Below are 72,089 nucleotides of genomic sequence, written 5' to 3' on the forward strand. Positions count from 1 at the left end.
TTCGGGAACCGAAGGCAACGCTGTTCATGACCCACTGAGGAAGCAGCTGTGGGAAGGAGGAGGAGTACGATTTTGGGGCAGAGCTTGGTGCAAACTGTACGGAGAGTGTACAGTGGTCATGTCTCTCCTCAGATTCTGAGTCCAAATTTACTTCTGTCTCTGTTTGATTCTTTGCCTTTTGTCTTGTTTAATAGATGTCATCAGTGTTTGAACCAGACAATATCAATCAATCAATCAATGTGTATTTATATAGCCCTAAATCACAAATGTCTCAAATCGGTACAGAGCTCACATAAAGGCAAGGAAAAACTCACCCCAGTGGGACGCCGGTGACAGTGGCTACGATGACTATGAGAAACCTTGGAGAGGACCGCATATGTGGGCAACCCCCTCCCTCACATGGTCTACTTAAAACAATTTATATCATTAATAATGAAATCCAGAGGCAAAATCCTACATTATTCACTGTTAGAAGTGACCCTAGTGCTTCAATCCTTCAGCAGTGACCCCTTTCCAAAAATGCCGTGCTATGATGGTGTGCGCCGGGGCCCTCTTCACCGATCTAAATCACAGGCTTCCATTAAAAGTGTGTTGAGAATGAATTGGGTCTGGAGGTGCGGAGGCTCACTCCACATGTCATTTCTCCCGGGTTGAAATGTCCTCTCTCTCCTGGCTGAGGAAATTGCTACCCCCCGTTCAATGGTATAAAATTGAACAAATTAGATGGTGACAGCTCCATTCAAATTGCCGGAGACAGTTTTCTTTTGTCAATAATTTATTTCATTGCCGCGCTTGACGTCTGTCCAGACACGAGGCCTTAATTAGTGTCACTTTTTTAAGGCTGCTGAGAACTAAAATGCTGTTTTCTTTTCTTCGAATTAAATCAAACCTTAAAGCAAAGAGAAACGACTCATTCCCCCCCCCCCTGTCATCCGCATGCTTATTCTGATATTTCCTGCCAAATGGCTTTTTAATCCATGTTAAACATACTTTCAAACTTTGTAGAACTTTGAACGCCAATAGTAACAGGAGCCAAGTTTTTTTTTTATTTTGTTTAAACTGCTGATTAACCGGACCGAAGTACCCATATATTCCTCTCAAGTGCCGCACAAACGGCCAAATTCCCCCCAAGAGAGGTCAGTGCTGTCCAGAAGCTTTCTGCGAGGTGGCTTGTGAGGTCACTCTTATCACTGACTGAGGCTGCCAAAACGTCAAAACATACCCCCAAATCCGCTTAGGAAGGGGGAGGATGATGAACACTAACAAAATTCCCTTTGGAAGGTTTTCCAACACTCAGCAGCTTTGAGAAGAGCAAATAATGTTCACAGGTGTAAGGATTTCTCATCGTCATTTGGCAATTTTTTACCAAAGTTATATGCCACCCTAGTGGGGCGGCATAGCTCGGTTGGTAGAGCGGCCGTGCCAGCAACTTGAGGGTTGCAGGTTCGATTCCCGCTTCCGCCACCCTAGTCACTGCCGTTGTGTCCTTGGGCAAGACACTTTACCCATCTGCTCCCAGTGCCACCCACACTGTTTTAAATGTAACTTATATATTGAGTTTCACTACGTAAAGCGCTTTGAGTCACTAGAGAAAAGCGCTATATAAATATAATTCACTTCACTGCAGCATTTTCAAAAGCGGATTGAAAATGGAAAAAGATGTGGTAAAAATATTTTGTTTTTGTTTTAGTATGTTTTTTGTTTGAGGACAACCATGACACAAACCTTCCCGATTGTTACAAACCCCGTTTTCATATGAGTTGGGAAATTGTGTTAAATGTAAATATAAACAAAATACAATGATTTGCAAATCATTTTCAACTCATATTCAGTAGAATATGCTAGAAAAACAACATATTTGATGTTCAAACTGATAAAAAAATGTTTGTTGTTGCAAATAATCATTAACTTTAGAATTTGATGCCAGCAACATGTGACAAAGAAGTTGGGAAAGGTGGCAATAAAAACTGATACATTTGAGAAATACTCATCAAACAATTATTTGGAAAATCCCACGTGTGCAGGCTCATTAGGAACAGGTGGGTGCCATGATTGGGTATAAAAACAGCTTCACAAAAAATGCTCAGTCTTTCACAAGAAAGGATGGGGCGAGGTACACCCCTTTGTCCACAACTGCGTGAGCAAATAGTCAAACAGATTAAGAACAACGTTTCTCAAAGTGCAATTGCAAGAAATTTCAACATCTACGGTCCATACGGTCAAAATGTTCAGAGAATCTGGAGAAATCACTCCACGTAAGCGGCATGGCTGGAAACCAACATTGAATGACCGTGACTTTCGATCCCTCAGACGGCACTGTATAAAAATCTGATACCAATCTCTAAAGGATATCACCACATGGGCTCAGGAACACTTAAAAAAACCACTGCCAGTAAATACAGTTCATCGCTACATCTGCAAGTGCAAGTTAAAGCTCTACTATGCAAAGCGAAAGCCATTTATCAACAACATCCAGAAACGCCGCCGGCTTCTCTGGGCCCGGGATAATCTAAGATGGACTGATGCAAAGTGGAAACGTGTTCTGTGGTCTGACGAGTTCTAATTTCAAATTGTTTTTGGAAATATTCGACATTGTGTCATCCGGACCAAAGGGGAAGCGAACCATCCAGACTGTTATCGACGCAAAGTTCAAAAGCCAGCATTTGTGAAGGTATGGGGGTGCATTAGTGCCCAAGGCATGGGTAACTTACACATCTGTGAAGGCACCATTAATGCTGAAAGGTACATACAGGTTTTGGAACAACATATACTGCCATCTAAGCGCCGTCTTTTTCATGGACGCCCCTGTTTATTTCTGCAAGACATTGCCAAGCCACATTCAGCATGTGTTACAACAGCGTGGCTTCGTAAAAAAAAGAGTGCGGGTACTTTCCTGGCCCTCCTGCGGTCCAGACCTGTCTTCCATTGAAAATGTGTGGCGCATTATGAAGCTTAAAATACGACAGCGGAGACCTCGGACTGTTGAACGACTGAAGCTCTACATAAAACAAGAATGGGAAATAATTCCTCTTTCAAAGCTTCAACAATTAGTTTCCTCAGTTCCCAAACGTTTATTGAGTGTTGTTAAAAGAAAAGGTGATGCAACACAGTGGTGAACATGCCCTTTCCCAACTACTTTGACACGTGTTAAAGCCATGAAATTGTAAGTTAATTATTATGTGCGAAAAAATAATGAAGTTTATGAGTTTGCACATCAAATATCTTGTCTTTGTAGTGCATTCAACTGAATATCGGTTGAAAATGATTTGCAAATCATTGTATTCCGTTTATTTTTACATCCGACACAATTTCCCAAGTCATATGGAAACGGGGTTTATAAGTGTAAAAAAACCCCAAAAAAAACAACCAAACATTTTCAGAATGTGGTAGCGCTATTTTTTTCCAAAAAAGAAAACAATCCAACGTTGTCTTTATTTTTAGGTTATCATGCCATAATTTTACCAGTTCGGCCCACTTGGGAAGAGATTTTCCTCCATGTGTCACACCGAGACATGGATTATTTTGGCTTCTTCGATGCAGAGAGGATACGGGACGAGCCAAACGAGAGTGTAAGTACATGGTTTATTTGAATACTAAATACAAAAATAATCGAACTAAGAGCGCTCACAAAGAGGTACAAAACTTGGATACAAAAATACACACAGGAAAACAAAACACCTGCTCGATGGCATGAAAGACGATAAATTATAAACTTAAACTTGCACTCTGGCAGAACTATGAACAACTAAAACAAAAACACTTCCTGTGACCGAAACAAGGGGCATGGATAGCAGGGTGCGTAGCAGGTAATCGTGAAGGCATGAAGCAGACTGCAAATAGCAAAGTTCCCAGAACATGAACTGAAAGCAAATGACTTAAGTACTGGCTGTGGTAATAGAAAACAGGTGTGAGAGGCTGAGGATCGGGGCGCGACTTAAGGGGACCAGGTGGAAACTAATAGGTTGGCATGGAAACAAACACGGGAAGTCCTGTGGGGAGTGCTCAGAGAGTATGGGGTATCGGACTGTCTTATTGTGGCGGTCCGCTCCCTGTATGATCAGTGCCAGAGCTTGGTCCGCATTGCCGGCAGTAAGTCAAACACATTTCCAGTGAGAGTTGGACTCCGCCAAGGCTGTCCTTTGTCACCGATTCTGTTCATAACTTTTATGGACAGAATTTCTAGGCGCAGTCAAGGCGTTGAGGGGTTCCGGTTTGGTGACCGCAGGATTAGGTCTCTGCTTTTTGCAGATGATGTGGTCCTGATGGCTTCATCTGGCCGGGATCTTCAGCTCTCACTGGATCGGTTTGCAGCAGAGTGTGAAGCGACCGGAATGAGAATCAGCACCTCCAAGTCCGAGTCCATGGTTCTCGCCCGGAAAAGGGTGGAGTGCCATCTCCGGGTTGGGGAGGAGACACTGCCCCAAGTGGAGGAGTTCAAGTACCTAGGAGTCTTGTTCAGGAGTGGGGGAAGAGTGGATCGTGAGATCGACAGGCGGATCGGTGCGGCGTCTTCAGTAATGCGGACGTTGTACCGATCCGTTGTGGTGAAGAAGGAGCTGAGCCGTAAGGCAAAGCTCTCAATTTACCGGTCGATCTACGTTCCCATCCTCACCTATAGTCATGAGCTTTGGGTCATGACCGAAAGGATAAGATCACGGGTACAAGCGGCCGAAATGAGTTTCCTCCGCCGTGTGGCGGGGCTCTCCCTTAGAGATAGGGTGAGAAGCTCTGCCATACGGGAGGAACTCAAAGTAAAGTCGCTGCTCCTCCACATCGAGAGGAGCCAGATGAGGTGGTTCGGGCATCTGGTCAGGATGCCAACCGAACGCCTCCCTAGGGAGGTGTTTAGGGCACGTCCAACCGGTAGGAGGCCACGGGGAAGACCCAGGACATGTTGGGAAGACTATGTCTCCTGGCTGGCCTGGGAACGCCTCGGGATCCCCCGGGAAGAGGGAAGTCTGGGTTTCCCTGCTTAGGTTGTTGCCCCCGTGACCCGACCTCGGATAAGCGGAAGAAGATGGATGGATGGAAACAAACAAAACCAGGAAGTGCAAAACGTGACTGAATGTCCAAAATCAAAACATAACATGACAAAACAAAACATGATCCATAGGTGTGACCCTGGTCTATACACTACTGCCAGCTCACGTCTTGGAATTGCAAAGTTTACTATATAATACTTGCAAATAAGACTCAGAAATTCAATAAGAAAACAAGACAAATTGACATCAGAGTTATAATAATCACCTTAGTTACATTAAAACATTCCGGTTGAGTACCAGTATCAATACCTAGGTACCTGGAATTGGTACCAAATCAGTTTTCTATGTTCTCCTTTATACCATTTGCATCCCCTTTCAGTTAAAAACAGTGCCTTTAGTGACTAAAAGATTTCCGCGTGCTTTGTAGGTGGTAGTCTACAGGTTTCTTGGTCTCTTTATCGAAAATACATTCTTGGTTGTGCTAACCAAGCCAGTTGTTCTTCAATCAATCAATCAATTTTTATTTATATACCCCTAAATCACAAATGTCTCAAAGGACTGTACAAACCATTACGACTACGACATCCTCGGAAGAACCCACATAAGGGCAAGGAAAACTCACACCCAGTGGGCAGGGAGAATTCACACCCAGTGGGACGCCAGTGACAATGATGACTATGAGAAACCTTGGAGAGGACCTCAAATGTGGGCAACATATGCTGCCTTAGAAAGCGCCGTCTTTTTCATGGACGCCCCTGCTTATTCCAGCTAGATAATGCCAAGCCACATTCAGCATGTGTTATAACAGTCTGGCTTTGTAAAAAAAGAGTGCGGGTAATATCCTGGCCCGCCTGCAGTCCAGACCTGTCTCCCATCGAAAATTTGTGATGCGTTATGAAGCGTAAAATACGACAGCGGAGAGACTGTTGAAAGACTGAAGCTCTACATAAAACAAGAATGGGAAAGAATTCCACTTTCAAAGCCTCAACAATTAGTTTCCTCAGTTCCCAAACGTTTATTGAGTGCTGTTAAAAGAAATGGTGATGTAACACAGTGGTGAACATGCCCTTTCCCAACTACTTTGGCCCATGTTGCAGCCATGAAATTCTAAGTTAATTATTATTTGCAAAAAAAATAATAAAGGGGACCGAAAGCAATGGATGTCGAGCGGGTCTAACATGATACTGTGAAAGTTCAATCCATAGTGGCTCCAACACAGCCGCGAGGGTTCAGTTCAAAGCGGATCCAAGACAGCAGCGAGAGTCCCGTCCACAGGAAACCATCCCAAGCGGAGGCGGATCAGCAGCATAGAGATGTCCCCAACCGATACACAGGCGAGCGGTCCATCCTGGGTCTCGACTCTGGACAGCCAGTACTTCATCCATGGTCATCGGACCGGACCCCCTCCACAAGGTAGGGGGGGACATAGGAGAAAAAGAAAAGAAGCGGCAGATCAACTGGTCTAAAAAGGAGGTCTATTTAAAGGCTAGAGTATACAAATGAGTTTTAAGGTGAGACTTAAATGTTTCTACTGAGGTAGCATCTCAAACTGTTACCGGGAGGGCATTCCGGAGTACTGGAGCCCGAACGGAAAACGCTCTACAGCCCGCAGACTTTTTTTGGGCTTTAGGAATCACTAACAAGCCGGAGTCTTTTGAACGCAGATTTCTTGCCGGGACATACGGTACAATACAATGGGCAAGATAGGATGGAGCTAGACCGTGTAGTATTTTATACGTAAGTAGTAAAACCTTAAAGTCACATCTTAAGTGCACAGGAAGCCAGTGCAGGTGAGCCAGTACAGGCGTAATATGATCAAACTTTCTTGTTCTTGTCAAAAGTCTAGCAGCCGCATTTTGTACCAACTGTAATCTTTTAATGCTAGACATGGGGAGACCCGAAAATAATACGTTACAGTAATCGAGACGAGACGTAGTCTTTAGTGGACAAAATGGAGCGAAATTTAGCGATATTACGGACTTGAAAGAAGGCCGTTTTAGTAACGCTTTTAATGTGTGACTCAAAGGAGAGAGTTGGGTCGAAGTTAATACCCAGATTTTTTATTTTTTTTTCTTGAGTCTCAGCAAAAATAATTAGACTTAAACAATGTTTCCCATAACTTTTGCGGTGAAAATATATGAGAGTGTACTTGTGGCGCCGTCTTTCAACTGACGAGGAAAATAAGCAGACTTGTATTTTTTTTTTTTTTTTTCCGGCAGAAAAAGAAGCCCCTCGGGTTAAATTCACACCCCGGAGTGATAAGAGGATTGGAGCCTAATTGATCAGCAAGAAAAATGTGTTCTTTGTAAAATATTTTTTTGCATGAATATTTTAGCTCAGTTTCAGTGGCCAGTGAATTATTTAAAGGATGTTGGTGTTGGTGAGACCACACTGCTTGATGTGGAAAACTGGTCTCGCACGCTTTTTTTCAAAGTAAAAAAGTTCAGTGTTTGACTTTTATGAATTTGCTTTGTTTAAAAGAGCAAGGCCTAAAATAGGTTTTACTTTTTATTCATATATATATATATATTTTTTTTCCTCTGGCACTAAAGGAGGGCTGAGGCTATCTATCTATCTACCTATTCGGAATTACGACAACAAGACATCTGCTGATTAGAGTAAGCGTTGCTTTGGTTTGTCGACAAATTGGAAGTTGTTGGCAGTCTTCAAAGTACCCCAAAGCTGCCACAAATGATTGGAGTTTTGAGGACCACTCATAGACAATTTAGAGTGAAAAGCAAATTTTATTTTCACTCGCATACAAAACATTCTAACTGACCGCCGTAGTGTGGATTGCATGGACCGTCTAGGAAGGACAACGCATCAAAGTCGATCGGGCCGTTTTTCAGCTCTGCTGCTCGTCTCGGCTGGCTTTTCGGCTGCTGGTGACGTCGTCTTTGTCAGGCTTGTTCTGACAGGTTATTTGTGTTTTAGTTTTTCCTGTGTGTGTGCAGTATTTCCTGTCTTTACTTCCTGTCAGCGCTCTTATTTTGTCTGTTTCCTGTCTTTCTCTCTGAGTGCTGTGTTCCCCCTCAGTTGCGGCTGACTGGCACCTGGCCACACCTGGTGTCAATCAGTCCGCTCCTATTTAGACCTGTCTTCCCATCCAGTCACTGCTGGATTATTGAATTGCCGACGTCACTCTTGTCGTTGCTACCTGTCGTGTCGACGTCATCGTTACAGCTGCTACCTGTCGTGCTACTATTTGGCCTTGTCGTCGTAGCGGTAAGCTGTTCCTGTTAGCTATTTGTAGTTTGTTTTCTCCTACCTGTTTTGTTTCATGTTTTCTTGTTAGCCATTAGCTGTTTCCAGTTTATCTGTTTGCTACCCGCTAGCTTCCACGCTAAGTCTCCTTTTTGTTTTCTAGCTCCCATGCTAGCTCTCTTAGTTTGTTATCCGCCCACGTGCGCGCTTTTATTTGTACTCGTTGTTTGGTTTTGTTCTAGTATTTCATATTAAATCATGTTTTCCTATCCAATGCCTGCCTCCATCTCTGCATCTTGGGGTTCGTCACAAACAAACTTTGACAGTCTTCCCCCGGGGCTCATTCTTCACTCGGTCTTTTGTTGTCGCTTCTGCTCTCCTGTGGACACTCCAACTCCCTCCCTCGCTCCTTCCTCCTTCTCCCCTCTTAAACGCTGCGCGGATATAGTCAGATTTAGAACCGGTGTCGCTCCAGGCACGCCCCGTCTCTTTGTTCCTCTGCATACTCCGCCTCCTGGCCGCCATCTTGAGCCGGGCCAAAGCGTGTCCCTCCCTGTTTCCCTGACTTCGAGACTCTCCTGAAGCCCACGCTTCCCCTTTTTCTGTGCCAGATTGTCTCGAGTATTTGTGCCTCTTGAGCATCCCGTCCATGCTTTGCCTCGTCTCACGTTTGTATACCTTGATCCTGAATTCCTTCGTTGCTATTTTGAGTTTTCTTTTTCTCCTCCTCAGCAGAGTGATTTTGTGTTATTTAGTTTTACAGCCGAAGCGGTGAGTTATCATTTTTTTCTTACGATTCTTTCTTTCCTCAAATTTTTGAATGACATTTTTTCCAAACCTTTATTAGAATAGAGAAAATGTTGATTTTTTCATAGCCATTGTTTCTTCCTCCTTTTGGAGCGTTTTGTGTTTATAATAAGTTTCATAGCAACTTACCCTGACTCTAGAGGTGAAAGGAAGCTGTCAAAATAAAAGCCGGACGAAATATTCCTGTGGAGGTCTAGCTCCTCAGGGTCCCTTGGACTACCAATGACGAACATGACAGCCTCGGTCATATTTGCAAACAATGTTTTATTTTGCGATAAATTTTCTATTTATGCTTTTCAGCAAATGTCTGTCAATTTTCGTCAGTGAGCACACGGATGGTGTTTATTTTGTCTCTGCTACTCTCGCTTTCATCAACAACTTCCCTTCTTCCCGACTGCTGCCTTTAACAGCGCGACGGGTGATTAGACAAACATGCTCAGCTGTGTCATTTACGCACCTGACGCTAATTTCGAAGCCAGTTCTGCCACACCCGCTTTGCTGCAGGTCTGCAGGCCCCGCCCACCACAATTCCCTACTCTGCTCTGAGTCCTATCCTTTTGACCAAGCCTGACAAAAATGTCAAACGATTCCAATTGCCTTGGTTCAGATGTACTAATTGTGGAGGCAACATTAAAATGTAACAACGGAAAAACAATCAAGGTTACGCGCCCAACTTGTAGCTGAAAGCTTTAATGCTTTTACTGTCACAGCTGAAGCTTTTTCGTGTAAAGGGAAGTTTGTAATTGGCATTGTCACCGTGACCTGGCGCTGGGGGCTCAACTGACACGCTAATTACAAATAATTGGAGCTGGGTTGATTAAATCTCTCGGCACAAACACAAAGTGGTGTTGTTTAACAATTTTCAGAGGCCACCTCGTTTCTTTCCTAACTAATTGGCCGAGTTGACGGCTTGTTTATGCAAAGACACGGCAAAAAAAAAATAAAAAAAATAAAATGCAATCCAAGTAATAAAAAAAAAAAAATACAAACCCTGTTTCCATATGAGTTGGGAAATTGTGTTAGATGTAAATATAAACGGAATACAATGATTTGTAAATCCCTTTCAACCCATATTCAATTGAATGCACTACAAAGACAACATATTTGATGTTCAAACTCATAAACGTTATTATTTTTTTTTCAAGTAATAATTAACGTAGAATTTCATGGCTGCAACATGGGCCAAAGTAGTTGGGAAAGGGCATGTTCACCACTGTGTTACATCACCTTTTCTTTTAACAGCACTCAATAAACGTTTGGGAACTGAGGAAACTAATTGTTGAGGCTTTGAAAGTGGAATTCTTTCCCATTCTTGTTTTATGTAGAGCTTCAGTCGTTCAACAGTCCGGGGTCTCCGCTGTCGTATTTTACGCTTCATAATGCTTCACACATTTTCGATGGGAGACAGGTCTGGACTGCAGGCGGGCCAGGAAATTACCCGCACTCTTTTTTTTTACAAAGCCACGCTGTTATAACACATGCTGAATGTGGCCTGGCATTGTCTTGCTGAAATAAGCAGGGGCGTCCATGAAAAAGACGGCAGCATATGTTGTTCCAAAAGCTGTATGTACCTTTCAGCATTAATGGTGCCTTCACAGATGTGTAAGTTACCCATGCCTTGGGCACTAATGCACCCCCATACCATCACAGATGCTGGCTTTTGAACTTTGCGTCGATAACAGTCCGGATGGTTCGCTTCCCTTTTGGTCCGGATGACACGATGTCGAATATTTCCAAAAACAATTTGAAATGTGGACTCATCAGACCACAGAACACTTTTCCACTTTGCATCATTCCATCTTTGATGATCTCGGGCCCAGAGAAGCCAGCAGCGTTTCCGGATGTTGTTGATAAATGGCTTTCGCTTGCCATAGTAGAGCTTTAACTTGCACTTAAAGATGTAGCGACAAACTGTATTTGGTGACAGTGGTTTACTGAAGAGTTCTTGAGCCAATGTCGTGATATCCTTTAGAGATTGATGTCGTTTTTTTTATACAGTGCCGTCTAAGGGATCGAAGGTCACGGTCATTTAATGTTAGTTTCTGGCCATGCTGCTTTCGTGGAGTTATTTCTCCAGATCTTCTAAATCTTTTAATGATATTATGAACCGTAGATGTTGAAATCCCTAAATTTCTTGCAATTGCACTTTGAGAAACGTTTTTAAACGGTTTGACTATTTCCTCACGCAGTTGTGGACAAAGGGGTATAGCTCGCCCCATCCTTTCTTGTGTAAGACTGAGCATTTTTTCAGAAGCTGTTTTTATACCCAATCATGGCACCCACCTGTTCCCAATTAGCCTGCATACCTGTGGGATGTTCCAAATAAGTGTTTGATGAGCATTCCTCAACTTTATCAGTATTTATTGCCACCTTTCCTAACTTCTTTGTCACGTGTTGCTGGCATCAAATTCTAAAGTTAAGGATTATTTGCAAAAAAAAAATGTTTATCAATTTGAACATCAAATATGTTGTCTTTGTAGCATATTCAACTGAATATGGGTTGAAAATAATTTGTAAATAATTCCGTTTATATTTACATCCAACACAATTTCCCAACTCTGATGGAAACGGAGTTTGTAGATGAGAGTCCAAATTTCACAAAAGCCAATAAGAAATCATCCAAAGTATATCAAACAAGGGTTGTGTTGTGTCACGGGGGAAGCAGGCCAACATTGGAAGATAAAGCGAGTTGTACATCTCCTTGTGAAAATGGATTAAAAAAATAAAAAACAGCCCTATAATTAAAGGAATCTCATTTGGGTGGGAGGGCTCATTAGGATAGATGAGCTCCAACATTTCGACGGTCGATAAAGTTGGCTTGTGAATCATCAGCTCTGTGGGATGAAGCTGCTTCTGTGCATGCCGCGATAGAAGATTATCTTTACAGATAAATGCCCGACTATTACATTTAAAAGACGCCCTCATTCCAACTGTATTATTTTGGGTTTAAAACAAACCGATGCAGCGACCCTATTTACAGTACGTGCTGTAATGCCGCCACGCTCCAGCTGATAACATTACAGGAGGGTTTTTTATTGTTGTTCTCGGCATGGCGCTTTTTGTTTAGCCATGATGGAGCTTTTCCATTCCTTTATGGGATTATTTCACGTGTTTTACGGTTTGTTTCTTTGCACATCTTGACGCTCACTCTGCATCCGGGAATAGCAACACTCAGTCTAGCAACTCCGCTGTCCTTTCTCAGTGACATTTATAAAAGTTTCATTACAGCGGTATAAGACATTACGTGTCACGCTCTCATGAATCATTTGTGTCACGGATCATTGCGTCGGGGACCTGGCGGGGGGCGGGGGGAGTTAATGGGAAGCAACTTTGTGACAGGTGCGTTCGTGTGGAAAAAGCTGATGTACAACTTGGTCTTGTCCAAGTTCAGATTGGTGTTGGTGATTCTTCCAGTGCAAGAGAAGTGGGAGTTTGAGTAACCATCCATCCATCTTCTTCCGCTTATCCGAGGTCGGGTCGCGGGGGCAGCAGCCTTATCAGGAAAACCCAGACTTCCCTCTCCCCAGTCACTTCGTCCAGCTCTTCCCGGTGGATCCCGAGGCGTTCCCAGGCCAGCCGGGAGACATAGTCTTCCCAACGTGTCCTGGGTCTTCCCCGTGGCCTCCTACCAGTTGGACGTGCCCTAAACACCTCCCTAGGGAGGCGTTCGGGTGGCATCCTGACCAGATGCCCGAACCACCTCATCTGGCTCCTCTCGATGTGAAGGAACAGCGGCTTTACTTTGAGTTCCTCCCGGATGGCAGAGCTTCTCACCCTATCTCTAAGGGAGAGCCCGGCCACACGGCGGAGGAAACTCATTCCGTCCGCTTGTACCCGTGATCTTATCCTTTCGGTCATGACCCAAAGCTCATGACCATAGGTGAGGATGGGAACGTAGATCGACCGGTAAATTGAGAGCTTTGCCTTCCGGCTCAGCTCCTTCTTCACCACAACGGATCGGTAAACGTCCGCATTACTGAAGACGCCGCACCGATCCGCCTGTCGATCTCACGATCCACTCTTCCCTCACTCGTGAACAAGACTCCTAGGTACTTGAACTCTGCCACTTGGGGCAGGGTCTCCTCCCCAACCCGGAGATGGCATTCCACCCTTTTCCGGGCGAGAACCATGGACTCGGACTTGGAGGTGCTGAATCTCATTCCGGTCGCTTCACACTCGACTGCGAACCGATCCAGTGAGAGCTGAAGATCCCGGTCAGATGAAGCCATGAGGACCACATCATCTGCAAAAAGCAGAGACCTAATCCTGCGGTCACCAAACCGGAACCCCTCAACGCCTTGACTGCGCTTAGAAATTCTGTCCATAAAAGTTATGAACAGAATCGGTGACAAAGGACAGCCTTGGCGGAGTCCAACCCTCACTGGAAATGTGTCCGACTTACTGCCGGCAATGCGGACCAAGCTTTGGCACTGATCGTACAGGGAGCGGACTGCCACAATAAGACAGTCCGATACCCCGTACTCTCTGAGCACTCCCCAGAGGACTTCCCGAGGGACACGGTCAAATGTCCACAAAGCACATGTAGACTGGTTGGGCAAACTCTCATGCACCCTCAAGAACCCTGCCGAGAGTATAGAGCTGGCCCACGGTTCCACGACCAGGACGAAAACCATACTGTTCCTCCTGAATCCGAGGTTCGACTATCCGGCGTAGCCTCCTCTCCAGTACACCTGAATACACCTTACCGGGAAGGCTGAGGAGTGTGATCCCACGATAGTTGGAACACACCCTCCGGTCCCCCTTCTTAAAGATAGGAACCACCACCCTGGTCTGCCAATCCAGAGGCACCGCCCCCGATGTCCACGCGATGCTGCATAGTCTTGTCAGCCAAGACAGCCCCACAGCATCCAGAGCCTTAAGTAACCATACAATGCAAAAACTGAAATCTAAGTAAGATTAAATATCTCAAATAAGGGTGATATTTGTTTATTTTCTGTCTAATAGGATAATTGTTCTCACTAAGCAGATTTTATGTTAGAGGATTTTACTTGTTTTAAGGGTTTTGGTCCCAAATGATCTCAGTAAGATATTACAGCTTGTTGCTGAGATTTGATGACCTATATTGAGTAAAACATGCTTGAAACTAGAACATCAACTGTTGCAAAGCTGTTTCATTACCACTCACAAGTATAAAACTACCGTATTTCCTTGAATTGCCGGGTCAAACTCGCTTCGCAAAATAATTAGCGCATGCTTAGTATTACCGCCGGGTCAAACACTTCCCCCATCATAATTTCAAAATGGAGGAGGCTGATTTCAATACCAGTAATTTGAAATCGCAAAAAAGCAAGAAAATTAAGAGCTATTCAGTAGGATTTAAGGTCCAAGCTATTGAAAAAGAACAGTAAGCAGCTATGTTTTATTAATATACCGTAGCTGCGTGTGTCAAATATGAGTCATTAAATGACTCCCGCTTCCTGGTGGTAGAGGGCGCTAGTGATCCTTCTTGCGACTACTCGGCTGCAGAAGAAGTGACAATGAGTGACGTGATATGTGCTGGGACGGATATGACGCGGGGGGTGCAGGATGGACCTTTCAGGATGTAACACCTATGCTGGCTATGTAAACAATCGGGCTGAAATAAAGCATGTTCCAGTCCTAAATACCCAGGGTAATATTTATACAATAACACTTCATGGTGGCAGCGCTGGGATTAACAGATCACCCGCGGAGCAGAACAGGAGGGGGAGTTATCCGAGGATAATTCTGTCGTCGCCCGCACTACGAGTGAGGAGCCGAGCTAACTGATAGCAGCGGTCTGATAGCAGTTTTCTAAACTGGACTTTCAATCGAAGCAGGAGGTAATAAAGGAAGATCTCCATCGAGACAGAGTGTCAGGCTTGCCCCTGACAGTTTGTCTATGTTTTAGTTTTTTCCTCTGCATTTGTCTGTTTCCTGTGTTTATTATTTCCTGTCTCTTGGTTCCTGTCTAGTGCTCTTATTTTGTCAGCTTCCTGTCTTGTTCCCTGAGTGCTGTGTTCCCCTTCAGCTACGGCTGATTGGCATCTGGCGACACCTGTTGCCAATCAGCCGGCTCCTATTTGTACCTCCTTTTGTCTTGTGTCAGTTGCCGGGTCAATGTATTGTCATTTGTATTGTCGCTGCCTCATGTCACTCTTGTGTCTTTGCTACCTGTCGTGTCTGGCATAATTTCAGCTATTACCTGTCGTGCTACATCTTGTCCTGGTCGTCGTAGCAGTAAGCAGTTTTTGTTGGCCATTAGCTATTTCCAATTTTTCTGTTCGTTATCCTCTAGCTTCCATGCTAAAGTTCCTTTTTGTTTTTCTAGCTCCCAGTGCTAGCTCTCTTAGTTTGTTATTCCGCCCACGTGCGTGCTTTTTGTTTGTTCTTCTGTAGTTTTAATTAAATCAGGTTTTCATTTACCATGCCTGCCTCCATCTCTGCATCTTGGGGTTCGTCAACAAATACCCCTGACACAGAGAGATTTTTAAAACTGAAGAAAGATAAGGAAGACTTCAATAAACAAGTTATCGATGCTATTGATCAGGAGCTGGCATGGATTTCATTTATAAGTAAAGGTAAGACCATGATAACGTTTTTTTTTATTCAATTTGCTTTTCATGATGGTATCTTTACATCACACTCAAATTTTTACTCCATGTCTTTGGTAAGTGCCGGAATGAGAAGAGGTTTTAAAATAATTAACGCATGCTTACCTTTACCACATGCCCTTGGTAAGCGCAGGAGTGAGTATAGGTTTTAAATTAATTAGAGCCCCGGCGGCAATTCAAGGAAATACGGTACTTTTTAAAAGTTATGCTTGCTTATTTCAAGCATGACAAAAAAAAACACAATTGTGTCTCATAATTAAAACAACTGTTTTATTTTCAATGAAACTGTCACAAAGTAGTGGTAATGAACCCCAAGATGCAGAGATGACAGGCTTGGTACATGATTCAATGTTAAAAAAAAAAGCAAGGAAAACACAAAGCCAAAACCAGGAAACAGCAAACAGGGACTGGAGTCGGGATCCAGGGAATAGCTCACAGCATACCAAAAAAGGCAGTCCACAGCATACAGCAAACAATACTCCTTCAGCCCTGACTGGAGGGCAAGGCAGGTTTAAATAATGCCTCTGATTAGTGCTTGGGGAGCAGGTGAGCGGGCGAACGCTAATCAGAGGCAGGTGGAAATAATAAGTAACCACGGTAACTAAAACAAACAAGGGTGCAGAAAATAACAAAAAACATGATCCAGACCACAGATCATGACAGAAACAATAGAACATAAGTACTCATATAGTAGTAAAGTTGGCACATTACAGTAAATATTAAAAAATTTAACATGTGACATTTCAAACAATTTTGAAAAAAAATAGTTCATACACATTCAGGTAAATTCGTCAAAATTACAATTAAAAAAATGTTGTCCGTGGGCGGGGCTGTATATATCCGCACTAATTGACGGAAAGAGCACGCACTTGGTGAGATGATGTCATGTTGTCGATGGGAAAAAGCATTTTTAGACCAAATGATTTGCCTGAGTGACTAGGAAACCCCGAGAGTAACAAGCGGTTGTCTTGTTGCCTTTCCATTAAGAACAATTAATTAGTTTTTAGTATAAGTTTGATGGTTTCAAGAAGTGTAATGCCGAGCACATATCATTATGTCAAGATTATGGTACTAGCATTACTTAATTCAAAAATATTTTTTAACATATTGAGCAAAATTGTCTCTTATATTCTACCAAGGAAAGTGCACTTGTTATTAGTGAGCATATACTTATTTTAAAGGCCTACCGAAATGAGATTTTCTTATTTAAACGGGGATATAAGGTCCACTCTATGTGTCATACTTGATCATTTCGCGATATTGCCATGTTTTTGCTGAAAGGATTTAGTAGAGAACATCGACGATAAAGTTTGCAACTTTTGGTCGCTAACAGAAAAAACACCCTGCCTTTACCGGAAGTAGCAGACGATGATGTCACCTATTGACGTTTTTAATGGGAGCCTCCAACAAAAAGAGCTATTCGGACCGAGAAAACGACAATTTCCCCATTAATTTGAGCGAGGATGAAAGATTCGTGTTTGAGGATATTGATAGCGACGGACTAGAAAAAAAAAAAAAAATAAATAATAATCTAGGGACGGATTCAGATGTTTTTAGACACATTTACTAGGATAATTCTGGGAAATCCCTTATCTTTCTTTTGTGTTGCTGGTGTTTTAGTGAGTTTAATAGTACCTGATAGTCGGAAGGGTGTGTCCACGGGTGTCTTGAGGCCAGTGTCTGATGGAAGTCAACGGCAGCTGCATGGACGGCACAAGCTCAGCTGATCTCCGGTAAGTGGCGACTTTTTACCACAATTTTCTCACCGAAAACTGCTGGTAGACTTTTGGTCGGGATCCATGGTCAGTTGACCGCTCTGATCCATAGTAAAATTTCACCTCCGGGAATTTTAACCAAGGAATCACCGTGTGTTTGTGTGGCTAAAGGCTAAAGCTTACCAACTCCATCTTTCTACTTTGACTTCTCCATTATTATTGGTCAAATCACAAAAAATTCAGCAACACAGATGTCCAAAATACTGTGTAATTATGCGGTTAAAACAGACGACTTTTAGCTGTGTGTGTGCGCAGCGCTAATATTTCCTAACAGTCTGTGACGTTAAGCGTACACGTCAGCATTCCGCGACATTTTCAACAAGACACTTCGCGGGAAATTTAAAATTGCAATTTAGTAAACTAAAAAGACCGTATTGGCATGTGTTGCAATGTTAATATTTCATCATTGATATATAAACTATCAGACTGCATGGTCGGTAGTAGTGGGTTTCAGTAGGCCTTTAAGGTATTTTTGGGTTCATGGAGGCTAGCTAATTAGGGTCCGACAGGCCCATTGCAAAAGGACTCCAAGGGAGTCCTTTTGCAATGGGCCAAAGGACCCTATTGAAACTGTAAGGTTTTATTATTAATATTAGGGTCCGCCAGGCCCATTGCAAAAGGACTCCTATGGACTCAAAATAAAAGTTTTGTAAAAACCTGTCACCTTTTTTCATACGTTATCTCCTCTGAGTGCGTTTGTCATTTCGACTTCAAACTCGCACAGGAGAGAGTTTGAACCCTTCTGATTAAAAGTCATTCACAGAGTTTTGATTACTGCTACGGTTTTGATTTTACGCGCCTTCAGAGAACCCCTACGCAAAGTCTCCTAAAAAAATGTCATTTTTGCTACTTTTAGCTGTAATTTGACCCCCTTAAAATGCTTCAAAGTGCATGTTAAAGCTCTACCATGCCAAGCAAAAGCTATTTATCAACAACATCCAGAAACGCCAATCTGTAATTTGACCCCCTTAACATGCTTCAAAACTCACCAAATTTTACACACACATTCAGGACTGGCAAAAATTGCCATCTAATAAAAAAACAAAACCCCAAAAATCTAAATTGCTTTTTAGCGCCCCATACATAAAAACCCAGACAAAACTGCTTGTAATTTCTGTTAAGAATTTCATACAGACATGAAACAAAATCCGCCATGTAGGTCTGACTTAGACCGGGGCTTGGGTTGGGTGGCCAGCAGCCAAAGCGGACCCGACCAACGCTGCTTGCAGCTTTAATTTTACTTGTTTTGGAAAGTCTTGACAATCCAAATTTTCTTCTTCTATCGGCAGATAATTTTGCTTAGTTCAAATAAAATTCCCCTCATTTTTGTATTTTTTTCTCTTGTTTCTGAACACTGACTTTTTGCAGTGTAGCAACAAGATGACCAACATTTCACTAACAACTTCTCTTTTTGTATTTTTTTGATCCTGAAATTGAATCTGCAGTCCACCCATCCATTCATTTTTCTACCGCTGGTAGAAAATGGGATACAATGAGAAACCTTGAAGGGGACCCTGTCGAGTGGATCTAGTTAATAATGTGAGAGTCCAGTCTTTAGTGGGGCCAGCAGGAGATCATCTTGAGTGGAGACAAGTCAGCAATGCAGAGAAGTCCCCAACTGATGCACAGTGGTCCATCTAAAATAGCTAGCGCCTCATCTGTGTACTAGCCTTAGCAAGTAAAAGAGTTACATGCCTTTATCCACACTGTGCAGTGAAATTGACTCCAGTTCGGTAGACGACATTACACCAAGAGGGGCGGCACATGAAGTCTGGCAATGGAAAGGAGGGCGTTAGTTACCCGATTACTCAAAAATTTTTTAAATTTTATGGGAAATGTATTAATTTTATGGGAAATGACTGCAGATTAATATCATGGGAAATGACTGCAAATTTGGCAGCATGGTGGTGAGTTCAATCCAGGGCTCGAGATCGTTCTGTGTGGAGTTTGCATGTTCTCCCCGTGACTGCGTGGGTTCCCTCCGGGTACTCCGGCTTCCTCCCACCTCCAAAGACATGCACCTGGTGATAGGTTGATTGGCAACACTAAATTGGCCCTAGTGTGTGAATGTGAGTGTGAATGTTATCTGTCTATCTGTGTTGGCCAGTGTTAATTTTGTTGACAACAAATTTTCATCCTAGTTATCGTCAACAACATTTTTTTTCTGACTAAAACGAGACAATAACTAAATAAAAAATAATTTACGTGGACTAAGACGATGACGAGGTGTATTGACAAATTCGTCGACGAATAAAAACGAGACGAAAATGTCTGCCAGAGACGAGATCCAATCGGAACTCATTTCGTTAGGAAGAGGCGGGAGGAGTTGGGAAGAGAACCAATCAGAGCGAGGTGGTAAGGAAGTTACGTAAACGTAGTTTGCGTTTGCGACTGACCCGGGATTGCGCTGCAGAAGACAACATGTCAACGCCGGGGAGGAAGAGGAGAGAGGACATATGGGGAAATTTTATATTTGAGGTCAAAGATAACCAGACGCAGTGTAAGAAATGCAGTGCGAGGATTACGGGGAAAAACACAACAAACTTGAAGCGACATTCACAGTCCAATCACCCCGAAATCCACACACAGGTAAGCATTTTCCACAACATACAACTCACTCGACGTTATCCCGTTTATTACACGGCTTACTCGTGAAATACTACATTTGAGACATGATTTTCATCAAAATACGACTTGTATCGGTGATTTTTACGCTGTTTTGCTTTGACTTTCACAAATTGAAGGGAAAGTTGACATATTACCCTTTAGTCGACTAAATCTACTGCAGTTTTCGTCGACTATAATCTTATGATATTTCGTCAACTAAAACTAGACTAAAACTATCCATCCATCCATCCATTTTCTACCGCTTATTCCCTTTTGGGGTCGCGGGGGGCGCTGGCGCCTATCTCAGCTACAATCGGGCGGAAGGCGGGGTACACCCTGGACAAGTCGCCACCTCATCGCAGGGCCAACACAGATAGACAGACAACATTCACACTCTCATTCACACACTAGGGCCAATTTAGTGTTGCCAATCAACCTATCCCCAGGTGCATGTCTTTGGAAGTGGGAGGAAGCCGGAGTACCCGGAGGGAACCCACGCATTCACGGGGAGAACATGCAAACTCCACACAGAAAGATCCCGAGCCTGGATTTGAACCCAGGACTGCAGGACCTTCGTATTGTGTGGCAGACGTACTAACCCCTCTGCCACCGTGAAGCCCCAGACTAAAACTAAAACAATTTAAATAACTAAATTATGACTGAAACTAAATTACATTTTAGTCAAAAGACTATGACTAAAACTAAATCAAATTTTGCTGTCAAAATTAACACTGGTGTTGGCCCTGTGATGAGGTGGCGACTTGTCCAGGGTGTACTTCGCCTTCCGCCCAAAGGCAGCTGGGAAAGACTCCAGCATCAAATTCTAAAGTTAATGATTATTTGCAAAAAAAAGAAAATATGTTGTCTTTGTAGCATATTCAATTGAATATGGGTTGAAAATGATTTGCAAATCATTGTATTCCGTTTATATTTACATCAAACACAATTTCCCAACTCATATGGAAACGGGGTTTGTAAATGTATTTTTCAGGTCCAGAACTATTAGATAAGTACCAATGTTTTCAGCATCAGAGAAGCTCTACAATTCAAGGCGATATAAAGTTTTATCGTGATTATCAACTCCCACAAAATATCTCTTTAGCGGCAACAAGATACACATTAGCAGCAGAGTGAGTTAGCAAATGGCAGTCAGGCATGTACAGAGAAAAAATATAATAAAATCTTTTTTTAACCTGATCTGTATCAAGTGCTCCGCAGAGAGCGCTGGAACGTTTAAGGACAAACTATGAGATTCCATTTAGATTGTCAATGTCAAACTGTGTCCCTGGTGCATTTTTATAAAATATAAAAGAATGTATGTATGATGGTCCGTTTTTTTTTTTCCACTGTTATTTTTATGCTTTTTTCTTTGCAAGACCCCAAGACTTGGAAGGCCATACTTTTCCACTCTAGCCATTTTCCCATTTAGTCATTCATTTTATACGTGTCATTTCCTGGTCGGAGTCTTAGGTGAGACACGTGGAAACGGTCACTGGTCAATAGCAGGGCACTGAGAGTGGTGCCTCGATCCTGAATCCCAGAAAGTCTGACGAGAAGTTAAATCGTATATCAACTGATTCTGAATGCAGAAAACTTCTACATGATCAATGAAATGGATGATATTGAACATTCATTGAAGACTATAGAGTGAGGGAAGAGTGGATCGTGAGATCGACAGGCGGATCGGTGCGGCGTCTTCAGTAATGCGGACGTTGTACCGATCCGTTGTGGGGAAGAAGGAGCTGAGCCGGAAGGCAAAGCTCTCAATTTACCGGTCGATCTACGTTCCCATCCTCACCTATGGTCATGAGCTTTAGGTCATGACCGAAAGGATAAGATCACGGGTACAAGCGGCCGAAATGAGTTTCCTTCGCCATGTGGCGGGGCTCTCCCTTAGAGATAGGGTGAGAAGCTCTGCCATACGGGAGGAATTCAAAGTAAAGCCGCTGCTCCTTCACATTGAAAGGAGCCAGATGAGGTGGTTCGGGCATCTGGACAGGATGCCACCTGAATGCCTCCCTAGGGAGGTGTTTAGGGCACGTCCAACCGGTATGAGGCCACGGGGAAGACCCAGGACACGTTGGGAAGACTATGTGTCCCGGCTGGCCTGGGAACGCCTCGGGATCCCCTGGGAAGAGCTAGACAAAGTGGCTGGGGAGAGGGAAGTCTGGGTTTCACTGCTTAGGCTGCTGCCCCCGCGACCCGACCTTGGATAAGCGGAAGAAGATGGATGGATGGATGAAGACTATAGAGTTTTGAGGAAAGAGGAGAGTCAACCTTTGCTATTGTTTTTTATGCAAAATTTTTCATACTTTCTTTGTCAAAGTTCTGCTGGCCCATGCAACTTCAATCAATCAATCAATGTTTATTTATATAACTCTAAATCCCGTGTTTTAAAGGGATTAGATTAGATTAGATTAGATTAGATTAGATTAGATTATATTAGATAGTACTTTATTTATTCCGTCAGGTGAGTTCCTTCAGGAAAATTAAAATTTTCAGCACATTCCCATTCAAGATCTAACAAACATTACAGGGAGACAGAACAGGATCACTGACGGGTCTGCCGGCTTTCAGCGCCCCTTACAAAAAAGATGAGATACAGGTAAACAAGGAGGGGAATGGGAGAAAATAATATAAGATGATAATAAAATAAAAAAATTGGTCTTAGCCTGCCTGGGCCTTGGAGAGGGGGTGCACACTGAGGCCAAGGGAAAAAAACAACTCATAGCCATAGTACACATCCCTCTTACATGTGTGTAAGAGGGAAACATCAAACATCAAAGAATACAGAGGACATTAAAGACATTAAAGCAGCAGATACAACCAGACACTTCTACATACAGCTATCAATAAAAAGTAAAAGAAACATATCCACTGTGGTGGCCTCTGCGGTGTTCCACGCCATCATCCGCTGGGGTGGAGGGAGCATGGCCAGAGACAGGAGCAGACCCAACAAAGCAACCGAGACAGCCGACTGCCCTCTCGGCCAATGTCCAGTCCAAGGAGACTGAGGTGTCCGAGACCTGCTCACCCAGCCAAGACACCGCTAAGCTTCTCCGTCCCAGCGCTCAGTGATAGCTCTGCAGCCCTGTCCCTTCATCGGCATCTCCTCCAGTCCCTCCAAACCGACTCCGGTGTGGCAGACACCGGAGTGTCACCGGAGTGATGCACAAGCCACAAAGACATCCTCGGTTCAGAGCCCACAAAAGGGCAAGGGAAAAACTCACAAGCCACTGGACTGTAAATCGCGTGGACACGCGTTCTCTGGAGTGTTGAATCACATTTTTCTATCTGGCGATCTGTAAGACGAGTCTGGGTTTTGGAGGTTGCCAGGGTAACGGTACATTTCGGACCGCATTCAATCAATCAATCAATCGTTTACTTATATAGCCCTAAATCACTAGTGTCTCAAAGGGCTGCACAAACCACTACGACATCCTCGGTAGGCCCACATAAGGGCAAGATAAACTCACACCCAGTGGGACGTCGGTGACAATGATGACTGTGAGAACCTTGGAGAGGACCACATATGTGGGCAACCCCCAACCCTCTAGGGAACCGAAAGCAATGGATGTCGGGCAGGGTCTAACATGATACTGTGAAAGTTCAATCCATAGTGGATCCAACATAGCCGTGAGAGTCCAGTCCAAAGCGGATCCAACACAGCAGCAAGAGTCCCGTCCACAGCGGAGCCAGCAGGAAACCATCCCAAGCGGAGGCGGCTCAGCAGCGCAGAGATGTCCCCAGCCGATACACAGGCGAGCGGTCCATCCTGGGTCCCGACTCTGGACGAGTGGTCCATCCTGGGTCCTGACTCTGTACAGCCAGTACTTCATTCATGGCCATCGAGCCGGACCCCCTCCACAAGGGAGAGTGGGACATAGGAGAAAAAGAAAAGAAACGGCAGATCAACTGGTCTAAAAAGGGAGTCTATTTAAAGGCTAGAGTATACAAAAGAGTTTTAAGGTGAGACTTAAATGCTTCTACTGAGGTAGCATCTCGAACTGTTACAGGGAGGGCATTCCAGAGTACTGGAGCCCGAATGGAAAACGCTCTATAGCCCGCAGACTTTTTTTGGGCTTTAGGAATCACTAATAAGCCGGAGTCCTTTGAACGCAGATTTCTTGCCGGGACATATGGTACAATACAATCGGCAAGATAGGATGGAGCTAGACCTTGTAGTATTTTATACGTAAGTAGTAAAACCTTAAAGTCACATCTTAAGTGCACAGGAAGCCAGTGCAGGTGAGCCAGTACAGGCGTAATATGATCAAACTTTATTCTTCTTATCAAAAGTCTAGCAGCCGCATTTTGTACCAACTGTAATCTTTTAATGCTAGACATGGGGAGACCCGAAAATAATACGTTACAGTAATCGAGGCGAGACGTAACAAACGCATGGATAATGATCTCAGCGTCTTTAGTGGACGGAATGGAGCGGATTTTATCGATATAACGGAGATGAAAGAAGCATTCTGCCGAATGTGAAATTTGGTGGAAATGGAATTATGGATTTGGGTTCTTTTTTCAGGAATTGGGCTTGGCCTCTTAGTTCCAGTGAAATTAACTTTGAATGCTCCAGGATACCAGAACATATTGGACAATTCCATGCTCCCAACATTGTGGGAACAGTTTGGAGCGGGCCCCTTTCTCTTCCAACACAAGGTCCATAAAGACATGGATGACAGAGTCCGATGTAGAGGAACTTGACTGGTCTGCATAGAGTCTTGACCGGAACCTGATAGAACACTTTTGGGATGAATTAGAACGTGTCAGGCTTGGACTCTGACTTGGATTGACGCAAAGGAAAATTGGCACGAGAAAGACGTGAATGTGAGTACGTTTTATTTATATAAACATTATAACTATCAAACGGGCAAACAAATGGCGGAGAACAAACTTGACTAATGAAAAAACAAAAGACTAGCACAAAGGCTACAAACTATAAACATGAAACAAACACTTGCACTGTGGCATGAATAACAAAAACATACTTGGCATGGACAGAATGAATGAACAGCATGGTATGGCATGAAGGGGGTTGAGGAATATGAAGTTGCCAGGCTGACTACCTGGTAATTGCGGCTTAAATAATAGCTATGATGATTACAAACAGGTGTGAGAACTGAGGACAGGGGCGTGACTTGAAGACAAGGTGGAAACTAATGAGTTGCTATGGAGATAAGAGAAACAAGGAATTGCAAAAACAAGTGTCCAAAAAATAACGATACATGATTTGGCCCTAGTGTGTGAATGTGAGTGTGAATGTTGTCTGTCTATCTGTCTTGGCCAGGGTGTACCCCGCCTTCCGCCCGATTGTAGCTGAGATAGGCGCCAGCACCCCCCGCGACCCCGAAAGGGAATAAGCGGTAGAAAATGGATGGATGGACGATCTCACGGGCGTGACAGTACAGGGACTGAGAGCCAGACCTTCTCGACCAACATCAGTGTGTGACCTCACCCATGGGCTTTTGGAAGAATGGTGGAAAAAAATCCTATAAACACACTCCTCAACCTTGTGGACAGCCTTCCCAGAAGAGTTGAAGCTTTAATAGCTGCAAAAGGTGGATTGACATCATATTGAACTCAACAGGTTAGGAATGGGATGGCACTTCAAGTTCATATGTGAGTCAAGGCAGGTGGCCAAATACTTTTGGCAATATAGTGTATGTTTGGACTGTGGGAGGAAACTTATGTCCGCCTGTGAAGAAGATGAATAACTCCGCACAAGAGAGGTCTAAACACCATTGAGGCAGATGCTAAAAGGTGCTTTCCGTTCGGCTATGTTAAAGGCCTACTGAAATGAGATTTTCTTATTCAAACGGGGATAGCAGGTCCATTCTATGTGTCATACTTGATCATTTTGCGATATTGCCAAATTTTTGCTGAAAGGATTTAGTAGAGAACATCGACGATAAAGTTCCCAACTTTTGGTCGCTAATAAAAAAGCCAAGCCTGTACCGGAAGTCGCAGACGATGTGCGCGTGACGTCATGGGTTGTGGAGCTCCTCACATCCTCACATTGTTTGTAATCATAGCCACCAGCAGCAAGGGCAATTCGGACCGAGAAAGCGACTATTTCCCCATTCATTTAAGCGAGGATGACAGATTCGTGGATGAGGAAAGTTAGAGTGAAGCACTAGAGAAAAAAAAGTAAAAAATAAAATAAAATGTGAGGGCAGTGAGAGCGATTCAGATGTTATTAGACACATTTACTAGGATAATTAAATAAAAAAATCCCTTATCTGCTTATTGTGTTATTTGGGTTTCAGTGAGTTTATAAAGTGATACCTGAAAGTTGGAGGGCTGCGGTGAACACCAGTGTCTCTGAGAGAAGCCAATGGAGGAGCCAAGATCACAGCTGCAGGAGGACGCTAACTCCGCACATGTCTCCGGTAAGAGCCGACTTAATATCATAATTTTGTCATCCAAAAACTTGCTGGTTGACATGTGGTAGAGAAACATGTTGGCTAAAGCTTCACAACAAACAGAGAAACACCGGCTGTGTTTCGGTTGTTAAAGGCAGGTGCAATCCACGGCTTTCCACCAACAGCATTCTTCTTTGACGTCTCCATTATTAATTGAACAAATTGCAAAAGATTCAGCAACACAGATGTCCAAAATACTGTGCAATTATGCGATGAAATGAGACGACTTTTAGCCATAAGTGGAGCTGGGCTAAAATGTCCGCTCCAACCAATAACGTCACAAACACGCAACGTTTTCAACAAGAAACACCGCGGGAAATTTAAAATTGCAATTTAGTAAACTAAAAAGGCCTTACGTAAGTTTTTGGTTTTGTGTCACAGCTATTGAGTTTTGTGTTTTGTCCATCGTCATGCCATAGTGCTAGTTTTTTTTTTTTTTTGCATAGTCAAGTTTGTTCTCCGCCATTGTGCGCGCCTTTTTTTTTTTTTTTTTTTTTTTTTTTTTTTTTTTGGTTATAGTGTTAAGAAATAAATATGTACTAACATTCACGTCTCGCTCGCGCCAACTTTCCTTTGCCTCTCAAAAACAAACCACCTCATATTACAAGTCTTAAAATTTGCAAATTTACCAAAACTTAAAAAATCACATGTACAGGGGCGGTATAGCTCGGATGGTTGAGGGTTCCAGGTTCGATCCCCGCTTCAGCCATCCTAGTCACTGCCGTTGTGTCCTTGGGCAAGACACTTTACCGACCTTCTCCCACACTGCTTTAAATGGAACTTAGATATTGGCTTTCACTATGTAAAGCGCTTTGAGTCGCTAGAGAAAAAGCGCTATATAAATATACTTCACTTCACTTCACTTATTGGAATGTGTTGAAATGTCAATATTTCATCATTGATATATAAACTATCAGACTGCGTGGTCGGTAGTAGTGGGTTTCAGTAGGCCTTTAATTGTCATTTTCTAACTAATCATTGAGGATCCTCTATAAATAAATACATTTAAGGTAAGACATTGAGTCCCTTTCCACCAATAACGCAGCAGTTACTATCCAAGATATCCATTTTTACGGTTGTGTATCCCAAACGCGCGAAGTGATAAATTACGTTTGCAGTCGGATGCCCAAAAGGGAGGTTGACATTTGACCCGGCGTCAGGAGCCCCATATCTGTGCTTTGCATTGTCCTTGAGCTAGACCAGCTCACCGTGAACTTTGACCCCTCTGTGCATGAAGTGTTGGGAGTACACTGTTGTGTGAATAATGTCTACACTGGAGCTGGACAAAACATGCACACAATAGACAGTCTTGAAAAATGATTCCTTTTTTGCACGTGCTGTATGGACTGTTATTTATATTTATATGAGACATTATTACAGTTTGCTTTTATGAGAGGAAACAAGTCATTTAATTGCTCTAATAATTTTTTGTTTGAGCACATAACCAAATCAGCTTTTCAAACTTCCAGTAAATGTGGCCACTCCACTACACTCAACCAATCCAACATTTACCCGCATCTCAAAGCATCTAACAATGAGATAAAGGACATTTCTTTGTCTTTCACAAGTCACTTTAAGGTCTTCATTGACAGTGTCGTGGTTCTGTCTTGCCGGAAGCCCAAATCTGGCTGAGCATAAAAAGAACACCTCACCAGGCAACCCATTGAAGCGCATTGTACACTCATGTTTAATTTAAACAAGTATATATATATATATATATATATATATATATATATATATATATATATATATATATATATATATATACTTGTTTAAATTAAACATGAGTGTACAATGCGCTTCAATGGGTTGCCTGGTGAGGTGTTCTTTATATATAAACCCCGTTTCCATTACCCTTTTCAACCCATATTCAATTGAATGCACGATAAAGACAAATTATTTGAAGTTCAAACTCATAAACTTTTTATTTTTTTTTCAAATAATAATTAACTTAGAATTTCATGGCTGCAACATGTGCCAAAGTAGTTGATAAAGGGCATGTTCACCACTGTGTTACATCACCTTTTCTTCTAACAACAATCAATAAACGTTTGGGAACTGAGGAAACTATTTGTTGAAGCTTTGAAAGTGGAATTATTTCCCATTCTTGTTTTATGTAGAGCTTCAGTCGTATTTTACGCTTCATAATGCGCCACAAATTTTCGATGGGAGACAGGTCTGGACTGCAGGTGGGCCAGGAAAGTACCCACACTCTTTTTTTACGAAGCCACGCTGTTGTAACACGTGCTGAATGTGGCTTGGCATTTTCTTGCTGAAATAAGCAGGGGCGTCCATGAAAAAGACGGCGCTTAGAGGGCAGCATATTTTGTTCCAAAACCTGTATGTACCTTTCAGCATTAATGGTGCCTTCACAGATGTGTAAGTTACCCATGCCTTGGGCACTAATGCACCCCCATACCATCACAGATGCTGGCTTTTGAACTGTGCGTCAATAACATTCTGGATGGTTCGCTTCCCCTTTGGTCCGGATGACACGATGTCGAATATTTCCCAAAACAATTTGAAATGTGGACTCTTCAGACCACAAAACACTTTTCCACTTTGCATCAGTCCCTCTTAGATGATCTCAGGCCCAGAGAAGCCGGCGGCGTTTCTGGATGTTGTTGATAAATGGCTTTCGCTTTGCATAGTAGAGCTTTAACTTGCACTTAAAGATGTAGTGACGAACTGTGTTTAGTGACAGTGGTTTTCTGAAGTGTTTTTGAGCCCATGTGGTGATATCCTTTGGAGATTGATGTCGGTTTTTGATACAGTGCCGTCTGAGGGATCGAAGGTCACGGTCATTCAATGTTGGTTTCTGGCCATGCTGCTTTCGTGGAGTTATTTTTCCAGATCCTTTAAATCTTTTAATGAAATTATGGACCGTAGATGTTGAAATCCCTAAATTTCTTGCAATTGCACTTTCAGAAACGTTGTTCTTAAACTGTTTGACTATTTGCTTACACAGTTGTGGACAAAGGGGTGTACCTCGCCCCATCCTTTCTTGTGAAAGATTGAGCATTTTTTGGGAAGCTGCTTTTATACCCAATCATGGCACCCACCTGTTCCCAATTAGCCTGCACACCTGTGGGATGTTCCAAATAAGTGTTTGATGAGCATTCCTCAACTTGATCAGTATTTATTGCCACCTTTCCCAACTTCTTTGTCATGTGTTGCCGGCATCAAATTCTAAAGTTAAGGATTATTTGCGAAAAAAAAATGTTTATCAGTTTGAACATCAAATATGTTGTCTTTGGAGCATATTCAACTGAATATGGGTTGAAAATCATTTGCAAATCATTGTATTCTGTTTATATTTACATCTAACACAGTTTCCCAACTCATATGGAAACAGGGTTTGTGTATATATATATACATTTATATGTATATACCGTATTTTCTGGACCATAAGGTACATTGCCGATGAATGCTGTATTTTAGAGTCAATTTGATATTGTGTATGAATGATTAAATGACAGAATGCAAACTACTGTTTGAAAAGTTGAATATTTTACTAATGCAGTTTGTGTGGGCAACTTGTTGTTTTTTGTCGCTTAAACTTTGTGACACAACCTGATTGGACTAATTCGCATCTGCCGGAGTATCCGCCCCGTCTGGGGTGGGCACTTTGCAAAACTGTCTGTTTAATCACACACTGCTCGTAAATGACAGGATGCATCGACAGGCTGAATGTTTGTTTATCAGGCATGTTTTTGTTTGTATCAAAAGTGTGGGGGGGACAAGATTGTGATTTGTAACTGATGTTTAACTGCAATTTTAGCTGGATCCACTCCCTGTTTCCTTTTGTGAGAAAATCCATGCGAAATCTTACTTGAAACATCGAATCACTTTAAAAGGTTGTATACTTAGACTTAGACAAGGGAAATTGTTCCACACGGTAGCTTAGTTACAATGATGGAAAGTGTAAGGATGGAAAAGACAATGCAGGTATAAATATTTATGTATTTTTTTACTGTTTACTTTTAACACAATAATCTCGAGATCAACTTCTGATCTATCCGTCAGTTATAAGTTTTATTGTTGTTTGTGTTTTTTGTTTGTTCACTTTAGGCCCTTCTTTAAAAAAAAAACAGCTGAGTTTTTTATATGGCAAACACAAAATATGCAACATTTTCCCCCAAAAATATGTCAAAGTGGAACATTTGAGCCTTGAATAGGTCAATAATTCATAAGGACATTGATTTTGATTCATTATTATTTTTCAAAGAAAGAAACAGCCTGCATGGCAACTTTGTGTTATTAGTGTAAACATTGCAACAGTTTCTTGTTACATTTCACCATTTGCTCCCTTTATATCACTTTTTACATTTTAAAAATTTTTCAATCGTATTTTTAAAATGGGCCCTGGGTTAGAGTGTCCGCCCTGAGATCGGTAAGTCTTGAGTTCAAACCCCCGGCCGAGTCATACCAATGACGGTAAAAATGGGACCCAATGTCTCCCTGCTTGGCACTCAGCATCAAGGGTTGGAATTGGGGGTTAAATCACAAAAAAATATTCCTGGGCGCGACCATCGCTGCTGCTCACTGCTCCCCTCACTTCCCAGGCGGTGAACAAGGGGATTGGTCAAATGCAGGGGACACATTTCGCCAAACCTAGTGTGTGTGTGACAATCATTGGTACTTTAACTTTTAACTTTAAATTTAAAGGCCTACTGAAACCCACTACTACCGACCACGCAGTCTGATAGTTTATATATCAATGATGAAATATTAACATTGCAACACATGCCAATACGGCTTTTTTAGTTTAATAAATTGCAATTTTAAATTTCCTGCGAGGTATCCTGTTGAAAACGTCGCGAAATGATGACGCATGTTTGTGACGTAATTGGTTGGAGCAGACATGTTCTCCCAGCACCACACACGGCTAAAAGTCGTCTCTTTAAATCGCATAATTACACAGTATTTTGGACATCTGTGTTGCTGAATCTTTTGCAATTTGTTCAATTAATAATGGAGACGTCAAAGAAGAATGCTGTGGATTGCAGCTGCCTTTAGCAACCGAAACACAGCCGGTGTTTCTTTGTTTGTTATGAAGCTTTAACACAGAGCGGTCTAGCGAACATGTTTTTCTACGTCAACCAGCAAGTTTTTGGATGGGAAAATTGTGATATTAAGTCGGCTCGTACCGGAGACTTCAGTGTATTATGCGACCTCATCCTGCAGCTCAAAAAGGCAGCAGTGATCTTGGCTCCTCGGCTTCTCTCAGAGACACCAGTGTTCACCGCAGCCCTCCGACTTTCAGGTATGCCTTTATAATCACTAAAATAGTATTAACACAATAAGCAGATAAGGGATTTTCCAGATTTCTCCTAGTAAATGTGTCTAATTACATCTGAAATGCCGTCGCCTTTTCTTTCTCTTTTTTTTTTTAGTGCTTCACTCTAACTTTCCTTATCCACGATTAATGGGGGAATTGTCGCTTTCTCGGTCCGAATAGCTCTTGCCGCTGGAGGCTGTGAATATAAACAATGTGAAGATGTGAGGAGCCCTACAACCTGTGACGTCACGCGCACATCGTCTGCTTCTTCCGGTAAAGGCAAGGCTTTTTTATCAGCGACCAAAAGTTGCAAATTTTATCGTCGATGTTCTTGACTAAATCCTTTCAGCAAAAATATGGCAATATCGCGGAATGATCAATTATGACACATAGAATGGACCTGCTATCCCCGTTTGAATAAGAAAATCTTATTTATTTAGGCCTTTAAATATTATCTGGGGAAAAAACAACCTGAATTGGTAAAATAATGTAGATAAAACCCACTAAAAGAACTTCAAAGTATGGTCAGGTGTTCATGCTCTGTCCCTTTAACCGCCACCTTGCCCATTTTCATGATTAATAAGGCCTCCCTAATCGCTCCTAATTGCAAGCATTCATGTATTTCTTCATGTAGTCATTGTTTTACTCATCTACAAAGTGATTCCTGAGGGCCAATTTAAGGCTCCTTTGCCATGAATGATGTCACCAATCACGGCCAGTGGTGTGCAGCAGGTTATGACTCAAGACCAAGGTCATTGCCATCAAGGTGGCTCACTGAGCCGCTCTGCTGCCTTTTAACAGCAGGCACCAAGACAAAGAGGATGTTTAGAGACGGTGTGTGATCTTGCTCTTTGTGCATCTTTAATGAAATGAGGAGAAAGAAGGTGGCAACGAGGAAAGAGGAAGGCCTTTTTTTTTTTTTTTTTTTCCAGTTTGTGCCCCGCTGATTAATCACTTGAATGGCTTAATGTAGCCAGGAAGAACACGCCGCAACCCTGAGTCATGGTTATGCCATTTGTTTATGATCCATGGCGCCTTTAATGATGTCATAATGCTGTCCATCCGTCGTCCCGATGGCCTACTTCCATTTCCATCCAAGAACGTGTCCTGTCATTTATTGTCTTTTGATATTACTGCCTCTAATTCAGGCCTGGGTAATTATTTGGAGAAAAAAATGTGTCTGGGGGCCGATTTATCTATTTTGGGGAAAACTAATACAAACCCCATTTCCATATGAGTTGAGAAATTGTCTTGGATTTAAATATAAACGGAATACATCCATCCATCCATTTTTCTACCGCTTATTCCCTTGCGGGGTCGCGGGGGGCGCTGGCGCCTATCTCAGCTACAATCGGGCGGAAGGCGGGGTACACCCTGGACAAGTCACCACCTCATCGCAGGGCCAACACAGATAGACAGACAACATTCACACACTAGGGCCAATTTAGTGTTGCCAATCAACCTATCCCCAGGTGCATGTCTTTGGAAGTGGGAGGAAGCCGGAGTACCCGGAGGGAACCCACGCATTTACGGGGAGAACATGCAAACTCCACACAGAAAGATCCCGAGCCTGGATTTGAACCCAGGACTGCAGGACCTTCGTATCGTGAGGCAGACGCACTAACCCCTCTGCCACCGTGAAGCCTGAACGGAATACAATGATTTGCAAATCCTTTTCAAGCCATATTCAGTTGAATGGACTACAAAGACAAGATATTTGTTGTTCAAACTCATAAACTACAGGTCAGGCCAGTCTAGTACCTGCACTATTTGACTTCGAAGCCACGCTGTTGTAACACGTGGCTTGGCATTGTCTTGCTGAAATAAGCAGGGGCGTCCATGAAAAAGACGGCGCTTAGATGGCAGCATATGTTGTTCCAAAACCTGTATGTACCTTTCAGCATTAATGGTGCCTTCACAGATGTGTAAGTTACCCATGCCTTGGGCACTAATGCACCCCCATACCATCACAGATGCTGGCTTTTGAACTCAGCGTCGATAACAGTCAGGATGGTTCGCTTCCTCTTTGGTCCGGATGACACGATGTCGAATATTTCCAAAAACAATTTGAAATGTGGACTCGTCAGACCACAGAACAATTTTCCACTTTGCATCAGTCCATCTTAATGATCTCGGGCCCAGAGAAGCCGGCGGCGTTTCTGGATGTTGTTGATAAATGGCTTTCACTTTGCATAGTAGAGCTTTAACTTGCACTTACAGATGTAGCGACGAACTGTTTTTAGTGAGAGTGTCTTTCTGAAATTTTCCTTTGCCCACGTGGTGATATCCTTTAGTGCAGGGGTCACCAACGCGGTGGCCGCGGGCACAGGTAGCCCGTAAGGACCAGATGAGTCGCCCGCTGGCCTGTTCTAAAAATAGCTCAAATAGCAGCACAAACCAGTGAGTTGCCTCTATTTTTTAAAACTTTATTTATTTACTAGCAAGCTGGTGTCGCTTTGCTTGACATTTTTAATTCTAAGAGAGACAAAACTCAAATAGAATTTGAAAATCCAAGAAAATATTTTAAAGACTTGGTCTTCACTTGTTTAAATAAATTCATTTATTTTTTTACTTTGCTTCTTATAACTTTCAGAAAGACAATTTTAGAGATAAAATACAACCTTAAAAATGATTTTAGGATTTTTAAACACATATACCTTTTTACATTTTAAATTCCTTCCTCTTCTTTCCTGACAATTTAAATTAATGTTCAAGCATTTTTTTTTATTGTAAAGATTAATAAACTGATTTTAATATAATTCTTCATTTTAGCTTCTGTTTTTTCAACAAAGAATATTTGTGAAATATTTCTTCAAACTTATTATGATTAAAATTCCCAAAACTTATTCTGGCAAATCTAGAAAATCTGTAGAATCAAATTTAAATCTTATTTCAAAGTATTTTGAATTTCTTTTAAAATTTTTGTTCTGGAAATTCTAGAAGAAATAATGATTTGTCTTTGTCAGAAATATAGCTTGGTCCAATTTGTTATGAATTCTGACAAAGTGCAGATTGGATTTTAACCTATTTAAAACATGTCATCAACATTCAAAAATTAATCTTAATTAGGAACAATTACTAATGATGTTCCATGAAATCGTTTTTTAATTTTTTCAAAAAGATTCAAATTAGCTCGTTTTTCTCTTAATTTTTTTCGGTGGAATTTTGAATTTTAAAGAGTCGAAATTGAATACAAACTATTTTCCAAAATGTAATTTTCATTCTTTCGTGTTTTCTCCTCTATTAAACCGTTCAATTAAGTGTTTTTTCATCATTTATTCTCTACAAAAAACCTTCCATAAAAGGAAAAAAAATGTACAACGGAATGACAGACAGAAATACCCTTTTTTTTTTATATATATAGATTTATTTATTAAAGGTAAATTGAGCAAATTGGCTATTTCTGACAGTTTATTTAAGTGTGTATCAAACTGGTAGCCCTTCGCATTAATCACTACCCAAGAAGTAGCTCTTGGTTTCAAAAGGTTGGTGACCCCTGCTTTAGAGATTGTTGTTGGTTTTTGAACCATCATAGATTAATCACAATGTGATTGTGGAGGACTCGCACCTCTGGGTTCCTCGGACCACCAATGACGGACATGACAGGCGTGGCAGTTTGGAGATTTTGTTTATTTTGCAATAAACTCTTCTTTTCTTGCCCTTCTGCTTCACAGAACTCGCCTCTGAAGAAAGTCTTGCTCTTTAGGTTGCTTCCGCGTTTTGGTCTCGCTCGGGTTAGTTCTTGGGCTCTCTCTCTCTCTCATCAGCTCCAACTTCTGCCACCACGTCCTTCTCGGCTGCTGCCCTTTTTTAGAGTGACAGGTGATCAGACGACCGCTCCCAGGTGGGCCATCTACGCACCTGTCGCCGGCCCCGGCACACTCCACCTTGCTGCAGGGCTGCAGGCCACGCCTCTTCACAAAGAAAAAAAAAACATTTTACATCAATCAATCTAGGGATCTAGATATCTGGTCAGAACACTCATTCTTTTGCCTATACCTTCCTTGTCCATTCGTTTTTGGTGACTCCGGACCTGGAGGTTGAGTCCGCGATATACATGGCGGACAATTCCTGATACAGTCTGCTTTGCCAGTCCTAAAGAAATCGCCGTTTTCCGTAGTCTTTCCTCGACGGCCAGGTAATACAAAAGCACACCCTACCTTTTTTTTTAAAATCACATCCACAGGAGCTCGCATTCTCGTTGTCTCTCCTTCGTCAAATTGACAGTTTTTTAGTAAGTAGAATCTCAGCTGACTTGAACATTCAAAAGTTCTCTTGCCGTCTGAGAAGTGTTGTATCCTAAATAGCTGCAATCTCTTTTTCTTAAGATGTTCATGTGTGATTTCCACAAGCATCTGTGCAGACGGAAGGAGAAACACGGTCATGGTCTGATGACTCGCCTTCATATTTCCAGTGGTTAGCTCCGGGTTACGAAACCGCTTTATTATCAAGCTGGCTGTGTCGCGTTCTTTCTGTCCTCACTTCCGGTGTGGGGCGCAGTCTTTCTGGCATCACTTCCTCTCCGAACTCAGTTGGTAAACGATCGATGAGTCCATACAAAGCTGAGAGCCGGAGATTCAAGAAATACATGGCGCACTTGCCCGTGTAAAAAATTATCCAAGGTGGGGAACCTTAAATTTGGGATTTAGTTTGGCCGAAATGGGCCTCAGGCTAAATAATGAATTATCCGGCTTAACGTAGACCGGGTCTCAGTCACAACCAACAGCTCATGACCGCAGGTGAGGACGGGAATGTAGATCGACCGGTAAATTGAGGGTTTTCGGCTCAGTTCTTCCCTCACCACAACAAATCGATACAGGGTCCGCATCACTGCTGAGCCAATCCTGCTTGTCGATCTCACGATCCACTCTTCCCTCACTTGTCAACAAGACTCCGGGGTACTTGAACTCCTCCACTTGGGGCAAGATCTCCTCCCCCTTTTCAGCGGTAAATAACATTAAATACTTGTTCTTATATTTTATTTTAAAATGCATGAAGACACCTCACATATCAAAATAAAACATGATCATGAATCACAAAAGCACATACGGCATACTTGCCAAACTTGAGACCTCCGATTTTGGGAGGTGTAGGGAGGGGGGCGTGGCGTGTTTGGGGCGTGGTTAAGAGGGAAGGAGTATATTTATATTATTCATATATTATATATATAATATATTATATTATCTATTTTTATCATTGTTTATTGTGAGCAAACTGTGATGCTGAATATCCCCCAGGGATCAATAAAGTACAATCTATTATTATTCTATTTTATTCTATATTTAGCGCTAGATTCACCAGGTCAAGTATTTCATACATATATATATACATATATATATATATAAGAAATACTTGACTTTCAGTGAATTCTAGCTATATATATATATATATATATATATATGTATATATATATAGCTATAATTCAAGTATTTATTTTGTTTATATATATATATATGTATACATATATATGTATATATGTATGTATATATATATACACATATATATATATATACACACACACATATATATATATATATATATATATATATATATATATATATAAAAAATAAACACCTAAATTTCAGTGTTCATTTATTTACACATTTACACACACATAACACTCACCTACTCATTGTTGAGTTAAGGGTTGAATTGTCCATCCTTGTTTTTTTAACCATATGCATGTACACTAGATGGCAGTATTGTTCTGTTTAAGACAGGGGTGCCCATTACGTCGATCGCGAGCTACCAGTCGACCGCGGGGGGTGTGTCAGTCGATCTCGAGCCAGGCTTTTAAAAAAAATAGACCTAAAAATTAGTGATCATCAATCTTCACCAAGACGTCACTTAAATGACATTCACGGTACCGGAGGGTCTTGTGAGATGACGCTGGCTGCTGCAAGATCATTATTATTAAAATATGACCGAGAGGAAGGCGAGAAACACTTTTTATTTCAACAGACTCTCGCGCCGTATCTTCCGTCAAAACTCTAAAGGTCCTATCTTCACAATAAAAGCCCTGCTTCATGCTGCCTGCGCTAACTAAATACAGAGTCTCGGAAAACTGGCGTGCACAAGCGATCCCTCAGAAAGCTGGCGTGCACATCACTTGTGCACGCCAGCTTTCCGAGACTCTTATTTTGTTAGCGCAGGCAGCATGAAGCAGGGCTTTTATTGTGAAGATAGGAAATGTGCAGTCGGCCTTTAGAGTTTTGACGGAAGGGACAGCGCGAAAGTCTGTTGAAATAAAAAGTGTTTCTCGCCTTCCTCTCTGTCATTTTTTCATAATAATGAACTGGCAGCAGCCAGCGTCATCTCACAAGACCCTCGGGTGCCGTGAATGTCAATCAAGCAAGCTACGGAATTTGTCGCCAATGTTTTTCTTGTAAAGTGTATGGAAGCTGGATGAATTAGATGCCAAAAACCAACCACTTTCATGTGGTATTGTACAGAAAGCACAGCTTTTTTTCTCCTCCATTTGAAAATGTGGGCGTTATCATCATTACTGTCTGATTCCAATCAATGCAAGTCATCAGAATCAGGTATACACCAACTTATATTCTTGTCTTCGTGAAAGAAAGACATCTATATGTGTTACACATGCTTGTATTATCATTAAACACATTTAACTTGTTTACAAAAATTTCTCTTTCATAAATAAATAAATATAAATAATATATATAAATGAGGTAATTCCCCTCGAGTTGGTCAATTGAAAAGTAGCTCGCCTGCAGAAAAAGTGTGGGCACCCCTGGTTTAAGAGTATCACAACCTTACTGTTTAAGACGAACTGCTTTACGGTGTCAGGCTTGGACATGGATGGTGTGTGCTCCTTCGACGCAGCGGGATTACAGGACGAGCCAGGCGTGAATTCAGGTACATGATTTATTAAATAAACAAACAAACTACAAAAAGGCAAACCAAGGACGTGCTCTGTGGCGGATAAAAATCTATACTATACTTAAAACAAAACAGCACAATGGCATGATTGTATACAAACAAAACAAAACTAGCACGATGGCATGAATACAAAAAAACTTACACGGCATGGAACTGTGGACGAGGACGTGAAGGTTTGAACAGCATGGGTAGGGTGCGTGCGAGTGTGAGAAGATCCCAGGACGAAGACAAGAAAAAGAGTGATTTAAATAGCTGCGATGATTAGTGAAAACAGGTGAGGCTGAGAACAGAGACGTGACATGACAGGTGAAAAGTAATGAGTTGACATGGTAACAAAAAACAAACCAGGAAGTGAAAAAACAGAACAAGAGTCCAGAAAACAAAAACATAACATGACAAAACAAAACATGATCCATAGGTGTGACATACGGTAGACGAAAACGGACTGCTGTTGTTGTGTGTTGCTGCCCCGCTGGGAGGACGTTAATGAAACTGCCTAACAATAAACCCCCATAAGAAACCAAGAACTCGCCCTGATCATTCTACAGTTATAACGTCATTGGGCAGACACACTCTTTATATACGTCACCCAGGTCCGCATGGAGCTGGAGGGGGTGATGCCTCCATCTCTGCTGAATTTCGGGAGATTTTCGGGAGACAATTTGTCCCGGGAGGTTTTCGGGAGAGGCGCTGAATTTCGGGAGACTCCCGGAAAATTTTCCGGGAGGGTTGGCAGGTATGACATACGGTGTGATAATAAACGAACCAAAATACACAAGTGTAAATTTGACATGAAATGTTCGTCTTATCTGTTTGGACCAGTTTTTCCAGAGTTCTTTTCCTTGGCATGACAGTTTAGCCTGGTTGGACATAGGCAGTGGAATTCAAATGGAGAAGAGCGGTGGTGCTTTTCCCCTGCCATGACTCTAGGCTAGCTCTGTTTGCTATCTCCCGGTTTGTTGTGCGCCCCAAGCAGTTGATGTGCAGCTGCAATCCCTCGCACGCGGCCGGACAGATAAGCTTTATACTATCAAAAAGATATATAAGACTGTGTTTTGACCGTGAGACATTTTTTCTCCTTACAAAAAAATAGTATTTTTTTTAGTATCGCGTAACGAGACCTTGCCACAAGTTACAATCAAACAGCTGGTGTGTAAGTACGATACTTATAGTGTCAACACTTTGTAGGGGACAACAAAGTACTAGAATATCAGCTTAATGGCAAAGACTACATTGTTAGATATTTTTCTTAAAATAAAGCCAATAATGCAATTTTTTGAGGTCCCCTTCATTTAGAAAAGTACCAAAAAGTATCTAAATAATATCGGTACCAGCACCAAAATATTGGTATTGGGACAACACTAGTTGAAACTTTTAAGAAACATTTAAAAACTTCTCTTTTTAGTAAAGGTTTTAGTTAATGCACCTTTTAACTCTCAATTTTATTCCACTTTGTATCCTTTTTATGATGTTGCCCCTGTTGTTTACTTCACCTATTTTTTGTACATCGTTGTGATTTTATCTGAAGTGAAGTGAAGTGAATTATATTTATATAGCGCTTTTCTCTAGTGACTCAAAGCGCTTTACATAGTGAAACCCAATATCTAAGTTACATTTAAACCAGTGTGGGTGGCACTGGGAGCATGTGGGTAAAGTGTCTTGCCCAAGGACACAACGGCGGTGACTAGGATGGCGGAAGCGGGAATCGAACCTGCAACCCTCACGTTGCTGGCACGGCCACTCTACCAACCGAGCTATACCGCCCCCAAGATTGTGAAAAGTTCTTTATAAATAAAATGTACTTATTAACATACAAGAATACCCTCGCTGCCTGCATTCACTCACTGTTACCACATTAAGTATTGTAAATTAGACTTTCACTATGGCCTGTCAAGGCTGTTTCTACTTGTCACAAAGACTGAGTCAAAAGCAGACATTTTATATCTCACGGAAGGAAGAAAAAGTGCCTGTTGCGGCACTGCAACTCGCAGTATTCCAGACCTATCAGTCGTCATGGAGGTTGAAGTGAATGTTAGAATAATTATGCATATATTATCATCATAACTTTATGCTTAAACACCTACTGAAACCCACTACTACCGACCACGCAGTCCGATAGTTTGTATATCAATGATGAAATATTAACATTGCAACACATTAGTTTACTAAATTGAAATTTTAAATTTCACGCCGAACTATCCTGCTGAAACGTCGCGGTATGATGACGCGTGCGCTTGAGGTCACGCATTGTGGAGGACATTTTGTTCCAGCGCTGTTCCCAGCTATAAGTCATCTGTTTACATCGCATAAGTCCACAGTATTCTGGACATTTGTGTTGCTGAATCTTTTGCAATTTGTTCAATGAATAATGGAGACGTCAAAGAAGAAAGCTGTAGGTGGGAAGCGGTGTATTGCGACCGCCTTTCGCAACACAAACACAGCCGGTGTTTCGTTGTTTACATTCCCGGAAGATGACGGTGAAGCTTGTTGGATTTGGTTGTCTTTTTATTTCCTAGTCAGATTTTAGAACAGCTAAAGTGTGGGCCTTTTACATCCATCCATCCATCCATCCATCCATTTTCTACCGCTTATTCCCTTTCGGGGTCGCGGGGGGCGCTGGCGCCTATCTCAGTTACAATCGGGCGGAAGGCAGGGTACACCCTGGACAAGTCGCCACCTCATCGCAGGGCCAACACAGATAGACAGACAACATTCACACTCACATTCCCACACTAGGGCCAATTTAGTGTTGCCAGTCAACCTATCCCCAGGTGCATGTCTTTGGAAGTGGGAGGAAGCCGGAGTACCCGGAGGGAACCCACGCATTCACGGGGAGAACATGCAAACTCCACACAGAAAGATCCCGAGCCTGGATTTGAACCCAAGACTGCAGGAACTTTGTATTGTGAGGCAGACGCACTAACCCCTCTGCCACCGTGAAGCCCGGGCCTTTTACATAGACCTTCAATTCCGAATGTTGGAATGAAGCCATAACAATCTGTTATCTCAACTGTCTGAGGTAGGGAGGAGAAGAAGAGGGGCGGCTGAGAGTGAGTGAGGAGGGAGAAACTGCCATTTTAGGATTAGATCAATTTGGACCGTGCCTTTGAAATGTTGTATCTAGATTGATCTCCCAAGGCGCTTTGGTTATAAAATATCAAAATAAGCAACCTCTGTCTCTGATTGATTTAAAACCAGCTTATGTGTCATAAAAGAACCTGGGGGCGTTGACCGAAGGAAGAACGGGTCAGAACGCAACAAGCTTCACTACGGAACAGCACGGTCAAGCGAACACGTTTGGATTGGACCACACACACAAAGTACAGTGTATTATGCAGCGATCATTTCGAAAGATCATGTTTTGAAGAGGGTCCCTTGCGAAGGGCAGAGATGGGCATCGCCACCACCCATCGACTGGTGCTGAAGAAAGGTGCGGGGCCAACCATCAGGTTGTACAGGTACGGCCATATAATCTTACTAAAACACTAGTAACACAATAAGCAGATAAGGGATTTTTCCAGCATTATCCTAGTAAATGTGTCTAATATCATCTGAATCGCTCCCACTGTATAGTCTTTTTTTTCTCTAGTCCTTCACTCTCACTTTCCTCATCCAAAAATCTTTCATCCTCGCTCAAATTAATGGGGAAATCGTCGCTTTCTCAGTCCCAATCGCTCTCGCTGCTGGTGGCCATGATTGTAAACAATGTGAGGATGTGAGGAGCTCCACAACCCGTGACGTCACGCGCACATCGTCTGCTACTTCCGGTACAGGCAAGGCTTTTTTATCAGCACCAAAAGTTGCGAACTTCATCGTCGATGTTCTCTACTAAATCCTTTCAGCAAAAATATGGCAATATCGCGAAATGATCAAGTATGACACATAGAATGGACCTGCTATCCCCGTTTAAATAAGAAAATCTCATTTCAGTAGGCCTTTAAGGGCTGTTGATATCAATTATTGTCAATAGTGCTGAAGTGGTATTTTTGTATCTGTGCAAGCTGGCAATCCATAAGATGTTGTTTTTATCAGTGTTGTGTCTAGACTCGGCCTGCTGACGGCCGAGGCCGAACCCCGCCGTGACGCAGACAGAGCAGAGACAAGGCCGAACACCTCCGTGACGCAGACAGAGCAGAGACAAGGCGATATGACCTGCGTCAACTCATTTTTATTTATTCTATAATCATATATTGTGTCTAACTGGAGTTGTCCAGATTACCTCCTTCCCTCAGCGACAGCTTCAGTGACGTAACAGGACCTTCCTAATAAATAGAGGAGGCGCACGGGCTTGACTTTTAGAACGTAGTTTGGATCTGTAACTAGAATACAGCCACACGTGTCTCCTCATGAGCTAAAATGAACTCTGTCTCTGCATGACTCCTTGCTTCTTGTCTGATTATTAAATGTCATTAGTGTTTGAACTTGACAGTGAAAAGTCGACTTGTTGACACTGAACAGATGAAACCGTACATGAGCCGTGAGAGCTTTCTGTCCTGTCTGGATATTTGCTGTGGGGCCACGATGACTTTGAGCAAAAATGCTGCAACAATTGCACGCAGGACTTAGCAGAATTATAAGAACGAAAGAAATAGTGAGGCCAAAATAGTGGCCGGGATTGGACAAGCACATTAGACAAATAGCCAGGTCATACCCTACTTGCCAGCAAACCAGTGATGATCACCCATTAGCTCCTCTTCATCCATGAGAATTTACACCAGAGTCATGTCACACTGACCTTGCAGGGCAACTGAGAGACGGGATGCTCTTGGTCACCATTCTCGCACATAGCAAATGGCATGAGGTACCGATAATGAGACCAACTACTGCTAAGAAGACCATTGAAAAGCTTGGAAAAATATTTGCTCGGTTTTGTCGGACAATGTACCCCAGTTTGTGTCTCAAGAGATGGTTTCTTTCCTGCAACCTGATAGAGTCCAACATATTACATCAAACCCATATCACCCGGCCACAACTGGTGGAGCCGAAAGACAAACGCAGACCCTCAAACGAGCTCTGAAAGCCTCCCAAGGAAAAAGGAACCTACTTCAAAGATTGCATCGTCTATTGATGACTTCCAAAAACATACCGCACAGCACCACCAGGTCTTCTCCTTCAAGACTTATGTTCCAATGCAAGACATTTGACCGGATGTACGTAAGAAGTGCTGCTGTCAATGACCGTACCAATTGCTATTTTTATGTGTGTAGAGAGGCGGAGCCGGCGAATGAGCCGGGCATGCTGGAGCCCGGCCCAAGATGGCGGCAAGGAGGCGGAGACGATGACCGAGCGGAGAGGCGGGGCGGGCCGGGAGCGATGCTATGAGCGTATAAAAGGGGAGAAGGAGGAGATATCAAGGCAGAAGGAGTTGGAGATCCCGAAGCAGAACCTGAGTACCGAAAGATAGGGGCAGACAAGGACGACGACGACGGCGGCGGCTGAAATGCGGACCGTGAGCTAGCAGTGGTCAGGAGCAGCTGAAAAGTGATCTGACAGCAGACAAGCTTTATTTGCAAAAAACAAAAGAGTCAAACCTGTAAAAGCAAGATGTCGTTCTTTGATGGTCCGTGGAACCCGTGGAATGGATCATAGTTTGTTTACGTTTATGATTCACTTGTTTAAGTTCTGTTTCAGCACCCCTGTTTTGTGTCTCCTTGGTTGCTATGGTTATTCGCTGTGTTCACCTGCCTCTGATTCGTGTTCGGGAGGCTCACCTGTTCTCGGGCACTAATCAGAGAGCTATCTCATGCAACTGTTACGTTTATTCCTTGTGTTTCTTCTTCCGCCTTAGTTCTTCCTGTGTGGCTATCCCGTTAGCTTCCAGTGCTATATGCACACTTGTTTTGTTTTCTTGTGTTTGTTTGTTCCGGCTTGATTTATGAGAATAAATAATGCCCTTACCTGCACGCTGTTTCCTGTCGTTCCGTCTGCAACCTGGAAGAAGTATCCCCCCGTCACCATGCGACCCACCCGTTACAACATCTATTTTTTTTTTCCCAATATAAGTCCGTAGCCCGAAAAAAGCTCACATCTCTCAAATTGCGAAGCTAACGATCCTCTAACATGTCCTGAGTCATGCCTTCACTCAACTCAATTTAACAAAAACTCTTTGTGTCTCAGCCAAGAAGGCGATTGAGCTGGAGGGGAGAATTTCAGCACTATATACTTTTCATGAAGCCGAACAGCAACGGGATACAATTTATCTTTGGCAAAATGCAAGCCATAGCCCCCTGGGCCCAGCTAGCAGACACAGTAATCCAGCTGCACACTGGGCCTTTTCTTCTACTGCGGCGCTTCCACATCTGGCGACGGTTCCTGGTTCAGCTGAAAGCACTGTTCAGCTCCACCCTATCGCAGGCAGGTAAGTGGACCTTGGTTGGATGCTGCACCAGGAGGTCCCGAGGACGTCGGCACACATGTTCCCCTCCCTTTGGATTGTCAAAGAGTGGATCAAATCCCCTGCTGGATCCTTCCAAGTTTCCTCCTTTTGTTGGCGTCTCTGATCACCTTACAGTGTCGCCAGGCCCTGCACGGTGTCAGGTTCAAACACTGATGACATCTAATTAACTGTCTCTGCATGATTCCTTGCTTCTTGTCTGAGTTCAATTTAGCTCATGAGGAGTACGCATGGAGCTGCACACTTAATCACAGTCTCGCCCTGTGCTCTAAGGTACAGCTCCCGTGTCCCTCTATTTATTCAGGAGTTCCTAAGTCAACATCACTAAGGCCACATCAAAAAGGAGTGGTCACGTATATTATGCAAAGCAGGTGCAGTATGCACAATACGTGACGGAATGTGCTAGGGCCTTGTGATTTCGCCTTGTCTCTGCTTCGTCTGCATGCTGTCGTCTTCTCTGCGTTGAGGTCCTTGGCTGTTAGCGGGCTAAAACAAAGATAACGTCTGCAGCTCAGATGTTTGACAAGAAGTTTTGTCCTTGCACAGAGAGGAAAAGTACAGCTTGGGCACAATAGCCAATAACTATAGCAACAGACCTTAAGCATATTAAAGTTGTGTGATAACTTATAATTGTTCTAACATCACCTTGGGCGACGGTCCATGGTTCAGCTCGGGGCTTGACTGAAAGCACTGTTCATCTCCACCCTATTACAGGCAGGTAAGTAGACCTTGGTCAGACACCACACCAGGAAGTCCAGAGGACGTCAGCACACATGTTACCCTCCAATAGCGGATCAAATCCCCTATTGGATCCTTCTGAGTTATTCCTTTTGCTGGTGTCTCTGATCACCTTACATTGTCGCCAGGCCCTGCACGGTGTCCGGTTCCAACACTGATGGCATCTCTTAAACTGTCTCTGCACGATTCCTTGCTTCTTGTCTGAGTTCAATTTAGCTCATGAGGAGTACGCATGGAGCTGCACACTTAATCACAGTCTCGCCCTATGCTCTAAGATACAGCTCCTGTGTCCCTCTATTTATTCAGGAGTTCCTCAGTCAACATCACTAAGGCCACCTCAAAAAGGAGTGGTCACATATATCATGCAAAGCAGGTCTAGTACGCACAATACGTGACGGAATGTGCTGGGGGCCTTGTGATTTCGCCTTGTCTCTGTTTCATCTGCGTGCTGTCATCTTCTCTGCGTTGAGGTCCTTGAAGTCGTTGGCTGTTAGCGAGCTAAAACAAATATAAAATCTGCGGCTCAGATGTTAGACAATAAGTTTTGTCCTTGCACAGATAGAAAAAGTACAGCTTGGGCACAATAGCTAATAACTATAGCAACAGACCTTGAGCATATTAAAGTTGTGTGATAACTTGTAATTGTTCTAACATCACCTTGGGCGACGGTCCATGGTTCAGCTCGGGGCTCGGCTGAAAGCACTGTTCAGCTCCACCCTATTGCAGGCAGGTAAGTGGACCTTGGTCAGACACCGCACCAGGAAGTCCAGGAGACGTCAGAACACATGTTCCCCTCACTTTGGGTTGTCAAAGAGCGGATCAAATCCTCTATTGGATCCTTACGAGTTTCCTCCTTTTGCTGGCGTCTCTGATCACCTTATAGTGTTGCCAAGCCCTGCACGGTGTCACGTTCCAACACTGATGACGTCTATTAAACTGTCTCTGCATGATTCCTTGCTTCTTGTCTGAGTTCAATTTAGCTCATGAGGAGAACGTATGGAGCTGCACACTTAGTCACAGTCTCGCCCTACGCTCTAAGGTACAGCTCCCGTGTCCCTCTATTTATTCAGTAGTTCCCCAGTCAACATCACTGAGGCCGCCTCTCGAAAGAGTGGTCACATATATCATGCAAATCAGGTCCAGTACGCACAATACGTGACGGTCCGGGCCTCCCCTCGCTTTAGCAACCCTCAAAGTCCGTCGTCAAGGTCTGGATCCCGACCCCCGGAGCCAGAATGAGGGAACCACTGCTCTCCATCCACACGGGGTCAACTTCTCAGACCCCTCCCACAACCTCCCTCATTGGGGACATCATAGTGAGGAATGTGCGTGTGAGAGGAGTACATTTACTCCGTTACATCTACTTGAGTAACTTTTGGGATAAATTGTACTTCTAAGAGTAGTTTTTATGCAACATACTTTTACTTTTACTTGAGTATATTTATAGAGAAGAAACACTACTTTTACTCCGCTCCATTTATCTACAATCAGGTCGCTACTCGCTACTTTTTTAAATCGATCTGTTAATGCACGCTTTGTTTGTTTTGATTTTGTCAGACACGCATTCAAAGTAGGAAATACGCATGCTTGCATTTCACCAATCACATGCAGTCACTGGTGACGTTGGATCAATCCAACAGAGCCAGGTGGTCACGTGACCGTCACACGTAGAACCCGACATGTTGAAAAACTTATTGGGGTGTTACCATTTAGTGGTCAAATGTACGGAATATGTACTGTACTGTGCAATCTACTAATAAAAGTTTCAATCAATCAACCAATCAATCAAAAGTGTAAAGGAAAAAAGACACTTTTTATTTCAACCGTACTTCCTATCAAAAGCCTAAAGACTGATCGCACAGTTCCTGTCTTCACAATAAAAGTGCCGCTCCATCGCGCCTGCGTTAACAGAATAAGAGTCTCCAAAAGCCAGCGCAAACAAACTAGCAAGCTACGGAGTTTGCCGCCAATGTATTTCTTGTAAAGTGTATAAAAACAAATATGGAAGCTGGACAAATAAGATACCAAAAACCAACGACTTTCATGATGTATTAGACAGGAAGGAGGAACTTTTTTTTTTCCTCCATTTGAAAACCGGGACTTTATCAGCAATACCGTCTAATTCCAATCAATGCAAGTCATCAGAATCAGGTAATACACCAACTTATATTTTTGTCTTCATTAAAGATAGGAATCTATATGTTAAACATGCATGTATATTCAATCCAATCCAATCCAATCCACTTTATTTATATAGCACATTTAAACAACAATAACGTTTCCAAAGTGCTGCACAGCCATGTTAAAAACAATATTATGCTCCACCAATGACTGAATAAAACAAAAAATGAATACAAATAAAACCAATAAAAACAATATAAAAACAAATATGATTAAAAACTATTTTAAAGGGTAAAATCAATTAAAACAGTAAAATAAAAATAAAAGTGTATAAAAAACACAGAGGACAACAGAGGACAGAGGACCACACAACTCACGTAGTGTTAAAAGCCAAAGAATAAAAGTGGGTCTTTCATTAAAACACCTTTAACATGTCAACAAAAACGGCAAAATAAATAAATATAAATTATATACTGTATATATAAAGGTATGTATATATATATATATGATATGTGTGTATGTATATGATAGGGCTTCACGGTGGCAGAGGGGTTAGTGCGTCTGCCTCACAATACGAAGTTCCTGCAGTCCTGGGTTCAAATCCAGGCTCGGGATCTTTCTGTGTGGAGTTTGCATGTTCTCCCCGTGAATGCGTGGGTTCCCTCCGGGTACTCCGGCTTCCTCCCACTTCCAAAGACATGCACCTGGGGATAGGTTGATTGGCAACACTAAATTGGCCCTAGTGTGCGAATGTGAGTGTGAATGTTGTCTGTCTATCTGTGTTGGCCCTGCGATGAGGTGGCGACTTGTCCAGGGTGTACCCCGCCTTCCGCCCGATTGTAGCTGAGATAGGCGCCAGCGCCCCCCGCGACCCCGAAAGGGAATAAGCGGTAGAAAATGGATGGATGGATGGGTGTATGTATATGTATACATATATATATATATATATATATATGTATATATATATATATATATATATATATGTATATATATATATATATATATATATATATATGATGAGTGTGTATGTATATGTATATATGACGTAGATCACCTCGACTTGGTCATTTATTAAGTAATTGATTAACGTTGAAAAACTTATTGGGGTGTTACCATTTAGTGATCAATTGTACGGAATATGTACTGTACTGCAATCTACTAATAAAAGTTTCAATCAATCAATCAATCAATCAATCAATCAATCAATGCCTACTGAGCCTATGGTGCTGTTAAGTTATTGTGGCTCAATTTGCCTTATTTTTATTTTTTATTTTATTGTATTATTATTTAATATATAATATTGTTTTAGTTGCTTAAGAGATATTCCTGGCTCTGAAATTGCTCATTGCTATTTTTATGTTTTTGTGCATTATTTGTTGCCGTCATCAGGTTACTCATCAGTTACTCAGTACTTGAGTAGTTTTTTCACAACATACTTTTTACTTTTACTCAAGTAAATATTTGGGTGACTACTTCTTACTTTTACTTGAGTAACAAATCTCTAAAGTAACAGTACTCTTACTTGAGTACAATTTCTGGCTACCCTACCCACCTCTGATAACGACCCATTCCAATGACACTCGTAAACCACATTCTGAGTTGCTCAAGCGTGATTTTATTGCTTTTTTAAAAAAACAATTTTAATCATATACATATGAGTGTTTTTATCTCTGGCACCACCCTGTCTTGTGGCAGAGAGATAGGTCGCCTCACTTGACTATTTAGCCTGAACACTTGGCTTGCCTCCACTTCTGCCTCCCACAACATGACTTTTATTGACAATTTTGATTCTTTCCGGGAGAGAGCACATCTTTTTGGGTTTGATGGGCTTCACTTGGAGGCGCAGGGATGCTGCCTCTTATCTGCCAATCTGGCGTCTGACATGCAGCATGCCCCTAGACCCCGGGTGGGCAATCCAACATGTTGAAAGAGACATATCGGACCAAAAATACAAAAATAAATCTGTCTGGAGCCGCAAAAAATTAAAAGCCATAAACACAAAATCGGCACTGAGAGTACTAGCACTTTGACCTGGGCGGTGGTCTTGTGGATAGAGTGTCCGCCCTGATTTTGGTAGGTCGTGAGTTCAAACCCCGGCTGAGTCATACCTAAGACGATAAAAATGGGACCCATTACCTCCCTGCTTGGCACTCAACATCAAGGGTTGGCATTGGGGGTTAAATCACCATAAATGATTCCCGGGCGGGGCACCGCTGCTGCCCACTGCTCCCCTCACTTCCCAGGCGGGGATCAAAGGGATGGGTCAAATGCGAAGGACAAATTTCACACCTAGTGTGTGTGTGTGTGACAATCATTGGTACTTTAACTTTATAGTCACAAACACACTAGGTGTGATGAAATTATCCTTTGCATTTGACCCATCTCCTTGTTCCACCCCCTGGGAGGTGAGGGGAGCAGTGGGCAGCAGCGGTGCCCCGCCCGGGAATCATTCATGGTGATTTAACCCCCAATTCCAACCCTTGATGCTGAGTGTCAAGCAGGGAGGCAATGGGTCCCATTTTTATACAGTCTTTGGTATGACTCGGCCGGGGTTTGAACTCCCAAACTACCGATCTCAGGGCGGACACTCTAACCCAGGGGTAGGGAACCTATGGCTCTAGAGCCAGATGTGGCTCTTTTGGTGAATTAATCCGGCTCTCAGATAAATCTTAGCTGACATTGCTTAACACAAGGCTGTCCAAAGTGTGGCCCGCGGGTCATTTTTTTAACAGCCCCACGACACATTTTAAGAATACAATTAAAAAGAAATTAAAAACATGAAAAGTGGTATAAAAGAGCAAACAGGTGAAATGTAACAAGACATTGTTGCAATGCTTACTCTTATAACACAAAGCCCCCCTGCAGGCTGTTTCTTTCTTTAAAAAATAATAATGAATCAAAATCAATGTCATTTTGAATTATTTACGTATTCAAGGCTTCAATTACATCACATTAAATATTCCACTTTAAAATATTTTTGGGGGAAAAAGTTGCATATTTTGTGTTTTAAAGAAGGGCCTAAAAAAACAAAACATAAACAACAATAAAACATAAAATTGACGGATATATCTGAAGTTGATCTCGAGATTATTGTGCTAAAAGTAAACGGTAAATAAAATGTATATTTTATTTTTTAACACTTTAATAAGTAGGACACTTTTGGAACCCTAAATATTTTAGTGTGATTTGTTTTTAAGTGTAATTGCTCAAAAAATAATAATGAATCAAAATCCAAAATTAAGGCTCCAATTATTATATAATCTCAAATATTCCACCTAAAAAAGGTATTGGGTGAAAATATTGCATATTTTGTGTTTTTTCCATTTTTTTTTGTCTAATGTTGATCTACAGATTTAAAACTTGCATAATAATAAAAATTATAATACTAAATAATGACACATTTTTAATTTTTTTTCTGACCAAAACTCTTTGGGGTCCCCGGGATCATAACTGAGTGGAGGCCTAAATGTATATGTTTTATACATATATTGTATTGGTTTTTAAAATAAAAATTATGAAAATGGCCCCCGCTTGCTCTGATTTTTCAGTGTGCGGCCATCAGTGGAAAAAGTTTGGACACCCCTGGCTTAACACGGTAATTATGAATAATTCAGCTAGTAATCACAGTGCTAAAAATACCGTTCAAAATATAAAACATTCTCATGCATTTTATCCATCCATCCGTTTTCTACCAGACTTGTTCAAGAAGTCGTATTAAAGACTTCTTGAACAAGTCGTATTAAAAAACATTATCACCAGACCTATGCAAGCGTCAATATATACCTTGATGTTGCAGAAAAAAGACCATGTATTTTTTTAACCGAATTCTGAACTCTAAATGGGTGAATTTTGGCGAATTAAACGCCTTTCTGTTCATCGGTCTTTTAGCGATGACGACAGAACGTGACATCACCGAGGTAACACACCCGCCATATTCATTTTCACATTACAAACACCGGGTCTCAGCTCTTTTTTGTACTATTTTTTGGAACCTTGAAGACATCATGCCTCGTCGGTGTGTTGTCGGAGGGTGTAACAACACTAACAGGGAGGGATTCAAGTCGCACCACTGGCAAGAAATCTGCCGCCAGACCCCCATTGAATGTACCAAAGTGTCTTCACATTTGACCGGCGATGCCAAGATAGATACAGCACAGAGATGTATGGATAACTTGCAGATGCATTTGCAACGATTAAGTCAACAAAATCTCAAAGGTGAGTTTTGTTGATGTTGTTGACTTATGTGCTAATCAGACATATTTGGTCATGGCATGACTGCCAGATAATCGATGCTAACATGTTACACTAATCTATGCTAACATGCTATTTACGCTAGCTGTATGTAAATTTGAAACTAGATACCCACATTTAATGCGAAACAAACACTTACCAATCGACGGATTTAAGTTGCTCCAGTGTCACAAGATGCGAAAGTTCTGATCGTTTGTTCCGCACATTTTACCGGCGATGCTAATAAGGCAGCCATGCTATGGGCCACTTCATTAGGTACTCCCACGCTATGGCCGAGTAGCGTCAATAGCTTCAATTTCTTCTTCAGTTTCGTTTTCGCTATCTGCCTCCATACTCTGACCATCTGTTTAGATACATGCGTAATCTGTTGAATCGCTTAAACCCCTGAAATCCGAGTCTGAATCCGAGCTAATGTCGCTATATCTTGCTGTGGTAACCGCCATGTTGTTTGTATTGGCAGCCCTGTATGACGTCACAGGGAAATGGATAGTGGTTTTGAAGATAACGAAATTAAGGCACTTTAAAGTTTTATTTAGGGATATTCCAGGACAGGTAAAATTTTGAAAAAAACTTCAAAAAATACAACAAGCCAGTGGGAACTGATTTTTATTGTTTTTAACCCTTTTGAAATTGTGATAATGTTCCCCTTTAATGGTAAGAAGTATTTGATTTGTTATTGGTTGACTTCAGAAAAAGAATGTGTTTAAAAGAATAGGAGATTCATTGTACTCTAAACATGTTGGTCTTACTTAAAAATGCAGACATTTAGTTGTATTCAGTGTTAAAAAATATTAAATGGCTCTCACGGAAATACATTTTGAAATATTTGGCATTCATGGCTCTGTCAGGCAAAAAGGTTCCCGACCCCTGCTCTAACCACTAGGCCACTGACTAGACTATCAGTGGTACTTTAACTTGAACTTTTAGTATTTAGGCTGCGGAGCTAGCACTGAGCGCTGGGACGGAGAGGCTTCGCGGTGTCTTGACTGGGTGAGCAGGTGTCGGACACCTCAGTCACCTTGGACGTATCCTCGCTCATCCATGCGGACTGGACACTGGCCGAGAGTGGAGTCTGCTGTCTCGGTTGCTTTGTCGGGTCTGCTCCTGTCTCTGGCCATGCTCCCTCCACCCCAGCGGACGATGGCGTGGAACACCGCAGAGGCCACCACAGTGCATATGTTTCTTTTACTTTTTATTCATAGCTGTATGTAGAAGTGTCTGGTTGTATCTGCTGCTTTAATGTCTTTAATGTCCTCTGTGTTCTTTGATGTTTGATGTTTCCCTCTTACACACATGTAAGAGGGATGTGTACTATGGCTGAGTTGTTGTTTTTTTCCCTTGGCCTCAGTCTGCACCCCCACTCCAAGGCCCAGGCTAAGACCGATTTTTTAAATTTTATTTTAATCTTCTATTCTTTTCTCCCATCTCCCCCCCCCTTGTTTACCTGTATGTCATCTTTTTTGTAAGGGGCGCTGGAAGCCAGCAGACCCGTCAGCAATCCTGTTCTGTCCCCCTGTAATGTTTGTCTGATCTTGAATGGGATTATGCTGAAAATTGTAATTTTCCTGAAGGAACTCTCCTGACGGAATAAATAAAGTACTATCTATTGATATGGCTATTTGGAATCCATACGGTTTCAAATGTGAAAAGTACCCTTCCCCCACCCTAACCGTACTGAACAGTCTGTCATGATCCGTTGCCAGGTCATGGCTTGATATATGTTTAGTAGCTTTTTTTCCTATGTTTTAGTCTGTTTTCTTGCTGTACCTGCTTTCCTTTTGTTTACTTGTGGTTTCCATGGACACTAATTCTCCACACCTGCCCTTGTTTAGTAATTTGTCTTCCCACCAGCTGTTTTGGGTAATCACTCCCCTTTATAGTTGTCAGTCACCCAGCTCAAGCTGCTGGCTCAATACTTGCTTTTTGCCACATTCACGTTTCAGTCTGTCTTCACCAGGCTTTTTTCCCTGATTATTGACTCTTGCTGCTCACCCTTGGTGACTCTTTGTTTTTTGTTTTTTTGCCTCAGGAAATTAAAAGACAGACTGCGACCTGCACACAGTCCCTGTTTGTCTTTCTGCATAGGAGGGAACACAACTATAACAGCCGTGCGTTCCAAATGCAACACACTCAAGTTGTGATCGATTCAATGTTCAAAGCCCGAAGAGTACAATGAACTGGACGAATGAGAATATTCTAAAACAGTTTATATTTTTACATTTGGAATTATGCAGCACCTTTTACTTGCAGATCCAGTAAATGTGTAACATTTACACATTTGCACATGTTCTATCTACATTTGAACAGATGTGTAGATAGAACATGTTAAAAGAGAAGGTAAGCTCATATTAACAGTAAATGAACATATAGATTAATAATTAATTTTCCACCACTTTTCCTTAAAAGGGAACGTCATCACAATTTCAAAAGGGTTAAAAACAATAAAAATCAGTTGCCAGTGGCTTGTTGTATTTTTTGAAGTTTTTTTCAAAATTTTACCGGTCCCGGAATATCCCTAAATAAAGCTTTAAAGTGCTTTTTTTTTCGCTCTCGGCCAAGACACTGTCCATTTTCCTGTGATTTCACACAGTGCTGCCAATGTAAACAAACAATGGCGAATACCACAGCAAGATATAGCGACATTAGCTCGGATTCAGACTCGGATTTCAGGGGCTTAAGCGATTCAACAGATTACGCATGTATTGAAACGGATGGTTGGAGTATGAAAGTATTAAAGAAGAAACTGAAGCCATTGAGCGAATAGCTATTGACACTATTCATAGCCATAGCATGGCCAAATAGCTGCGTTAGTATCGCCGGTAAAATGTGCGGACCAAACGATCAGGACTTTCGCATCTTGTGACACTGGAGCAACTTAAATCCGTCAATTGGTAAGAGTTTTTTTCGCATTAAATGTGTGTGGAAGGAAACGTAATATAGTTTCAAATGTACATAAATAGCATGTTAGCATCGATTAGCATAGCATGTTATCATCGATTAGCTGGCAGTCATGCCGCGACCAAATATGTCTGATTAGCACATAAGTCACCAACATCAACAAAACTGACCTTTGTGATTTCGTTTACTTTATCATTGCAAATGCATCTGCAGGTTATCCATACATCTCTGTGCCATGTCTGTCATCGCCGGTAAAATGTGCACACACTCCGGTACATTCAATGGGGGTCTGGCGGAAGATTTCTTGCCACTTTCGCATCTTCGGGCCAGTGGTGCAACTTGAATCCCTCCCTGTTAGTGTTGTTACAACCTCTGACAACACACCAACGAGGCATGATGTCTCCAAGGTTAAAAAAAATAGTCGAAAAAACGGAAAATAACAGAGCTGAGACCCGGTGTTTGTAATGTGTTTGAAAAAATGAAAATGGCGGCTTTTTTACTGACGTCATCGCTACAAGAGCCATAAACAGAAAGGCGTTTAATTTGACAAAATTCACCCATTTAGAGTTCGGAAATCGGTTAAAAAAATATATGGTCTTTTTTCTGCAACATCAAGGTATATATTGACGCTTACATAGGTCTGGTGATAATGTTCCCCTTTAATAATTTTGATAAAATAATAGAATGCTAAATGACACATTATGTTATTGCATGTCAGCAGACTAATTATGAGCCTTTGTTTGCTGACTTACTAATAAAAGACAAGTTGTCTTGTATGTTCACTATTATATTTAAGGACAAACTTGCAACATGAAACGTATGTTTAATGTACCCTAAGTTTTGTGTTAAAATAAAGTCAATAATGCATTTTTTTGTGGTCACCTTTTATTCAAAAGTACCGAAAAGTACCAAAATAATTTTAGTACCGGTACCAAAATATTGGCATCGTTACAACACTACTGGATCTATTGTCACTTGCAGACCATACTCATTCACAAATTAGGAAACCTTGTCATTATACATTAAAATAAATACCACTGATGATTCAGTCACACTCTGCATGCAACCTGATTTGGTAGTTTTTTGCTTGGTTCCGATCTGGTTTTCTTAGTTCTCTTAGTTATCCCACAACTGCTTCCCATCACCAATAAACACCCTATTTAAGGTGACGGTTAGCTGCAGGTAGATGTTAGATTGTTGCTACTTTGTGAAGTGAAGTGAAATTGATTATATTTCTATAGCGCTTTTCTCTAGTGACTCTGTGGAGAGGCGGAGCTGGTAGTCCGACAGCGAGGCAGGGCACGCCGGAGCCCGGCCCAAAATGGCAGCGAGGAGGAGTGGACTGCGAGCAAGCAGCGAGCCTGGGCGCGCCGGAATCATCCCCGCAAATATTATCAGGTGGGTGGGTCGCCCAGCTGGGTAGTGAAGTGAAATGAATTATATTTATATAGCGCTTTTTCTCTAGTGACTCAAAGCGCTTTACATAGTGAAACCCAATATCTAAGTTACATTCAAACCAGTGTGAGTGGCACTGGAAGCAGGTGGGTAAAGTGTCTTGCCCAAGGACACAACGACAGTGACTAGGTTGGCAGAAGCGGGAATCGAACCTGCAACCTTCAAGTTGCTGGCACGGCCACTTTACCAACCGAGCTAAACCGCCCCAATTTAAATACAATTTAAATTTCCTCTCACACTGTATTAAAGGGCAGCGGTCGTAAATGCCGGGGGGAGAAATATCCAGAAGGAAGCGGATGCTGAACGAGAGCGAGAGAGAGCCACAGGAAGATGAAGATGCACGCGACTGAAAAGGTGGATCGGCAGAGGAAGCAGGACACGGCAAGGCTGAAAAGCAAGCCTTAGAGACTTTTTATTATTGCAAAATAAAATAAAGTCTAACCTGGGCCACAATGTCCTTCCTTGGTGGTCCTGAGAACCCACACGACAGCAAGAGACTGTCAAAGACTCAAATCAAAGCGCTTTACATAGTGAAACCCAATATCTAATTACATTTAAACCAGTGTGGGTGGCACTGGGAGCAGGTGGGTAAAGTGTCTTGCCCAAAGACAAACGGCAGGGACTAGGATGGCGAAAGCAGGAATCGAACCTGGAACCCTTAAATTGCAGCTATGCCGCCCCTTTGGAGTCTGCTCTCATCGTCCTTCCTATCCTCTGGAGTTTGACGCCGCACGAGGTTGCTATTGCTCAAACTTTTGGTAACCTTGTGGCTTTGTCTGGGTTCTGTTTTTATTCCAGCCTTGGTTTTTAATGTTATTGCAGGCATTCTAAATTACCTCCTTTCCTGTTTCCTACCGGCTGGCATTCTGAATATGCCTTTTGAGATGAAGTATGTGTATGTATTTTTACACAGCTGTCATTAATTACTTTATTTGAGTGAAACTGCGCCTCATCTCTGCATTCAGTAGTCCAAACCTGAGTTAAACTCAACAGATATACATATACTGGGATTAGGGTTGTCTCCATACCAATAATTTGGTAACAGTACCAAAATGTTTGATGATACTTTTCTAAATAAAGAGTACCAGAACAATTTTTTAAAATATGTTTTTACAAAAATGTTTACGGTCCATATGTTTTTCTTATTGCAATCGAAAAACAATGTTGTCTTGAATAAAATAGTGAACATACTATGAAAGTATTTAGCAAACAAATACTCTTAATTTGGCTGCTGATGTATGCTGTAACTGTCATAATGAGGTTTTTGCAGCTTACTGCGAGGTTTGTTCTCCCGGGATGCAATCTGACTATTCCGGACAAGGCTTGCAGGTAGGAACATATTTAATTATTCATCAAACATGCAACAAAGTACAAAGCAGAAAACAACCCGAAGGCAAGTGTGCCTATCGCACTTGGAAGCTAAGGCAAAAAAACTTAGGACATGAAACTATGGACATGAAAACCTTACTAAACTGTGGCATGAAACAAATAACATTAACTATGGAATCTGTCATGAAAATGAGCAACATGAACTATAGTATCACATGAAACAAGCACTAACGCCCCGACTGACTGGCAAAGACAGGCTTAAATAATGGTCTCCTGATCAGAGCAAGTGCGTGTCACGAACACGGGTGTTGACTTAATTTAAGTTCAAGTTGAAATGATGCATTGCAATATCAGGGTTTCCCACACATTAATTTAATTATTGCGGCCCGCCACGAAATAATTACGGCGGCCACAAATAAAAAAAATATTAAAAAAATAAAATAAAAAGTAAAATAAAATAAAAAATAATAATAAATTTTGGCTTTTGACTCGCGCAACCGCTCATAAAAGCAATGGGACTCTGTCTGTGAATGGAGCTTGTAGTTATATATTATATAAATATGTAAATATTATATAAATATGTATATAAATATGTACAAGTGTTGTAATTATATTCCAACTCCGCGCTCTTCTTGGTCATCGCCGCCGCTGCCTCACCCAAATGTCCCGTCCCCCCCACCCCAACCCCCCATACCCACCCCTCTCACCACCCACCCACCCCCCCCCCCCCCCACCCCCCCCCCCACGCGCCCGACCACACCCCCACAATTAGATGCCTGACCTGTGGGAAACACTGAATATTCTCTATATTTCTCCATGATAGGGGTCGGCTACCCAAAATGTTGAAAGAGCCATATCCATCTATCCATCCATTTTCTACCACTTATTCCCTTTTGGGGGCGCTGGCGCCTATCTCAGCTACAATCGGGCGGAAGGCGGGGTACACCCTGGACAAGTCGCCACCTCATCGCAGGGCCAACACAGATAGTGGACGGGACTCTCGCTGCTCTATTGGATCCGCTTGAACTGAACTCTCGCGGCTGTGTTGGAGCCACTATAGATTGAACTTTCACAGTATCATGTTGGACCCGCTCGACATCCATTGCTTTCGGTCCCCTAGAGGGGGGGGTTTGCCCACATCTGAGGTCCTCTCCAAGGTTTCTCATAGTCAGCATTGTCACTGGCGTCCCACTGGATGTGAATTCTCCCTGCCCACTGGGTGTGAGTTTTCCTTGCCCTTTTGTGGGTTCTTCCGAGGATGTTGTAGTCGTAATGATTTGTGCAGTCCTTTGAGACATTTGTGATTTGGGGCTATATAAATAAACATTGATTGATTGATTGATAGACAGACAACATTCACACTCACATTCACATACTAGGGCCAATTTAGTGTTGCCAATCAACCTATCCCCAGGTGCATGTTTTTGGAAGTGGGATGTAGCCGGAGTACCCGGAGAGAACCCACGCATTCACGGGGAGAACATGCAAACTCCACACAGAAAGATCCCGAGCCTGGATTTGAACCCAGGACTGCAGGAACTTTGTGTTGTGAGGCAGACGCAGTAACCCCTCTCCCACCGTGACGCCTGAAAGAGCCACATTCGACCAAAAATACAAAAACAAATCTGTCAATTAAAAGCCATATTACATACATATAGTGTGTCATGAGATATAAATTGAATGAAGAATACTTAAAGGAAGCTAAATGAGCTCAAATATACCTTCAAATGAGGCATAATGATGCAATGTGTACACACAGCTAGCCTAAATAGCATGTAAGCATCGATTAGCTTGCAGTCATGCAGGGACCAAATATGTCTGATTAGCACTCCACACAAGTCAATAACATCAACAAAACTCACCTTTGTGCATTCACGCACAATGCTAGAAGTTCGGTGGACAAAATGAGACAGAAAAAGAAGTGGCATAAAACACGTCCTAGACAATCAGAGAAAGTTATACATGTAAACAAACTAGGGTGAGTTCAAGGACAGCCAAAATTAGTAGGACAAAACGGCGCTCGCCAAATACTCGAATCAGTGAAGCATGTTTAATACAAACAGTGTGCTTTGTAACAATTAGGGAGGTTTGTGTCATGTTTGTCCTCCTGCAGAAACTATATTAAAACAAAAAAAAAAATTTTCCCCTCATTTATTTCCATGTTTCATACATTTTGGAAAAAAGCTCCAGAGAGCCACTAGGGCGGCGCTAAAGAGCGGCATGGTTGCTGACCCTCGGTCTATGAGTACCCAAAGGTCTGCAAACTAAGTACTATTTAAATAACTTTAAAAAATAATTATCCGGCTTTTATTATTATCTTTTTTTAGCGATATACTTTGGTAAGTTCACATGGTTAAAATGATTTGTTTTAAATTTAGCACTGCAAAGTTTTAACCCCTCAACCGACATATCCTCTGAAGCAGGGGTAGGGAACCTATGGCTCTAGAGCCAGATGTGGCTCTTTTGATGACTGCATCTGGCTCTAGGATAGATCTGAGCTGACATTGTTTAACAGGATAAGTAATGAATAATTCCACTTGTAATCACGGTGTTAAAAATAACGTTCAAAATATAAAACATTCTCATGCTTTTTTATGTTCAAGAAGTTGCGTTAATGGTAGGAAGTAATTTATTTATTATTGGTTAGTGTGGGGCTTGCCCTCCTGGCGGTTCTTCAGACAACCAAGAGCCTGTTTTTGGGTTACAATATTGTTTTATTTTATTTTTCTCTCAGTTGCTTTCCTGCAATTGTCTTTTTCTCTTTCGTCCTCACTCCCGCTCTGGCTCCAGCCCCAGCCCTGTCTCTCCTCCTGGCTGCTGCTTATAACAGAGCGACAGGTGATTAGATAAAAAGGCCCAGGTGGGCCATCTACGCACCTGTTGCGGATTTTCAGGCCGGTCCTGACAACATCTCGCTTTGCTGCAGGCCCGCAGGCCACGCCCCTTCCACAGTTAACTTCAGAATAACAATGTTATTACAAAGAATAAGAGACTTATTATACTCTGGAAATTTTGGTCTTACTTAAAAATGCACGTGTTTAGTTGTTTAAAAAAATACTATATGGCACTTAGGGAAATACATTTTAAAATATTTGGCTTCTTGGCTCTCTCAGACAAAAAGGTTCCCGACCCCTGCTCTGAAGCACCACCATTCCAATAGTGATTAGAATTAATATGCGTTTGGTTTGTTGAATCATCTGCTCGGTGTGCACATACACTATATTACCAAAAGTATTTGGCCACATGCTTTGGCTCACCTATGAACTTCAAGTGCTATCCCATTCCTAACCCATAGGGTTCAATGTGATGTCGGTCCACCTTTTGCAGCTATTACACCTTCAACACTTCTGGAAAGGCTGTCCACAAGGTTGTGGAGTGTGTTTATCGGAATTTTCCACCATTCTTCCAAAAGCGCATTGGTGAGGTCACACACTGATGTTGGTCGAGAAGGCCTGGATCTTCTAATTCATCCCAAAGGTGTTCTATCAGGTTTTTTTTTGCAATGTGTTGCTGCCATTAAATTCTAATTTAATAATTATTCGCAAAAAAATAAATAAGAGTTTCTCAGTTCGATCATTAAGTATCTTGTCTTTGCAGTCTATTCCAATTGAATATAAGTTGAAAAGGATTTGCAAATCAATGTATTCTGTTTTTATTTGCAAATTCCATGACTGGCCAACTTTATTTTTATATGAGGTTTCCAGTTCATCTAACATTACACCCAAAAAATGTGTTTTATTTTACCCTTTCAATGTCTACTCTGTGTATCTGTATTTGTGTTTGACTTCCCCTTCTACTGTTACCAAATACAATTGTTTTAGTTTTTACTGAGATTCAAAGATTTCTGTTTTTGTCAAACCATCTCTTTACTTTGTTCATTTCTTCTGTTATTTCTATTAGCTTTTGTGTGTTTTCTCCTGAACAAAACACAGTTGCATCATCTCCAAATAATACCAACTTGAAGTCCTTTGTAACCTTCACATGCATTCTTTTCAAACCATCATCATTTCTCTTGTCAGGGAAGAAATAGTCTGAGCAAAGTAAAACATATGGTGACACTTGATCATACCCAGTGTAAATATATTCCGGAGTCGAGTCTGCAAAGCCTCCCTTGCATTAGAATAAGTGACAGCCGGTGGGCTTTTACATATTTGTCCTGTTCCAATCGCATGCTGAGACAGAGATGTGTTTACTGTGCCGCTCATTAAATATTAAATGTCCTTGCTGTTGTGTATTCTTTATTTCGTCCAAAATAAGATCCGATGCTGGAGTGCACACTTGGTTCCTTCATGCAAACAACCAAATTGCCTCTGGGTTGGCAAAACCGCCACAGACAGTGTTTACTCATGCTGTGCTTTCAATATTCTCTTTGCTCTCACTCATTTACTACAGGTAAGAACCTTGGGGCAACTCATGATTGGATTATACATAATTATTTTCCCAACTTTAGTATAAAAGTGTATTAACGGTATGTGTATTTGTATTGAACCATTTCGGTACGGGGGTGTACCGAATGAGTTTCTAAGTTAAAGTCTTAACAAGCTGCTTTGTTTTTTCTGCCTCTGTGTCTGCACCCAGCATTGTCCCACCCAAACAACCATCTGATTGGTTACATACAAAGCGATGACAGCCAATCAGCCGTGCGTATTCAGAGCGTTGAGCAGATATGTGTTTAGCAGGTGAGCATAAAACAGCGTACTCTCCCCAAATTATAATAAACACCTCGCAGTCAAAGTTCTAGTTAAATCACTATAAGCCCGTTGACGTTCTAGAAACTTAAACTGCAGTTCAGCTCGCTTGCAGTCCTGGCTGGAGGTGAATGCTAATTGGCTTTTAGCGTAACGTTAGCTCATTTTGCTGTGTGTGCATGCGTATGTGTCTGTTGGGGGCAGCAAAACCCCGTCTGTGTGTTATTTCACTTGAACTCCATGGTGTTCAGGGATGAATAGTCTCTCCTTTTTCTATTGTACTATTTTTTTTTCAGCTAAAGTTACATTAATCATTAGTAATGTAGTAGCCTAGTTTTGAATGGCAGAGTCCCTGCTATCACATTTTGACAAAAATATAACATTTACATACTAAAAATGAACTACAGGCTTCCCAAATGCTGAAATAAATCAAGCATAATGAGTTGACCTGTTTAATGTTGCACTTTTAGTATGTAGAAGAAAAGTTTTGTCATTTTATTTAATCAAGGCAACAACTTGAGGCAGTTTAATGTGGATTAACATGGGCAGAATTATCATAGTGTGCCCAATGTTAAAAGGTTTACAAAATTGGGAAAAAAAATAACCCCAAAAAATTATATTTTGTTGTTTTCTTACTGTACCGAAAATGAACCGAACCGTGACCTCCAAACCGAGGTACGTACCGAACTGAAATTGTTTTGTACCGTTACACCACGGTGTAACGGGGCCCAATGCACATACTTGCCAACTCTCCCGGATTTTCCGGGAGACTCCCGGAATTCAGCGCCTCGCTCGGAAATCTCCCGAAATTCAGCCGGAGCTGAAGGCCACGCCCCCTCCAGCTCCATGCGGACCTGAGAGGGAACAACCTGTTTTCACGTACGCTTTCCCACTATATAAACAGCTTGCCTGCCCAATCACGTTACAACATCTACCGATTTTAATAAAAAACTGCACACACAAGAAGACGAAGCAGAAGAACAAGGAAGTTACAGCCATGGTGACACTGTCTCTAATAGAGTGATTCTATGTTGTCTGTTGCCATCTCCTGGTGAATGTTGGCTATAGCGTTATGGGGTTGCTTTTTGATTGGCCAACAATTTACGTGGTGTTGTGCACCTGACGGCAACTGACTCTCGCCAGTACGCAAATGGCAGAACAAAGGTTACTCAAATAGTGAAAGGTAAGTGTTGGGTTTTTTTTAGTAACCAGCAAGCACAGTACAGTTAGTAAAACAACTCTGTTTTTATTATTGTGTATTTGATAGGTGCCGTCTGAAATTCAACTATTTATTTTATTTATGTTGTGGTGGGTGTGGCCTGCACACCTGCAGGGAAGCGGGGTGTGGCAAGGCCGGGTTCGAGGTTGGCGACAGGTGAGCGGATGACACAGCTGAAAGTGGTCATCTAATCACCTGTCGTTCTGTTAAAAGGCAGCAGTCTGAAAGGACAAGCAGTTGGAGTTGGAACAGACGGCAAAAGGGACAGAGACAATTGCCGGGAAACATGCAAAGGACATTGTGCTAAAGCAGATGAAACACAGCTTTGTTGAAAAATAAGAGTCAAACCTGATTAGCGATGTCTGTCCTCCATGACCCACGCAACCCACACGATGAGGGCATGAAGCCTTCCACAGTGGCGCCCCACGTTAGGCTTTAGCACAATGTCCTTTGCGTGTTTCCCGGCAATTGTCTCTGTCCCTTTTGCCATCCGTTCCAACTCCAACTGCTTGTCCTTTCAGGCTGCTGCCTTTTAACAGAACGACAGGTGGTTAGATGACCACTTTCAACTGTGTCATCCGCTCACCTGTCGCCAACCTCGAAGCCGGCCCTGCCACACCCCGCTTCCCTGCAGGTGCGCAGGCCACGCCTACCACATATGTATATAAGAAAATAAATATATATAGCTAGAATTCACTGAAAATCAAGTATTTCATATATATATATATATATATATATATATATATACATATATATATATATATATATATATATATATATATATATATATATATATATATATATATATATATATATATATATATATATATATACCAGGGTGTACCTCGCCTTCCGCCCGATTGTAGCTGAGATAGGCTCCAGCGCCCCCCGCGACCCCCAAAAAGGGAATAAGCGGTAGAAAATGCATGGATATATATATGTATATATATATATATATATATATATATTTATATATACTGTATATATGAAATATATATGAAATACTCGAGTTGGTGAATTGTAGATGTAAACATACGCATCTCCTCTTAACCACGCCCCTGCCCCAACCACGCCTCCGCCCCACCCCCCGAAATCGGAGGTCTCAAGGTTGGCAAGTATGCCAATGCACAATGCGTATTTTTATGCCCATAGAGAAGGGCCGCTCTGCACGTACCAATTAGGATGCATTTAAAAATGTTATCATTGGAGAGAATTGAGAATGACAACAATGCACTTACAACAACGCCATCATTAAAGTATTGCTTGGCGCGTGCTAGTCAATCAATCAATCAATCAATCAATCAATCAATCAGTTTATTTATATAGCTCTAAATCACAAGTGTCTCAAAGGGGCTGCACAGGCCACAACAACATCCGCAGTACAGAGCCCACATAAGGGCAAGGAAAAACTCACCCCAGTGAGACGTCGATGTGAATGACTATGAGAAACCTTGCAGAGGACCGCATATGTGGGCAACCCCCCCTCTAGGGGTGACCGAAATCAATGGACGTCGAGCCGGTCTAACATAATATTGTGAAAGTCCAGTCCATAGTGGATCTAACATAATAGTGAGAGTCACGAATGCCGGAGAAGGAAATTAGTCAATCACAGACACTTGGTTTGCGTCAAAAGCATCGCTTTAGTTGTTTTCAATGCAATATTGAAACGACCCTTTTGTCTGGATGCACACATTTGTCAGACGTCAACACGCAGCAGGTGTCACAGGCGTCACTGTCATACTTCACATTCACCCGAGCGCGAAAGAAGGGGAGAACGGGAGCGTTATTTAATGATAGCGGCCTACGTCTGTTTGATTGCCATCTCGAGTTTCCAATAAATTCAGCTGCCAGAGAGAATACGCCTGTGATGGAGCTGAAAGGAAGAACGCAGGAAATTTGTCAGCAACAGAGCTGGTTGTTCTTCGAAGCTGCAGGAGCTTTATCTAATTAGACAGCAAGTCTTCCTTTTTTATATTTTTTGACATTGGATTCTTTGACTTCCTGCAATGGATGTAATTTGTTCATGGTGTAGTTTAACATGGTCAAAAATACATTTTGTATTCGGTGTTTTATTGAGTATCTTCTAGAGACGGAGAAGCAATGTACTGGGGGTAACGTTTTGTTGACAGAATGCCATTAAAACCACTGCTATGAACGTAGTTTTGATACACTATATTTCCAAAAATATTTGTCCACCTGCTTTAACTCGCATATGAACTTGAAGTGCCATCCCATTCCTAACCCATAGGGTTCAATATGATGTCAATCCGCCTTTTGCAGCTTTTACAGCTTCAAGGTTGCGGAGTGTGTTTATAGGAATTTTCGACCATTCTTCCAAAAGCGCATTGGTGAGGTTACACATTGACATTGGTCGAGACGGCCTGGCTCTCAGTCTCCATTCTAATTCATCCCAAAGGTGTTCTATTGGGTTCAAGTCAAGACTCTGTGCAGGCCAGTCAAGTTCATCCACACCAGACTCTGTCATCCTTGTCTTTATGGACCTTGCTTTGTGCACTGGTGCACAGTCATGTTGAAATAGGAAAGGGCCCACTTCTAACTGTTCCCACAAGCTTGGGAGCATGGAATCGTCCAAAATGTTTTGGTATCCTGTTGCATTCAAAGTTGATTTCACTGGAACTAAGGGGCCAAACCATCCATCCATCCATTTTCTACCGCTTATTCCCTTTTGGGGTCGCGGGGGCGCTGGCACCTATCTCAGCTACAATCGGGCAGAAGGCGGGGTACACCCTGGACAAATCGCCACCTCATCACAGGGCCAACACAGATAGACGGACAACATTCCCACTCACATTCACACCCTAGGGCCAATTTAGTGTTGCCAATCAACCTATCCGCAGGTGCATGTCTTTGGAAGTGGAAGGAAGCCGGAGTACCCGGAGGGAACCCACGCATTCACGGGGAGAACATGCAAACTCCACACAGAAAGATCCCAAGCCTGGATTTGAACCCAGGATTGCAGGACCTTCGTATTGTGAGGCAGACGCACTAACCCCTCTGCCACCGTGAAGCCCTGGGGCCAAACAAACTCCAGAAAAATAACCCCACACCATAATTCCTCCTCCACCAAATTTCACAGTCCGAAATGTACCGTTCTCCTGGCAACCCAGACTCGTCTATCACTCCAAGAAGGAGTCTGCACTGCTCTACAGTCTAGTGGTGACGTGCTGTACACCTTGTATTGGACTTGGTGATGTATGGCTTAGATGCAGCTGCTCGGCCATGGAAACCCATTCCATGAAGCTCTCTGCGTACTGTACGTGGGCTAATTGAAAGGTCACATGACATTTGGAGCTCTGTAGCTACTAGAGGTGCGCGGTTTGCGGTCTCATCCACGGAGTCTGCGAATAAACCGCGGGTCGGGCGGGTGACATGACGAAAAAAAAGATTTTAATTAGATTTGGGTGGCTGCCGGTTGAACCAATCCGGAAATATTTGAAATACATGGTTCTGGGATCGGTATCCTTTACCATTCAAAGGGCCATTTAAGATCCGTGTCACAAAGCGAAGAAGACAATAGGAGACGCTATTATTCTCTATAATGACTGCCGGTAGTCACCCAGTTAAATAAGTATTAGGGCGTGCTATGAAGCCATTGGCTTTGTCGCCTTCTACAGCACGTACTATCTGCTTGTAAGTCCAGCATCATGTTGTGTGTGGCTTCCACGGCCGCACGCACACGACTGCAAGGCATACTTGGTGACACAGAGTACACTAATGGTTGTGATATAAACAATGCTAACACTCTTAGTAATATGCGCCACGCTGTGAAGCCACACCAAACAAGATTGACAAACACATTTTGGGAGAACATCCTCCCAGTAACACAACATAAACGCAACACAACAAATACCCAGAATCCTTTGTATCCATTATACATCCTGACTATTTTATACACACCGCTAGCAGCAACCCCGCCCCCCCCCCCCCCCCGTCCGTCCGTCGGTAAGGTGGGCGGGGTTGGGGGCGGGGGGGTATAAAATATATTCAGGGAGTATCACCGATACAAAGGATTCTGGGTATTTGTTGTGTTGCGTTTATGTTGTGTTACTGTGAGGATGTTCTCCCGAAATATGTTTGTCAATCTTGTTGGGTGTATCTTCACAGCGTGGCACATAAGTGTTAAAATTGTTTATATCACAACCATCAGTGTACTCTGTATCACCCAGTATGCCTTTCAATCTTGTAGGTGTGATTGCGGAAGCTGCACACAACATGTTGCCAGACTATCAATCGGTTTGTATATGTTGTTGTAGGTTTCAAAGGCTTCACAGCACGCCCATATTCTTGTCATCAGGATGAACACCATTGGATAGTCGTGAGAATGTTAGCGGCTCCCATCATCTTCATTACTCTGTAAAACGGGTATATATAGCTCTGTGAGTGGTAAAGGTGGCCGACCTCTTATGTATTTCAGCGGGCGGTTGCAGTTCTGATTAAGTGTTGTTTCGGGTGGACGGCGGGTGGATGATAACTTTGGGGATGTGGTTGCGGATGATATAATTGCCTATCCGCGCATATTTAGTAGCTACTGACTGTGCGTAGAGTGGGCGACCTCTTTGAACTATGCACTTCAGCATCCGCTGACCCGTCTCTGTCAGTTTACACGGCCTACCACTTGGTGGCTGAGTTGCTGTTGTTCCCAAACTTTTCCATTTTCTTACAATAAAGCCGACTGTTGACTTTGGAATATTTAGGAACAAGGGAATTTAACGACTGGATTTGGTGGCATCCTTTGACAGTTCCACGCTGGAAATCACTGAGAGTGGCCCATTTTTTCACAAATGTTTGTAGAAACAGTCTCCATGCCTAAGTGCTTGATTTTATACACCAAGTGATCAGGACATCTGATTCTGATCATTTGGATGGGTGGCCCAATACTTTTGGCAATATTATTTGAAGAAAAATTAACAGTTATAATGTTGTTTCACTTTCTAGAAGGAGCAAAACAGGATTTTAGCTTCACATTTGGCTGGGAGAATTAGTCGGATCCCCAACATTGAAACGATAACGCCAGCCAGGAATGGCAAAAATCTGACAGGAACAGGAAATCAGACACAAGTGAAGTAACTTTTAATGGAGTAATTATCCCGGAGAAAAGATTGCCACCGCATGTGATCGTCATTGGTGGGTCAGCGTCGGCTTCCTGTTTCAAATCTACATTAATTCACTTCTTCGGTTACTTTTCCAACTATTTTTTTTAGCTGTGGCATTTGTGTAGATAAAAAAAAAAAAAAAGTCTTCCACGTGTGAATTAAATATTGCACACACACTGAGTGGGCACCGGCTGCTACGGCTTTATTTATATATATATATATTTTTTTTAACAAATAATGACGGACATTACAGATAAACCTGCCTCTGGATTGAATCCACACTGCAAAGCAAACCTGCTTTATTTATATGGAAATAAACAGCGAGAACGTTCTAAGTTGGCAAATGAACGGGCGATGAAAGTGCAACAGGGCTTGCATTTCCGCCTCGGCGGGCAGAATGGCGGCGCCGAAAACTTTGACCTGGATATCAACGACGTGGCGCGGCGCCATTGTACCGCCAGCATAATGGATTTCTCCCTCATCACTGTTTTAATGGACCTATTTGCATGTGGAAATGAGTAAATACTGTATGTTTGGCTATCTAAAAATACCTGCGAACGAGGGATTTCATCGGCTGTGTGTGATTGAGTTTGGAAAAACCCAACTGAAGCCGACACCTATTTAAATGTCATTTTCCCTAAAGCCTATATGCAGTACAGTATATGACACAGGTGGCAAACTTAAAGGCCTACTGAAATGAGATTTTCTTATTTAAACGGGGATAGCAGGTCCTTTCTATGTGTCATACATGATGATTTCGCGATATTGCCATATTTTTGCTGAAAGGATTTAGTAGAGAACATCGACGATAAAGTTCGCAACTTTTGGTCGCTTATAAAAAAGCCTTGCCTTTACCGGAAGATGTGTGCGTGACGTCACTGGTTGTAGGGCTCCTCACATCCTCACATAAATGTGAGCCTCCAGCAGCAAGAGCTATTCGGACCGAGAAAGCGACAAATTCCCCATTAATTTGAGCGAGGATGAAAGATTCGTGGAAGAGGATATCTATAGCGAAGGACTAGAAAAAAAAAAGGGCGATTGCATTGGGAGTGATTCAGATGTTTTTAGACACATTTACTAGGATAATTTTGTGAAATCCCTTATCTTTCTATTGTGTTGCTAGTGTTTTAGTGAGTTAAATAGTACCTGATAGTCGGAGGTGTGTGTCCACGGGTGTGTTGACGCCAGTCTCTGAGGGAATTAGCTACGGCAGCTGCAGCACGACAGAAGCTCCGCTGATCTCCGGTAAGAGGTGACTTATTCCCACAATTTTCTCACCGAAAACTGCCGGTCGACATGTAGTCGTGATCCATGTTTGCTTGACCGCTCTGATCCATAGTAAAGCTTCACCTCCGGGAATTTTAAACAAGGAAACACCGTGGGGTCGTTCTCCCAGGAAGGCAGACGGACCACTCGGGACATGGCGTTTAGGTAAAAACATGATTTAATTTTAACTAAAAATATATACAAACAAAAATCGCTCACTGCGGAGGCACAACTTGGGCTAAAGAAAAAAAGCTATCGCATAAACAGAATAAGAACATAAATCAAACAAAACTTACTTGGCATGGCATGAAGTACGAAACTATGGCAAGGCATGAAACAAGTCAGCACAGGGCGACTGACAGGCAAAGACGAGCTTAAATACTGCCTCCGATTAGTGCTCGGGAAGCAGGTGAGCGGGCATTTTGTCCACCAGAGACAGGTGGACAAAATGAGTAACCAAGGAAACCAGACAAGGGAGTGGAAAAAACAGGAACTTAAAGAGTCCAAAGGACAAACAGCACATGGCCAAAATAAACATGATCAACAAACATGACATTTTATTTATTATTGGTTAGCTTCAGAATAACAATGTTATTAAAAAGAATAAGAGACTTATTATACTCTAAAATGTTGGTCTTACTTAAAAATGCACGCATTTAGTTGTATTCAGTGTTAAAAAATATGATATGGCTCTCACGGAAATACATTTTGAAATATTTGACTTTCATGTCTCTCTCAGCCAAAAGGGTTCCCGACCCCTGCACTACACCAATACATAATCCCACTACCATCAGGGCGCAGGTACAGAACCATCAAAATCCTGTCTGACACGCCTGTAAATGTCTTGGTCATGTATGTCTTTTTGTTATTTTTGTTTTTGCGATGTGCAATGTCTATTGTTTAAATGTACGGCAGTGAAAATGTATTTCCCAAATGGGGACCAATAAATCTACAACCCCAATTTCCATATGAGTTGGGAAATTGCGTTGGATGTAAATATAAACGGAAAACAATGATTTGCGAATCATTTTAAACTCATATTCAGTTGAACATCCTTATTACGCCTGTGTGGCATCGTGGTACTGGGTTCGATTCCCTCGAGGATGCGTCAAAATTGAACACAGCAAAGGTAAGTTTTAACAGATTTATTCTACAAAAGGATCTAAGAAACAAAACACTGGAGCTAACAAAAGGAAACCAAAGACGCTAGTATGAGAACTAGGTGATACAAAATGCAAACTAAACTGACCCGTAGGCACAAAAGAGAAAACAAAACCTTCGGCATGAGAACTGGAATGAAAAATGGCTAGCGTGAAAAGCTTAGCGAGAATATACATACACGACAGTATTGCAGGCGTAACTCGTTGCGTGAAAAGCAAATTATGAACCCAGGCTGAACAAACAAAAGAGGACGGCTTATAAAGTGACGGTGATTATCTGTAGCGGGTGTGCGGGCCGTGAGCAGCAGGTGAACTGATGAGTAACCATAGTAATGAACAAAAACAGGAAATAAGCATGTTAAACAGCAGAGTCATATGAAAATGGAACAGAAAAAACAATAATATGAGAAAATCCGCGCACCGATCTTAACAATCCTCTTTGGTCCGGATGACACGATGTCGAATATTTCCAAAAACAATTTGAAATGTGGACTCGTCAGACCACAGAACACTTTCCCACTTTGCATCAGTCCATCTTAGATGATGTCAGGTCCAGAGAAGCCGGCGGCGTTTCTGGATGTTGTTGATAAATGGCTTTTGCTTTGCATAGTAGAGCTTTTAACTTGCACTTACAGATGTAGCGACAAACTGTATTTAGTGACAGTGTTTTTTTTAAGTGTTCTTGAGCCCATGTGGTGATATCCTTAAGAGATTGATGTGGGTTTTTGATACAGTGCCGTCCGAGGGATCGAAGGTCACGGTCATTCAATATTGGTTTCCGGCCATGCCGCTTACGTGGAGGGATTTCTCCAGATTCTCTGAACCTTTTGATGATATTAATGACCATAGATGTCGAAATCCCTAAATTTCTTGCAA

Source organism: Nerophis ophidion, linkage group LG27 (assembly GCF_033978795.1).
Source record: "Nerophis ophidion isolate RoL-2023_Sa linkage group LG27, RoL_Noph_v1.0, whole genome shotgun sequence".
NCBI classification, from domain to species: Eukaryota; Metazoa; Chordata; class Actinopteri; order Syngnathiformes; family Syngnathidae; genus Nerophis; species Nerophis ophidion.